Raw genomic sequence first — 71,898 nt, 5'->3', positions numbered from 1 at the left:
CTAGTGTTAGACATTAGATGTCGTTCTCCGCTATAAACATTAGTATAAGGGTATAATTCCCTTCAGTGGCGTCAGAGCCTCTTGCAATTAACTAGTTTTTGCTAAGAATCGAACTAATTGATATTTGATATGCTTCATAGTTTGATAGATCGAGTTTATAAAAGTAATTTAAAAGTGTTTTAAATGTACTTCAAACTCATAATTTGATTACAATGAATATGATTCAACTAGTTTTTCAAATTAAAAATCAAAATTGATGATTGAAAGTGTTTCAAAACATTGAATTTCATTGATTTTGAATTGGTTTTCAAAATTGTTCTTGAAAAAGTTTCAAGAACCTAGAATTTTGATCCAAAATTGGTTGATTAAAAGAATTGTTTTTGAGTTTTAGGAAACTCCCCAAAAAACAAAAATTTGGAATTTTAGAAGTATTCTAAAAAGAATTGTTTTTGAGTTTTAAGAAACTCACAAAAACAAAGTTTGGAAATTTTAAAAGTTTATAAAAGTTTTGAGAAATTTTAGAAGTGTTCGTAAAGGGATTTCAAAATTTAGAAAGAGTTTAAAATATGGAAAATAGCAAATAGAGATTTGAAAAAAAAAAAAAAAAAAAAAAAATTGGAAACTCTTGTGTCCGGCCAGGAAGCTGCTGGACGCGTCCAGAGCAGCTGCTGAGACGCGTCCAGCAGCTGCAACCAGATTGCTACTGGACGCGTCTAGGACGCGTCCAAAGCAGCTGAGACGCGTCTTGGAGACGCGACCACCAGCTGCGATGGAAGCATCTGGACACGTCTTAGAGACGCGTCCAGGTCGCGTCTAGGACGCGACTAGAAGCTGCACTGGTAGCTTCCTGGACGCGTCTAGGACGCGTCCAGAGCTCCAGACCAGACGCGTCTGGGAGGTTCAGGGTGTCTCGGACTAGGTCCGAGACACCTAGTGCTGGTCCGGTCCAGCACCAGACGCGTCTAAGAGCATCTGGTACATGGACTAGCGTCCTGGCTCCAGGCAGGACGAGACTAGGCCTCGGCCAGGACATGCCAGCCCTATGGGCCGTGCTATGTCCGGACCTTGTCCGGGCCCTTTTGTGGGCTTGGCCCGAGACTTGTCTAGGACTTGTCCCGAGCTTTTTCGAGGCTTTTCGGACCACGAAAGGGACCATCATTGGGAGTTTTTGCCAAATTTTCTTCTGATTCCAACCAAATAATTTCAAAATTAATCTGGGCCATCCAGAAGGCCAAAACGAATTTCTCTTTAAATTGATTTATGAAATCATTAGAACCAATATTTTTTCCGAAATTGACCCGGGCTTTCAAAACCCGAAACGGAGTTTTTCTTGAAGTTGATTTTAGAAATCATAAAAGATAAAACCGGAACGCACCATTAGTCGAATTCTTCGAATTTAGACTTAAGGTCCGTAATGTGACATGTGATGTCGACAAAAGTGTCTCCCAAGATAATCATTCATATATAATTCTTAGCATATATTATATTAATGCATGTGATGTGAATGCGGGAAACTAGTATGGCCATAGATTTGTTTCTATATTCTTGTTTTAAGCACGGATGGGTGCATATTGGTAATTAATTTTAATTTCAAGTTTATATGATCTGCGAATCATTAAAGTCTTGTAATTAGAGTTTAGGGTCTATGAGTCCATTGAAGAAACTCAAGGAAGGAATCCAAAGGCGAGTGGGAGAAATCAATGGAGGTTCAACGATGGAGATCTAGACGAACCAAAAGGCGAAACAACAAGCAAACAAAAGGAGATTAGATTTTCTAGGTTAGGGGCCATACTAGGAACCATGTCTGCTTGATTTATTTTCTCGCACGCATTTACTTACTTATTTACGTTTTATGTCGTGTATGTTAGTTAGGTTAAATTGTTCACTATAACAAACGCCAGACTAGCGTAAAAGTCCTCAAAACGTAATCTTGAGAAGTCGCCTATCCAGATTAAGACACTCGTTGCGCCCTTGTTCGAGAAAGGTGGGTCGGCCTTCGCAGAGTACCTCCTCTACCTTGGGACAATGCGAGTAGGTTTATAGAAGAGGCCCACACGTCTAAATGGTTCTACTCAACGAGATCAGCAAGAGAGTCTTGGATACTCGAGGCAAAAGGATAGATTAGTCATTCATTAATGAAATCTATCAACCAAGAGTCATAAGGTATGATCAGTGAAGTAGTTCACTCACCCGGAACGACAGAGTCAAAGGGCAGGGCCTTCGTCAGCTTTACTCCGAAGAACTGGGATCTTGGAATCACTTATTCAATCGGGGACGATTTTTATTGAATAATGTGGGAAAACTAAGTTTTTCAAAACGATAACGAGTTTTAAAATTTTGCCATTTCTTTTATGTAGTTTAAAGATGACAAAAGATAATTTCAACTTCCGCTCACTTCCCGACAAGGAGAAGCTGAATGAGCACAACTTCCTCGACTGGGAGAGGAACCTGGGAATAGTTCTCAGGATGGAAGGCAAGCAACATGTACTAGAAACTCCAATTCCTGTATTGGATGATACTGAAGGGATTTACACCCTTCTACTAGTGTTTATAGCGGAAATATGACATCTAATGTCTACACTAGTATTCCCAGGATCACATGCAAAACTAGTAATTAATCTAATGGAGATAGTAGATTACCTTAATCGCTTTTCCCTCGAACTAGTTGAATTGATTGAAGAAGACCAAGAGCTTCAAGTGTAGCTCCTCTACTTGGGACACGAGCAATCAATTTGATCTCCCACCTTGTTGTATAGCTAGCACACCAATGGTGGTTGGAAAAGAAGAACACCTTCTTCTTTGACTAGATTGATAGTTAATGGGAATTAGCTCACTTTCTCCTCTCTACTCGATGTGGTAGAGTAAGAAAGCTTAGAGAGAAATTCCACACCTTATTCTCTGCCCTAAGAGTGTTTATATAGAACCCTAATAAGAATCCACCTCCTTTTAGGTTTCCTAAAACACCCTTTAGAATAAGATTTAGGGAAATAGTCGAAAATAGCAACTATTGGTATTTTCTCCATTCCCTAAGGAGGAGGTGTCCAAACACCACGAAAATTGGCAGATATAATGTTTATTATATCAGAAACTAACCCTCCAAAATTCAGCCCAATCCGAGTCCTAGAAGTACCCGAACCGGTCTAGGCCCAAAAACCCTGTTTTTGGCCCTTTTGTACTATCTTTGCCTAATTCCTTTTTAGGCCTATGAGATATGTTTATGGGACACTCCCATGATTATATCTCACTCCCACTAGTCATATCCTAGATCAATTTGTCACTCTTATGTGTAACCCGTTGTAGGATCCGATCGAAGTTAGCCGCGAATTACTTCGTAATTCGACGATCGTAGTTGGTCTCTAGCTACAACTCTACGATCCCTAAAGCAATCGGACTTGATGATCTTCCACATCAATTGTCCTATCCGACAAATTGTTCGCATTGTCACCTTGGTCGAAGGACATCTCCTTCAGATACTTCGACTAAAGAAAAGATAGATGAAGAAAGGAGTGTGCGGAAAAAGGCAGAGCCTCTAACTTGCTTAATGTTAGCAACCATGGAACCGACTCTGCAAGAGCAGTTCATAGACATGGATGCTTACTCCATGATGCGACAACTTCAGAAAATGTTCCAGAAACAGTCGAGATTGGAGAGGTTTGAAACCTCTAAAGCAATTATGGACATGCGCCTTGAAACGGGAAAACCAGTTGGGCCTCATGTTCGTTAAATGATCAGGCTCATGGGCAAGCTGGCTAAACTAGGTTTCCCTTATAGCCAACAGACGACTACCGAAACTATCTTTCACTCCCTCCATAGTGGTTTTAATCAGTTTAAGATGAACTACAACAAGAATGGATGGGATAAAACGTTGGAGGAACTTCATTCTATGCTTCTAACAGCCGAAAAGGACGTCGCTATAGTGGAGACTAAGAAGGACGTTCTTATGGTACAAAAGGACAAAGGGTTAAAAAATGGTGGAAAACAGAAGAAGAAAACCGCGTCAAAAGGAAAAGGCAAACGGGTTGCCAAACCTAAAGACAAAGGTCCTCCTCCTGACACCAAATGTTTCTACTGTGATGGTAAGGGCCAATGGAAAGGAAACTATCCTAAGTTCTTGGAGGTTAAGAAGAATGGAACAGTGGCTTCCAATTCAGGTATAAACAGTTAACTTATCAAATATTGTAAAATTCCCAAAATTTGGTATATGATACCTAAAATTGCCCTATCATTGTGAATGTACAGGTGCAGCTGGGAACTGAGTATTTGGCTAAGGAAGACAAGATCCAAGAGGGAGCAGAAGCCTCGACTACTAAGGATGCTGAAAGGGATCGAAGTCTACTTTAGGCACTAATCTAGATTAAGCGTTTTTCTAGTTTTTAACATCATCTCTGTACTAAGTATTATGGAGAATCAATAAAGAACTTTATTTCTAAATTGAGATGTTATTAAAAGTGCTAAATTAAACAATCTATACCTAAGGATTCTAAACTTGGTTAAACACCTACAAGATAGGTTCAAATAACCAAAACATGAATCAACTGACAAGAAAGAAAGTCTTGAGTCAGAAACAAAGATTGATCTTCAAACGTACTTCTAACCTATCCATATTTGGAGTGTCCAAAAGGATTAAGATGAAGAACACGAATCGAACTCTATCCTCCAAATCCATTAGTCTAGACATAGCTTCCCCAAAACTACCATAATTCCGTCTAAAGCTAAAACTTGTAAAAAGCGTTACAAAACTAGCTAATATCTGACGCAATTTCATTTTGAAAGAAATTTGGGTTTCTTCCACAACAAATCAAGAGAACAAAGTGTTTGTTGCTCATGATAGTATTCTTCTAGTAATTAGCACACCTAGTAGTCTGGGAGAAAAGTACTAATTATTACAAGAATAAGTGGGAGAAAAGTACAAGTCGATTTAATTCGATCATGAGAAAAATCATGAAGAGTCATGAAGAACAATCATGAAACTTGTACAAGACGATTAAATTCGACCAAGAGCCACAAACTGCGGCTCCTCGGAAAAGTAAAGGTTAAAGATATGATCTTATAAACCCACCGCACAAAAGCGAATGTCATTCGCAGGAGAACTCTCAAAGCAAGTGAAAGTGTCTCTAAAGGAATATCTCAAAGTAGTTGAGAAAATTCCAAACTGTTGTTCAAAAGCCCTAAAAGGTCAAAAGTAAAATCTTAAAGACTCAGAAAATAAAGGTTATTTCTGAAGAGATAAAAGACCTGCGCAGAAACGGAAACTGACTCTAGATTTTGGCTTCTAGCCAAAATCATCATGGAATCCATATCTCGTCAAGACATGAAGCTTGATAATTTAAGTCAACGGAAGACCTAAATTGGTTTTCCAAAGTAGAAAACTGAGAAGGATGGAAACATTCATGTTTCCCGAAACTAGTCAAGAAGAATAAGATTCTTCCAATCAAGTTATGTCCATAGGCATGCTTCAGAAATCCATCGACGGATTAAAAGCACGCAAGAGTTAGAATCTTCGATTGAAAGAGGCAATCAAAGAAGTTTGATTCCTGAGGAATGAAGAAAAATCTTGAATCACGAGTTTCAAGAAGGTAAGTGGGAGAAACAAACTTCCGGGTCCGTATGCAGAGTACATACAAAAGATTGAGTACGACAAAAGATGTTGTGTAACAGTGAACACACTGACTCAATAAAAGGACCACACACAAGGATGAAATGCCATTCTGGGCATCTGAAGATCTATAAGCATAGATCAAAAAGATGATAGGATTAGAGAGACTCAGTACGCTGAGATGCTTGAGATCCGAAACAGAAAATCTAAGACTCGGAAAAGTCAAAAAGTATTTCGACCCAAAACTCATGACAAAGAGCATTGCCAAATCAGAGGTTGAAAAAACACCGATGAGCAAGCACGCATGAGAGAGACGTTTATGTTTGAAAACATAAAGTCAAGTCATGTTGAACGTGATTAGCATTTAGACATCCAATTCGGGTTGGAAACCCGAAACACTACTTAAACATCCTAGAAGGCTAAAGGATGAAAGTAGTACAAATAGTCATCGTAGCAAACTTCAAGACATGGAAGGAAAATAGGCTTAAAAGTGTTTAAGCCGTAACCGTTGCAAATTCTACATAAGAAATTAAAAGCCTTAACTCTAGTAAAGATTACTAGATATTATCAAGGTTGAAGATAGCAATCTTCAAATTAATTGATAATAAGCAAAGTTTAAAACCGACTACCACGGTAGCCAAACTAAACTGTCACCTAAGACATAGTATGAGATTCATACACAGTCTAAGGCATGAGGTAAATTTGGAATAAACCTCGACAAGTAAAACTGAGTGGGTAAAAAGAGTTTTATGGAAGAGGCTCAGATTTACAACTCTCGTTATAAAAAATAATGGAGTTATTTCACAAGTCGTCTAAATTTGGTTTAGTGTTTAAACGACAGTCCATTGATGATAAAACATTCTGAATAGGTTTGTCAGATACGTGATCTGATGAATGAAACCCTATTAAGTGAACTTGGAATATTTATTGTCAAATCCCTAGTCCAGGTCATTGCATGGACAACAATGACTCATGAAGACTAGTACGGGAGTCGATGGGATAGCGCAGTTTCATGGGCTATAGGAATAGTGTATTCGATTCGACTACGTGGGTGTGCAAAAGGTTTATACATCGGATAACCCTCTAATGAGAAGTACATCACTCTTGATGAACGTCAAATACTTCTCAAAAGACAAGATTGGAGAGATTCCTCAAAATATGAGTTCTAATGTCCGACTTTGGTTCCGTCAAACACCGCACCGTAAAAGGAGGCTATAAAGACAGATACTGGGAAGGACAGGATAGACATGAAGTTAAGTGGGAGCACTAGAATGAATTGTGACATCCTAATCACAGTAGGTTAAAAGTGTCTCAAGGCCACTTGATGAGTGACAACTGAAAATGCGTGCCCGCGCTCAAACGGATTAAGAATTAATCGTTTGTCTTTTACAGTTGTACTCGGAGATCAAGAAAGTCTGAATGACGTGACGTATCAGATGGGATACTAAATTGACACGGGAATCGAGGCATTGCACTTGTTCTAAGTCCAAGTGGGAGTCTGAAGGAGTTGAAAGAGATGTCCTTCGACGAAGATGGCAATGCGAGCAATATGTCGGCTAGGATAATTGATGAAGAAGATCATCAAGTCCTATTGATTTAGGGGTCGTAGTGTTTAGCTAGAAACCAACTACGATCGTCTTACGAAGTAATTCGCGACTAACTTCGATCGGACCCTACATCGAGTTACACATAAGAATGGGTATTTAATCGGATGATATGACTAGTGGGAGTGTGATATAACATTGGGAATGTCCCATAAATATATCTGACAGGCCTAAATAGAATTTGGGCAAAAGATAGCAAAAAGGCCGAAAAAAAGGTTTTGGGCCTAGGCCGGTTCGGGTACTTCTGAGACTCGGATTGGGCTGAATTTTGGAGGGTGAGTTGCTGAAATACCCAGTAGTACGCACGCAAAGTTTCGTGGTGTTTGGACACCTCCTCCTTACGGAATTGAGAAAATATCATTAATTGCTATTTTCGACTATTTCCCTAAATCTTATTCTAAAGGGTGTTTTAGGAAACCTTTGAGGAGGTGTATTCTCATTAGGGTTCTATATAAACACTCTTAGGGCAGAGAATAAGGTGTGAAATTTCTCTCTAAGCTTTCTTACTCTACCACATCAAGTAGAGAGGAGAAAGTGAGCTAATTCCCAAGCTATCTTCTAGTCAAGCAAGAAGAAGGTCTTCTTATTATCAAACCACCATTGGAGTGCTAGCGAGCTTTCAAGGAGGGAGATTAAATACACTGTTCGGTGTCCCAAGTAGAGGAGCTACGTTTGAAGCTCTTGGTCTTCTTTAATCTATTCAACTAGCTCGAGGGAAATAGCGATTAAGGTAATCTACTATCTTCCTATTAGTTAATTACTAGTTTTGCATGATGATCTTGGGGATACTAGTGTTAGTCATTAGATGTCGTTATCCGCTATATACATTAGTATAAGGGTATAATTCCCATCATCTTTCTTAAAGACCACAACACAAAATTGAGGGGTGTCGACACCTCAAAAATCTCATAGAAGAGACGGTAAGAAGGGGATAACTCGACAAATACATCAAAAGGAGCATGGGGCCTCATCACCCAAGTGCAAAACCAAGAGGTCTTCTGAGAAAGGAGGAGTATGATTATTGCTTGACACCACAACTCACTTTACCTCGGCAAAGAGACCTGGAAGAGGAAAATAGTCTGAAGAAGCTTCAGATTCCAAAACTGTGGGGACAATCAATACCATAGCTGGGAGACCAGCATCAGGAGGAAGTACAAAGAACGCTCGCCGAAGATACGCGAATGAGGCCAAAGGGTCGTTTCCTATATACAGAAAGCCTCAACAAAAACACCCCCAATCATCTTTACATACAATGACCTACATGGAATAATCACTCTACATACCGATTCTCTGGTAATTATAGCCACAATTGCAATTGGAGTATAAGCCGAATCATGGTCGACACTGGTAGTTCTGGCGACGTAATGAAGAGGGCGTACTTCCAGCAGCTTGGCGTTAATCCAAGCTACCTCAAATCCTACCACCTTAGTTCAAGATTAAGGTGGATTATATTTTTATAAAGAGGGTAGCACGGACAATGATAATTTTGGTTCAAGGACTAAAAACAAATTTTCATCTCATCTTGTGTTGTTTAATTGGCTAATGTCCTTTTATAAGGCCACACACTCCATGACATGTAGGGACTTCATTACTTCATATGCATAGTTTGACCAGAAATTAGAGATTAGAGACAATTAGGCCATGTTTGGCGCGCCGGAATGGCGAGGGAATGGAATGTGATTCCCAAGAATCACATTCCAGATCATTGTTTGGCTCCCGAGAGTGGTGTGGGCCCGGAAATGTGATTCCCACAAAAAGGGGTAATAGCAAACCCAGGGGGAGGTGGGTTTGTATTACCCATTCTCCAGGAATCACATATATTAATATTTATTGACAAATATATCCTTAACAAAATATTGAACTACCAATTTTGTTTTTTTTGTAGGATCTGGTAATAACTATTTATGTTTATGAACAAAATTTAATTTTAGATAAATTTCTATTTAGGTTTACGAACAAAATTTTATTTTAGATAATTTTTTATTAAGACATTTATTTATTATCTTTAAACTCTATCCCTTTGATGTATCGTGTTATTATTTCATATCTACGAATTTGAAATAATAATGCTAATTTTAATATATTATGCAAAAAAAAAATTGATATGTATTAATGTAGTTTAAGTAAGGGTAAAAATGAACTTTTACAAATATTTACATTCATATTCCTATACTAACCAAACACCTAATTAGGAATGTGTCAGGAATCAAATTCCCATTCCTGGTCAAACCAAACATCAAACTACAGTAATCTGATTCCCAGGGATCACGTTACGGGAATATGATTCCTGAGAATCACATTCCATTCTCGCGCGCCAAACATGGCCTTATATTTTATTTAACAAACTTTTCCTGTTAGGTCTTAAAAGCACTTTAAGTAATATTAACACAAAACCCATAAAAAGTCCAAATTTTACAACATTTTGAAGTTCAACAAACAAATCATTTTTGTATGACACCATCATCTTTCTACATCAAACAAAACTTGACAATAAGTCTTTTATTATTTTGCTTCATGCAATTTAGTTTGCGTTTGGTAAAACGACAAATTTGTTCTTGCACATATCCACATTTTCATCAAACAAACTCATTGGTGATGTACTTGTATATTTGAATGAAGAAATTAATAATTCAAAAAAATACTACTTATTTTGTCTTAAGTTAGGAACTAAAACTTATTGTATTTTTTACTAGTTATGACCCCTGTCCCATGGGCACGGACACTTCCGAAAATACATTGAATTAAAACAAATCAAAATTTATTAACATAACACTTTCTAAGCAAGACAAAATAATTTCAATGTACTAAACGAGTAAGTTCAACTTCTATAACATACTATCTCATAAAAAAAAACTTTTATAACATACGTCATGGTGCGATTTCAATTATGGACTTTAAATCCAATTTTGAAAGAGAAGTGTTGAATATGGAAGGAGGCAAGAAAAGTAACGAATGAATTCGATTGTCGACTTCAATTGAAACAACAAAGATATGTCCAAGATACAAAAGAAATAAGGAATATAGGAAACAACTAAGAGGAATGTGATTTTTAAGTTTTGGTAGCCATTGTTGGAACTTGCACAATTTATCCTTTAACGACATTTCAGGCCTCTATTTGATGAGATTAGTCCGAACCAAGGTAGCGAATCTTTCACTGCCAACTGTGAAGAATTTACACGGTGTAATACATAGGTAATGAAATCAACTTTTTCTTAAGGGACCTTCTTCGCTTATCCAACTTGATGAACATCGCCATTGTGGATATTCATGATTGGTAAAGAAGTTCTGGTCTACTACTGCGTTTAAAATTAGTAGTGTCCTAAAATAATCAGTCAAAGTATAACAGAGAACATAAACAAATGATTTAAAATTGGGAAAACTTATAGTTTTAACAAAAGAGGATATGAATAAAACTGAACACCATTTCGTCCAATAAGATGTTAATGAAGTATGATTTGTTTCAACCTGATCTGAGATGAACTTTTTTGATAAAAAAAAATCTCAAACATAAACACAATATTCCCTCGGTTGCATCTAGTTATTCTTCATTAACCAATTGTTTTATAATAAGATCTTTGGTACACCAAAGTGGTGCCGGCCAAAGGGACTCCAACAGTCAAGTTAGTAAATTTGCAAGAAAAGTAATAAATAGGTGAATGATGTCCCTGGAATGTTACTATTGAGGAGGTGGTCGAAGTGTGGCGCATCTCCTATAGTGGTCAAAACACGATATCTTTACGGGTTAGACTTACTTACGTAAGAGAAAATATAACCGCTTACCAGGTTTGTCGCTAGGTAAGGCCGCCCTAGAGAGGTTTTCCTTGAAGATAAAATGTTCAGGGTATGTACGATAAATAAAGTGGAAGGTCTGCCATAGTGAAGTGTTGACCTTATATTTTGTAAAAGGAAATCATGTGGGTGAAGAAGCGATCTGACCTTCTAGCTAAAGTAGGCAGTCTCTTAGGAGAGAGAAAATATACAACCTCCTCTGTAGGAGAGATAAAATATACAACCTTCTCTGTAGGAGAGATAAAGTAGACAACCCCTTTCTGGGTGTAAGACCGTAGTGCTGTTTGAATGAGAGAGAGAAAGAGAGACAGAGAGCGGGAGCAAAACAATGTGAGAGAGAAAGTAATGGAATCGTTAATTGCCAAGGAATTGGATATCAGATATCTGATCTCCTGTATTTATTGTAACCTCAACCACTTTATAGTTTTCCTTTGTCCAAGTGGTAACGCCCGCTTTAATGGGTATATTGACCGATGTAATGAGTATATTGACGTACTCGTTGACCGTTAGTAACGCCCCGACTAATATATGGACGGAGAGAATCTTATGGATTATTTGATGTGCTGTTACCTTGGATAAGGTACCAACACATCAATTGTCATTTTTTTTTTGTTGACAACATCAGTTGTCATTTAGTTTTGGGGATAAGATACTCATATGGGGTCATGGTGACTCATATGAGTATCTTCGAGTGCCCTAATATGAATGAGTCGGAACCATTGTCATTTAGTTTTGGAGTTTAAGTATCACTTGGCCCATTAATTATGGATTTCTAGGGACACTTATGATGACGAATTTTAGTCCATACAACCTTCATTTAACAATTTATATATTGGGAGGTTCTTAATTTATTTATAAATTAAAAAAAACTTATAAGGATAATTTATAATTATAAAAGAATAAATTCAACCAGCAAGAGTGAGATTGTGTTTTAGTTCTCATTACCATTTATAATTGATGACACGCAAAAGTGGTTTTAATTTATAACTTGTAAGGCATTAATTACGACAAGATTGTTCTTTTTTAACGGATGCAAGAGTGGTTTTAATTTACATAATTTGCAAGGCATTAATTACCTAAATTAATAAAATCTTGTTACCACTATTGTTCCACCACCGCCCACACTTGATTATCAATTTAAAATGTACTAATCCTATTCAAATAAGAAAAAAACTCACAACAGAAAAAGAATTAATTGGTAGGGAGAAATTTAAGTTAATCTGGACCGCACATTTATCTCTCTACAATTTTAAATCGAAGAAGAATTTCAAATAAGGACTATATTGAAATTTTGAGAAGGGCTTCTAGACAATATCCTTAGGATGTTTGTCACAGTCATCGTTTTTCCTTCTGTTTTATTACATAGATTTTTGGCCTATCCCCACCGACTTTATTATGTTAATACTAAACATAAGGGGGTTTATCATTGTTGGAGAATATGTAAGCTCATATTAAATAGTGATATCAATCATTTGAGCTAATTTGAATGGTCGGTTTACATCTTCCTCAAACACGTTAGTGGTTAAACATTTTTAATTTATCATGTGTTCTTCACTGGTATTATATATGAAGGTGGAGTGGTTGACTTATCATTAAGAGAAATAAATTATTAAATTATATATGAAAATAAGTTATTAAATTATTTCGTTTGGCAGTTCATTGACTCAATAGTCGATCTGCACCTTCTTCTCAAAATGAACCCCAAACATACCAAAGGGGGAAACTTAGACTCTTAGAGCATCTCTAATGCAAAATTGAAGAGAAAAAAATTTAATTGTCATTTATATCAAATTTCAATTGAGATTTTCTTTTCTACATGGTACCCATTGTGACCGTTGGGTTAAAAGACATCTCCAATGCAATTGTCTAAAAACTTAAAAATTATTTAGTGTCATTTCTTAGATGGATTGTTTTATTTTAAATATCTAGTGGACAACTGAGATCCATATATATATATATATATATATATATAACTCAAATGTTGAATTTTTTCCTCGACGCATCTTAAAATTAAAGGCTTTCACATACATCATCTTAAGATCCAAATTGGGTGTTACATTGGAAAAGAAATTTGCAAAAAAAAACTCAAAATATTCTGTGTGACATTTTGAACTTTTCAACTTCACACTTGTATTAGAGATGCTCTAGCCTCCTTAACTCACTCATTACTTTCCTATTCTAATTGTTGGATGGGGTGCAGTAATTTGACAACGTGAGCATACCAAAAACTATATTACCAGATATATCTTAACTACCAAGTCAGACAAATTGGAAACAGAAAATAACTTATCGAACTAACAATATAATTAATCAGTATATATGAAAGCAAAATAACCATTAAGATTTTTGGGTTGGATGTAATAGTTTTACAGTTGAAATAATTTAAAAAAAAAATCCATACATGCTAATCTCGAACAAAGTTTAAACAAGGTGAGAAAGATGATGATCCAAAACATGGTTATGGTTGACTACGGTTAATAAGTCTAGAAAGGACCAAAAGTCCAACGGGTCAACCCCTATCAAGTCAAGAGGGAGGTTGAACCCGAAGGAGGTCTGCCACTCAAGTCGTTACTTAAATCTGAAACATAGGGGGGGGGGGTAGAAGCGTGCTTAATGCTTTACCGACCTAATCCTGCAATCCTATTAAGGATCCTAGTCGGTGAGGATCTTAAGTGTTTATTAAACTTGGGTTTCATGAGTCCCGCAAGGACAAAACTTCTCTTAAGAATCTACAATATTGAAAACGCGATCTATCAAGTATCCTTGAGTAAGTTAATTTCTATTTATCACATATACGAGATATCCCAGTGAGGAATTCTAATATCTCACAACTATGAAATAGTAGTTGCAGTCCAACACGGTGGATCTCAGTCGCCTTGTCCACGCCACCTATCAACAGTCAGTTAAAGAAGTCTATAAAAAGGCAATTAAATTGTCTCGAAGAGGGCATGAACCTCACATCACGATCACAAGCTAAGTCTCAAGTGTGATGAGCAACCAAAGGTCCAAGTCCAAAACTCACGATCATTCAATATTCAATTACGAGAGCTTGTAAGGGATTTGCGAGTTTCTTGCAAGTTTCTCCCTAGATCTTGAGGAGCATCGCGGGATTCAATGTAGCAATTTCAACATCTTCACTGAGTTAAGGAAGAAAGTTTTGACATCAATAATAGATGAGTCCAGTACCGAGACAAGTAACCTCTTTTCCTATGATAATTTCAGCCATGTTACTGTATAGTACCAATAGTTCTGGCGTCGGGAAAACAATGGCTTATCTTACAGAGTTGATGGTACTTCGACTCAGAAACCTTGTGAACCTGGAGCGAGTAATATAAAGTTCTACACAACAAACTACACGAATGCCCTTTGATTGAAGAACGTATGAGACCTCTTGATTGACTATATGGATTTATTCATATCTTATCTTAACTGAATTTGAGTGATATTTATAGAATTTAGGACATCAAATGTCTACTACTAGGTCGTTATATTAGGATCACATCCATAAGTCTGATATGAATTAACGAGAGAGTTTTAGTTATACCGTAAAATGCTTCCATTAAGATATAGTTGCTTCTTATAATGTTAATCCAATAGCTTCGTTCAGTGAAGATTAATTGAGGGATCCTTCAGGAGTGCATATTTTTCCCTTAAGATCGATTCTAACTTATGGTTATGGAGAACGAATACAATAGATGAAGTTGTGCAATCGACCAGGTAGGGTTGTATCAGAAACCCCCTTAACTTTTGGAGACTTTAATTAGATAGGAGGATGGCCCGCCTCCTAGAATCAGAAAGGACATTATTAACGAGTGTAGAAATAAAATCAAGCACGGGTTGGGAAGATAACTCCAACTAAGTTAGGGAATTTTATGTCAGACAAGACAGAAGTCAGTGGACTGGCTATGATACCATAAGATAAGGTCTCAAGGTAATGTTGTAAGGTCATAATCCATCAAAAATATGAAAAGAAATAGGGTGACAAATATAAATTTTAGGAAAGTCAAAAGGCTTCGGTAAGAGATCGTCATGAGGAATTGAAGAAAGAAGCCAACCTATTTATAAGAAAATCAAAGACGATAAGAGGAACGATTCAAAGCAATATAAAACATGTATCGAGAAGGAACGATGATTAAATGTTAGCAATATGTGCGGGGTTAGTCTCGAAGAAAGCCTTTGACTGGCATCACAAGAATTTAATTCGACAATGTACAACAAACGAGGAAGATCGAGGGTCTTTTCTGGGAAAGAGACACGACTTGGGCAGAATGGTGCATCAAGTGTGGAGGCTAACCAGGAAGAAAACACACCGAGAAATGCGAGCGTCGATGCTCTACTCCACAAACAACATTCAAAGAATCAGAGATGATTAAAATAACAACCAATTCTGTTATGCCAATCATCTTTTAATAGAATTAATACTTTTTATCGATTTTATGATGTAATGACAACCCTGGCAGATTAAGAAGTTTAACATCCGTCATTGTGCTAAGGAGAAGAAGAGACTGTGTTGAGCCAAATATTGTTCATCGTTGACCAGTTAAGAAGTCTAGAAATTGACCAAGGCGACACGTGCCAGATCCCCACGTAATGCATGCGAGAACTTTTAAGAGGTCAAACAAAGAGGTGGACCCAAAAGAACTTTGCCACCTGAGCCCAACTCTAACCAGAGAGATTGTTGGGAGGTCGACATGAGTCTCTTACTGTCATGACACGAAGACAAACAGAGAGGTGGACCCAAGTAAACTCTACTGCCTGAGCCAAGAATTAGGGAAGTCTGCAGATGAAAGTTCGACTCTGCCCAAAAGAAATAGAGGTTATACAGAAGGCAAGGTATCACCATATATCTATTCTCCATAAAAAAAGATATGGTCATACGAGCATGATCTGAAAGTTTTATTAACGTCTGAACCACATACTCACCAAGTCGGTGTCTGCACCGCAAAATCACAACCTGTGATTGGCCACTGCCATGCAACCTTATATAAGCGTCACATGTTTGCTCTGAAAAGGGATCTGATCTTTACTCCTTGTTCATTAAACTCTTAACCTACACAGAAAATTAAATTGAGTGTCAAAATATCTTTGCAGGCGCCCCTTCATTCAGTCATCAATAGCAAGAATGGAGCACTGAATCAAAGGATATATACGAGGATGATTATTTTACATATATCCATGTAGCCACTTTTCGACATCATCAGGAATGGAGATTTGAGATGGGGTGTACCTGCAAGGGCACTCTAACACTCAAGTCAGTTCAGTGTGCAGGTATAGAAATCAATAAAACTGTAAGGAATGGATCTCGGTCATCTTTCATAGTAAACCTGTGTGATAATTCCGAACATGTGGAGGCCTCAAGCGGAGTTAAAATATGGGGCCCTATATAGTGTTTGTTAGAAAAAATAAATAAATTCTAAGGATGCTTGGAGGTGAAATTCGATCTGTGGACCTATCGTACAAGATTTAAGCTCTTGTACCACTAAGCTATAACTTGTTTCATGTCATAAATCCGTTTGAAAAATGATTATTATTATTATGAAATAACATACATGATTCGATATATGAGGCCGTTGACTACTTTGGGCCCCAAAACGACCGCTTTGGTTGCTTTAGGCCCAGACCGCCCCTGGGTTTCGTGAGTCCGTGGTTGTCCACCGTCAAGGTATAGCCACGTGGCACGATCATACAAGGTAAAAATCTTTGAATGTGATCATATATTATCTTTAATGGGTCCTATTTGGGAAGCGCATCTTTGGCGATATCTAACCTTTTGCATAACCACCATTTTATCAGGCAGAGCGGAGCATAGCGCAAGGGTGCCAAACTTACTTTTGCAGACCTTCTTGCTCTTTCTTATTGACCAAAGCAAGGGTCAGGGACACAGTTTACTTAGATCCACCTCTCTACTAGTCTCAATGTTATGACAAAGTTCAACGTGCTTAGGAGATTCGTGTCACCTACCATTCACTCTCTCTAATTAGAGTATAGATGATCAGGTGGCTGGTGGCATAACTCTTTCTGGTCCACCATTGTGTTAAACTCGATCAAACAATCGTACTTTATACGTAGGAATAAAGCTGGCACATGCCGCTTAGATAAAAAAAAAATTCTTTTTTTTGTTGAAAAAATAAAATAAAATTATAATTAAGATAAAAAAAAAATATTAGTTGATATCTTTGACTTTTTTTTTTTTTTTTTTTGATGATTGATATCTTTGACTTGGTCGGCCAAATATTGAGTCATCAATACCAAATGGGTCCGTTAATTACAACTATCAATATCCTTCATCTTACTATAACTTTCCATGTGCTAACTTTTGACTGGCCTCTGTTGATGATAATAAGGGATACAGAGTTTTATCTCTCTCTCTCTCTAGATGTCGTTTTCCTGTAAAAATTTGTCCTAAACCTTCACGTTAAATGTCCATGCCTGATTTCTTCCCATGTTCACCTAATAATATTACAAATTATTGGTATCCTCTTCACTTTCTCTCTCTACCTTTTTTTCTCTCTGCTAATTAAGAAGAAGTTAGAGAACTTGGGAAAGGTCCAGAGCGAATTCTGAATTGGAAGATTAACAAGGTTAGTTTTCTCTGTTTTTTTTTTTTGTTAGATTTATTTTCCCTTTCTAGAAGAAAATTTATCTTCATCTTTTATAAGTTCATTTAAAGAAAAAACTAAGATGATTTTGAACTTTCTAAGAAGAGGCAAAATTTTGTCTTATTTTGGTAAGAGCTGATTAATCTAATAAATCCCTAACTTGTTATACCAAAAAAGATAAAAAATCCCAACTTTTCTTTGCTATTTGTTTATATATATTGGATTGGATTGGTTCATTATTTTTAATATTTTTCTTCCTTCTCTAAAGGAATTTATAATCATGTATTGTTAATGATTGTTGTAATTAAGAATGGGTCTACTTAATTCATTATCAAGAACTCAATTTTGTAGAAGAAAGGAGGATTAATCACACTATTAATGAAACAAGAAAAGGGGAGGACATAAAACAGGTACTATATTTTTATTCAATCTTCTCAACCTTGAGCTTTTTAGATTAGGTTTTTGGTGATGATTGTTTCTTGAATAATCTATTTCTTGAATCTCATTGACAAATTAGTAATCTAAACAAAAAGAGAAAATGATAAAAGTATGGGAGGAATGTTCATAATTGAAGATCACGTGGATCTTGTTTTGATGATAGTAAATAATTCAGATTTTCGTGCAATATCTAGAAAGGTGGGTTTCATTGTTAATGTAGTTGAAGAGTCTTTCCAAGATTCATGTGATATCAATTAAGAAATTTAAAGAAAATTGTTTACTAAACACAATTATTGACTGCATAGAGGGGTTCTTTTTCCAAGATTGAAGCTTCTTTCATAATATTTTAACCCATCAATTATTTAGTACCCCATGTTTACAACCAAGGTATGCTACAGACAAAGTTTTAAGTATATTCTTAAATAATGATATCCTTGTCTGTCAAATCGTAAATCGTAGGCCGAATCGTTTTCCGATTTTATGAATTGTATCGTAATTCAAAGCGAAAATTGCAAGATTACTTTACATATATAATATATATATATATATATGTTATTTATCATATGTGCTAATGTGCATCAGTATATTTATACATCTATGATATAAACTTTCATTTATAATAGTTTAAACTCAAAATATACTAATAGTAAACAAAAAACTGCTTCCTTGAAAGTTCGATAGTATAAAATCTAGTCTAAAAATCTAAGCTATAAATAAAATTCATTAAAAGAACCAAAATGTTAAGCATTGCTTGTCACTTTACATTGTCATTATCAAGACCAAAAACGTCCAAGTCGAGGTATGTTCATCATTGTGCGACTGAAGATTCATCCTCATCTATGAGCTCTCTCTCTCTCTTTGCTTTTTTCCTGTGATAGACTTTGTTAAATTTCGTGGTCCTACAACAAAAATACTATGTATACCATAAGCTTTTCTGTCGATTGAAGCAAAGTTTCGTATCAATTTTTTTTTTAACTTAAGTTAACGTCCTCGAATATTTTCCCCTTCTTGCTCAACAAAAAAATCTCCAATATTTATCCGATCTATTTCTTCAAGAAGCACAAGACTCGCTTCCTTAGTTATCCACTCATTATTCGATTCCCTGTCTGATAATGAGATAAAATCTGTCCCTTGTGCTCTTTTTCCATGTCGTCCTTTGACTTGGAGGATGTGTTTTACAAAGTGAAAAGCATTCAAACCTTCTATTCCAACCTATTTCCTTTCTTTGTGTGTATCTACAGTGGCATGTGAATAAGAAAAGATTCAGTCACAATGTAGATTTATAAATGCGTAATTAGTCATTGTAAGTATTTATTACCTGTTCAAAGTGCTTAGTCACAATGTAGACAAATAAGTTCTTAGGATATGGCAATAGAAACTATCGACTCAAGCAACATAGATGGACCATCATGTATAAAAACCTTTTCAGTCTTATCACTAAACGTCTCATTTGACGAATAAGTAGGGCTTGAATCTCAGGCACTCCCTTCATATTGTCTACAACACTACCACTCCTAAGGTTGATTACTGCATTGGCTTGATCAGGTGGTTGTCTACCTTGTGTACCTTTTTTATTCTGCTTATGTGAATTAACATACCCAGTTGCCCCCTTGCTCAAATCAAGGCTTTTTTAATCTGACCTAATTGAGTTTGTAAACTAGAAAATGATTATTTAGTAGTTTGCATGAACTGCTTATTGGTTTCCTTGGACTCTACATAACTTAGGTAACATATTCATAATATCCTCTGATGACAACTTATTTTCAGAAGAATTTTGAGTGTTGATTTGGGCAGTAGGAATCCTAGAATGGTTAACACCCGGAGGATTGATAGAATTACTAAATTGTACCTGTGGGGACCTTGATACAGACCTTTAGACCACAAGAAGTTAGGATGGTTTCTTTTAACCCGGATTATACGGGTCAGTATATGGATCATACGTTTAACGGTTACCATTCCTAGAGTTTTGATAAAGAACATGACCTTGCTCTCTTCCGTCCTCTCCAAAGAATAAGGTCACCTATTACCTGTATGTTTGGGGTCTGAACAGATGGAGAATGAATAAGATATAGTTTCATTTTCAACACTCATTATCTATGTAGGATCTTCCACTAAGGATTTAGGTTGATTCATTTCTAAAGCTTATTTATGTCTAGCCATAGCGACAAGTATCTGAAGTGCCAACTCTATGAATTACACCTCTATTAGGAGTTGTCCTAGTATGACTTCTAGCGGTTTCCCATTATTGAGATTTCTCAGTTAATTCCTCTAGAAAGTTCATAAACTCATTGACGGTTTTATTTGAAAAACCACCACTACAGGAGAACTCTATTATGGTGGGAGCATTGTAGTAAAAGTTCCTTGACTTTCTCAAGATACTTATAGAGAGATCTTCCTTCTAGTTGCACAAAATTGTTAAGACTTTGCCATAGTGAGGTAGTTTTGTGTATTTGAAAGAATTTTAGAAGGAATGAACTAGTCAATTCTTCCCAAGTAGTTACAGAACTGAGGTTGTAAGGCATACAACCATATTTTGCTTTTTCTTTAAAAGATAAAGAGAATAACGTAAGACTCAAAAGCTCACAAGACACATTGTGAAATTCATTGCCCAATATGGTAATAGAGTTCTCATCCTCAACACCACAGAAAACATGGAACATTTGAACAATACTCAACTTTATCTTGAAGTGCGTCGTGGTGGGAGGTAACTACATCCATGATGGTTGACAAGTTCTCCTAGAATTCATTTAACCCTTGAGAGTCATAGGTTCAATTAGGTTGATTCTCATCCCCAACTAGGTTCACTTTTTCAACCATACTATCGGTCAAAGAAAGATTCGCTAGAAGTTTATTTAAATGAGTTTCTCTACTAATGAAACGACCTTCCTTATCACGAAACCTAGTGGGCATAAACTATAAACCAAGTACTAGTAATTTAATCAAACTTTTTCTTTTGTCGAAAATAATGACAGAAAATTGCAAAGACCCTATCTGGAAGGTAAAAATCATAATCAAACTGACTCAACCAAATCAACCCTAACACTCACTATAAGGTGGTCAAGTTTCCCTAATTTGATCTAGACACTTCTACTTCTTATCAAAGCTTGACCTATGGTTGTTATTAAGGTTATTCCCTCATAGTACTAGTCAATCCCATGAAAAAGGTTGGAGTTTTAGAATCCACCAGTCACCACACATAAAATCACTTTCCGAACAAGTCATTGACTAGGGACTCGGCTAAATGATATAAGGACATAGTCAAAATTGAATTTCCTTTACCAATTAAAAAAATACACATTATTTTTAGAGATTTAAATTGAATAAATTAATTTTTATTGGAATAAAAACTAAGATTAAAATAATACAAGTATCGACGTTTTTCTTTTATTTTCATGTCTTTCCTTACAGTTCCTGGCACAAAATCCTATTTTTAACATATTTTACAAAACAAACATCGCCTATAAACATTACGTTCCTTTGCAACAAAAAAAAAACATTACGTTCCCATTTACTTTTGAGTTGTTCTCATCTCTTTCTTTCCAATGTAACACATTTATTATTTAATCCTACTAGTGAAAACTGTTGGTGAAGATTTCTCTAAGAAAGTAATATTTCGACAACCATGGTTACTTTTTTTTTGCACCAGAATTTCGGCTACAGTGGTCGAACTATTGAACATATTTCGATCATAGTGGTTGAAATATAACCAAAATTTCGACCAATTTCATATGTTGGCATAGTGGTTGTAATTTTGCGCATATTGGTCGAAATTTTTGACATTTTTCAATCACTTTGTCCGAAATTTTTCTGTTAAATTTTATTTCATCATTTGTTCCGTGATATTAGGTAGAGAAAGAGATCTTGACTCTTAAAATGGTTTATCTTTTTGTGGTTAATTTTAAATATTAAAGTATTTTTCAATATTGTCATTTTAAACTGAATATATGATGGTTTATTTAGTTTTTTCTTTAAGCAAATGTCTACTTACAAAAAAGATTAATGTCCCTTTACTAGTGGTGTCCCAATACACTAGAGACGGGTCCTTTACCAAACACCAATTCAAACTCTTTTTTTGTATAACTTTGAATTTAGGATATTTATCCTATCTTAATCCCGGAATATTATTTGATTAAGCACTATTTCATAATATAAAATCATAATCGCCTCTCTTTAGAAAATAAGATTTCTTAACTATTGGTTATCATTCAACAAGAATATATCATAAAAAGATTCAACTCAAGCATGATATGTCAACTAAAAGCATAAGCAATAAAAGAAATCCAAGTAAAACTATATAAGAAGAATAACTAAATACCCATTGCTTTGGAAATAAAAGAATTTAATTAATTAAGAAATATGTATCCGAAAGATCGAATGTGGAATTCATCGTCTACCAAAGATGAGATTTAGAAACCCATAACTACAAGCTCCAGGATAAGCAATTAAAATAAACGAAAAGAGAAGAATAAGATTCACCGGGATGAGGATGTAAGCTTTCCGAAAAGGTATTTTATATGTGATTTGGATTTCGAATGAGGAAGTTATGAGCATTAGAGCATGCAGCGCACGGTTAGAAAAACTGATGCACTGCTGCACATATTTCAGGTTTTCCAAAGATGTTGTACTCGAAAATAGGGGAAACCAATAATGAAGAAAACACTAAAAATAAAATTACATTTCCAACAGTGTAAGAAGGGATTGAAATGGATCAAAGATGAGATAGTTTTGCTAAGTTTTCCGAGAGTCATTGGAAGAGTAAGTGAGCAATATGGAGAAGTTTAGGCTTAGGTTGTTGTCGTTTTATTTAATCGATTAGAACTATATTTTTTATTTTGTTAATATGAGGCTCTAAATGTCCATAATCTAACTTTATTGTATATGCTGTCTTTGTTATTCTTCCTTACTCCAGAGCGGGCAGAGAGGTCTTGGGTTATGCGAGTACTAAGGTAGAATTACAAGTGTTGGGTGCATAGCTGTAAAAAGAAGATAAACATATATACATTTATTATAGGTAAAATCGTAAAGTATTAGTAGTTTGACATGGATCAAGTTGGTGACGGGCACGACATAGAGAGCGAAGGATTTGAAGAGAAGGATATGGTCAGAAACCATTCAGATTTCGACAAGGCCATGATTAGTGAACCACTTCTCAGGAAAAGGACTAACACCACCTCCCAGATTGCTTTGATTGGCTCGAACGTCTGTCCAATTGAGAGCCTTGATTACGAGTAAGTTTTCATATTGCTCTTTCCGTTGTGACTGCAACTGGTTTATGACGTACTATGTTCCTGTTGTGCAAGAATTATACGCCAGTGTAGCAAACATGGTGTTGGACCAATGAATAGGTTTTGCCAGAAACAGCTTCCTATAGCAAGAAGAGAACATTTAAAATTTTAAAGTTTAGACACACACACACACCACTTTTACTAGCCAACTAGTTCTGGTATTTGATACTGGGGAACTTTTATTGGTTCTTGTAAACTGTAAATGCACCAGCTGACCTCTAATGACTTGTGTAGGACTGCGAAAGTGAGCTAAAATTTGACATTTTCTATCCCATGTCTAGTTAATTTGAATTCGGGAATGAAGTTCACTATACTTGTGATATTGTGTTTATTCTAAAACTAGGCTATGAGATTTTGTTTTTCCTCCTCTTTGTTCAGTTATGTGCATTTTTTCCCAGGATTGTTGAAAATGATCTATTCAAGCAGGACTGGAGGACGAGGAAGAAAGTTCAGATATTTCAGTATGTTGTTCTTAAGTGGACCTTCGCACTTCTTATAGGGTTGGGTACCGGCGTTGTCGGCTTTTTTAATAATCTGGGAGTTGAGAACATAGCTGGTTTCAAATTGGTACTCACTAGTGATCTCATGCTGAAGCAGAAGTAAGCCTAAATGAATTAATTGTTAGATTGGCTGAAACAATTAGTCTTTAGCTTTTTGTTATCTGAAACTAGTAACTAGTCTAACTAGTTCGAGTTACTGCAATGTGATTATGGCCCAGTGCAGGTACTACCTCGCATTTGTGGCGTATGCTGGTTGTAATGTGGTTTTGGCGGCTGCTGCTGCAGTCTTATGTGCTTATATTGCTCCTGCAGCAGCAGGATCTGGTATACCAGAAGTGAAAGCTTATTTGAATGGTGTAGATGCTCATTCTATGTTGGCTCCAAGTACTCTCTTTGTAAAGGTACACACTTTATGTCTTTAATTAGTTATTTTTTTGCCCGAAGGACTTCTGGCTCATTTCCTCTTCTTTCTTTGACCGATATGGGTTGAACGCTGGAGAGCTGAATCAAATCAGTGTTCGAGATCTAGGATTATTTATGATCAATTTAGTCAATGCTCACTACCTTTTCTTATTGTGGCAGCATATCTAAACTTATCTTACACTTTCTTTTATTGAATATGTTTCTTGAGATTCAGCCAGTTACTATAAAGTCCACTGCAATCACTAATTTCGTGCCAAGTAAGGGCAAGGGCTTATTTTCAGTTTTACACGAAATTTGCAGATTTTTGGTTCTATTTTTGGAGTTGCTGCTGGATTTGTTGTGGGTAAGGAAGGGCCAATGGTACATACAGGAGCTTGTATAGCCTCCTTACTTGGCCAAGGTGGGTCCCGGAAGTATCATTTGACATGGACATGGCTCAGATACTTCAAAAACGACAGGGATCGACGGGACTTGATAACATGTGGTGCTGCTGCTGGTGTGGCAGCTGCCTTTCGTGCCCCAGTTGGTGGGGTTCTCTTCGCTTTAGAAGAAGCAGCTTCATGGTATACTTCAGGTTTTCATGCTTTACTTGCGACTAGATTTGCGAAATAAAAAAGGAATCATCAAACTCCTTGTTGAACTTTTTCAGGTGGAGGGGTGCTCTTCTTTGGAGAACATTTTTTACAACAGCAGTTGTTGCTGTGGTACTACGAGGTTTCATGGTATTCTGTAGGAGTGGTAATTGTGGGCTTTTTGGTGAAGGAGGACTGATCATGTTTGATGTCAGTTCTGCCGATACAACATATAACACGACGGATCTACTAGGGGTGCTAGTCATTGGAGTCATTGGCGGCCTTTTGGGGAGCTTGTACAACTATCTTATTGACAAGGTCCTACGCACTTACAGCTTCATCAATGAGTATGTTGTCTTAACCCTTTTTTTATGATGCTTATGTAGTACATCTTGTTCGTATTTACGCAGAATCATGTTAAGTCCATAAAACATCTCTCTTGGCTAATGCCATTTGTTGATAATTTAGCAGTCGGTCCAAAGTAAAGAACTTGGAAGTAGAGATAGAAGACATATGGAAGTTTATACTTTACAGTATGTTTGAAAGTTCAACTAGAACCAAGAAACAAATGAAAGAAACTTGAATGAATTCAGATAAACTTAACAAGATTTGAATCGCACTTTGATGTCCAGAAAACAGAAGGGAACAATTTTTCTATGATTGGAAATAAAAGCACCACACACCAGTCTTCATAAAAGCAATTAGAAGTAAAAAAAAATTGATCAAAAGATCCTTGGTACGAAGTTATGCTGAAGCAAGTAATGAATGGGCTTGGGATAGACTCTATTACTATGTTGAACATTTTGGTATTCTTTTTATAGTTTTTTCGTATCCTACACCTGTTACTGGTTTCGGATACTTACACCTGTAGCTTTGTCCATGTTAAGTAGGGATTTTGCATGTCTCATACTCTCATCTGCCATGTTGTTTCAAAACCATTGTTGTTGAAAGGACTTATATTACAGTATGCCTTAAGGGCTTAATCACATAAAGCTAGTTGTTGTTATACTATCATTATTGTCACTGATATGTATCGAGGACTTATACAAGTGAAAACATTCCAGGAAAGGTGCTTCATTTAAAGTCATCCTCGTTATCATCATTTCCCTTCTGACTTCATGCTGCGCTTATGGTCTGCCATGGTTAGCGAGATGCAAACCCTGCCCTGTGAACATTGCAGAGCAGTGTCCAACTATAGGTCGTTCCGGTAACTACAAGAATTTCCAATGCCCAGAGGGCCACTATAACGATCTTGCTTCCCTGTTACTTAACACTAACGATGATGCCATCCGCAATCTATTCAGTTCCGGCACTGAGAATGAGTTTGACATTTCTAGCTTGCTCATCTTCTTCGTCGCAATCTACTGCCTTGGTGTTATCACTTACGGAATCGCCATTCCGAGTGGGCTCTTTATCCCAGTTATACTCGCAGGATCATCTTACGGGCGCCTCACCGGGACTCTCTTGGGCCCAATTTGTAATCTCAGCCCAGGTCTTTTTGCTCTCCTTGGAGCTGCTTCCTTCCTCGGTGGAACCATGAGAATGACAGTCTCTATCTGTATCATCCTACTTGAGCTCACCAATGATCTCTTAATGCTTCCTTTAGTAATGCTGGTTCTTCTTATTTCAAAAACGGTAGCTGACACCTTCAACAAGGGTGTCTATGACCAAATACTAGTTTTGAAGGGTTTACCATACATGGAAGCCCACTCAGAACCTTACATGAAACACTTGGTTGCAAGAGACGTAGTGTCTGGACCACTTATATCCTTCTCCGGTGTTGAGAAAGTAGGAAGCATTCTAGATGCTTTGGCCTTCACGGGCCACAATGGATTCCCCGTCATCGATGAGCCTCCCTTTTCTGATGCACCGGAATTATGTGGGCTTGTGCTAAGATCTCATTTGCTTGTGTTGCTCAACGGGAAGAGATTCTCAAAAGAGAGGATTTTATCTGGCGAAGGGACAATACGAAACTTTGATGCGTTTGACTTCGCCAAGGCAGGATCAGGGAAAGGCCTGAAGGTTGAAGATCTTGACATTAAGGATGAAGAAATGGACATGTATATCGATCTTCACCCCATCACAAATACATCACCGTATACAGTTGTAGAGACAATGTCGTTAGCTAAAGCAGCTGTTCTCTTTCGGCAGCTCGGTCTCAGGCACTTGTGTGTCGTCCCAAAAACACCAGGGGTAAGTAAATCTCTATCTCTCTGATATAGTAAAAAACAATACTATAACATGAATAAATAATGCTAGATAGACAATATAAGGCTGACCACTTTGGTAAAACATGTCATGTGGAAGTTCATTCGGCCAAAACATGTTAGATTATTAGCAATCTTTATGTTTTAAATGGATGAAAATTGCACGAAGCTGAATTGTTTCTTTACTCTTATTTGCAGCGGCCTCCAATTGTTGGGGTTTTGACGCGACATGACTTTATGCCAGAACATATAATGAATCTTCACCCTCACTTCAAGCCTCGCAAACATAGGACTCGAAGTTAGACATGTATAAACATTTTATACATCAAAATTTCATTGTATCAGATTTTTATTTATTGAAGTTAGACATGATCTATATCTTCATTTTTTTTTCCTCTTTGAAACCAGAAGTGAACCAGTTTACACTTGTTATGTTGAGTGTCAATAAGTATGTATTCAAGGGAACTGTGTATATTGTAAAAAGACGAATGTGAGCTAAGTGTGTATGTCATTATATGAAATACAGTAATAAAAAACTTGAGTACAATTCCTTTATAAAGCTTAAACTTATTCAATTATAGAGAGACAGACGGCAGAAGGGAGAAAGTACTGTTAGTGTAAATAACGGACGTAAGATCGGACAGTCTGTTCGAGAACTAATAGATACAGTAACCAAAAGAAAATTACACCTTCTTTACACTCTTTTATTTCCTATACACCCACTCTTATCTTCTTCTTACACTTTCCCTCAATCTGAAGCCTCATAAGATTGATTTTTCGAATAGAGAAACAGGGTAGAAGAGAAAACCCTTAATAAAAATGTCTGTAAGCTGCAAGGGAGTTGGAATATAAAGGAGACGAAGAACACAAACAACTACTAAATCCCCCATAAAATGGTAGTCGGCCTCAATGTGTTTGGGAAGAACACAAACAACTCCTGGACTGCAATCTTTTCTACACTCCAGTGACACCTCTCTCTATCTCACTCTCTCTGATCATTGAGTTCGTCTTTAACACGAGCATAGAAAATGAAGTGTAAAACTTCATTTTTTTCGTAGTACTTGACAATACTTCAACCAATGCAGGAAACCATACGATAGGAAAAGCACGGTGTACCAGTTTCAGACAGGTTGTACAACCAGACTGCTTCAACAAGTTTACGCTAACCAATTACGGAGTCGAAGCCCAGGAACCGGTGGAGAACAAAACCTCTTTGTAATGGATTTTGTTAACGCTACAGAACATGACAATTACTACTACAAAAACACTACAGCTTCCAAAGGTCTGTTAAATTTCTGATCAAGTTCTCTTGACAATGGATGAAGAATAACTTCCAAAAAAAAAAAATGGATGAAGAATCAATGTAGTTAAGAAATATGAGGAAGATATTTTTTTACTTGAAACTTTGAATGAACATATGCAGAAGATAATGAACTATTTTTCGAGCAATTCTGTGAATCCATTTTTAAGACAGGAATATTTCACCATTAACTGGATCAACGGGGGAGATTAGGAAGAACTGCAGGATGATTAATACTATTAGTCGAGCGAACGATGATAAATAACATATAGCAATCATAATTGATTAATGTTCTTGGCATTTGGTAAGGTAAGTGTATTAATTTCATTCTTCATAAATGATATCAAATTTAGATAATATGATATTTACAGTACAAATGGAGAGGATATGTGCACAAAACCTACTACTTGATCTGTAGGTGTTTTCATTCTTCAAAGCTTTTTAGCACATCATCCTTGAATGGTCCTGAATCGCGCAACATTTTTATAACCATCTCTACCTGCAATTGAATATCAAATTATTTAATTTAAAACTGTAGTTATTTGCTGAACAAAAATGATTAGAGAGGAGCAACCGGATACAACTTCTTTAACCAACTGTCAACAACGTAACAACCAACCCATCGCGAACCAAATACAGAATGGGCCAGAGCAAACAAACCCATTCGCCGTCAAGTAGGCTGAGAGCATACCATAACCCAACACCAAAAAAACACCAAGGATACTTAGTTGGTCATAGGAAATAATTCCAAGCGCTACCAATTACAAGTTTTCGACCCTAGGACCTTCCAACCGCTAAAACTTGTAATGTTACTACCTCGTCAAGACCGAAGTAGTTGATTTCGGGTATCCGACCATGTCCACCAAGGTGGGGATAAGCAGCATGACCGACATATAGGTGGGATAACATCAGAAGATATTAGAGGAAGATTACGAAAGACGATAATATGACAGACATCTCAGCGATATGTACTACATTGTCAACCAGCTCAACATCGGTGGTTTTGTTCATATTATATATCGAGTATCCTATATATCCAATAAACGGGATATGAAATAACTACTTTGGATAATGAATATAAACTAATGTTCTGTTTAACATATGCATCAACTTATCAAAATAGTAACGAAATTGTTGGACAGGGAAAATTGGGAGGCATATCTCTAAGCATGACTCGTTTACCTGATTTGTTTCACGCACTAGAAAGTCCTCTATGGCTGTCTTAAAGCCTTCATCTAAAATGTAGTGGGTGCTATAAGTTGTTACTGGCAAATAACCCCGCTGAATTTTATGTTCTCCCTGAGCTCCTGCTTCTACTTTCGCCAGATTTAATTCAATAGCTGCTTCTATTGCCTGAACAGTAAGAAACATAAGATGAACTATTCAGCATGGTTAGAAACTAACACAAATTGCAGGTACCGTCATGAGAAATTAAATTCATATCTGTAAATGGTTTTATTTCTCATTTAGAAACTAATACAAATTGCAGGTACCACCGTCATGAGAAATTAGATTCATATCAGGCAATAGCTGCTTCTATTGCCTGATATGTATTTGATCTACTACAAATAGTTATTCTGGTATTCACTGAAAATCGAAACAAACTAAAGAGAACCTGGTAATAGCAAGCTTCGAAGTGCAAACTTGGATAATAAGCCTGTGGGAGACACCCCCATAAGCGCCCAAAGATAGTATCCCCTCCAATGAGATTAAGAGCACCTGCAACAAGGTTATCTCCATCTTCAGCAACTACGAGCAACACCTGATCTCCCATCCTCTCTCCCATGATGTGAAAGAAGTCCCTCGTCAGGAATGCTCTGCCCCACCTAGAGATGTATCAAATGTCAGTAAACATGTTAAAATACGAAATTGAGAAATAAAATGAAAAAAACAGAGATATATCACTCGACAATGCAGCACTTGAACTTTATCCTACCCTTCTCGGACAGATGAATAGCAAATTTGTTATCTTAAAAAGAATTAGGATATGTATGTGAAGAACTGGGAACAAGTTATACGTGGACTGAGTTGAACATAAGTGTCAATAGCTAAACACCAATACCTAAGCCTACACATGGGGTCAGATCAGATTCGGTAGAAAGAATTTGAATAAGCAAAAGTGACACTAAGTCGCTAAAAATAATTGAACTCCGATAGGCAATGTCTTCAACTAACACATCCATAACCACTGACCACAGATGAATACATCTCGTAGTGTAATATGTTTCAGAGCTTAATATATTCATAAGCAATCATAGCTAACAGTGTAGCTCAGAGCAAAGGATCAGAACCATGCAACTACAAGATAATCTGCCGAAAATCGGAAACAGCTATGAAAAATATGTAACGAAAATGTAACGAACTTATTGTCAGTGGTGTTCCTGTAGAACTCATAGAAGGAATCCCAGTGCCTTGCCTGCCACCACATTAATAAAAGCCATAGTAAGAACTAAGAACTAAAAATTTATATAAGAACGGAAGAACCTACAAAAGTTATCACCAAGTAATAAATTAATTACTGTGATTTGATCTCCACGGAGGCGTTTCATTGTTAAGTTTTGGGTTGAGATCTGCAAAAGAAGCCTTTGTTCAAATAACTAATTGTTCGAGTCTAAATAGCTTTGGTATCAAAAATTCCAAACAGACAGAAATATGACATATTTACTTAAATTCTAAGTTGATTTCACAAATTTATCTTCTCCAAGCAACTTGGAGGCTCTTAACATAGATATAACCATGTTGCCTTAGCTTAGATTTGAAGTCTCATTTTACAACGACTATTTTTTAGTAGATTGGGCTAGTGTTTGAATGTCGTCTAACTCAAGCTTTTATTAGCACCGATAGATGCAGAAAGGGATGACGTTGAACTGACAATAGGTCAGCCATAGCTTTGCCGTAGTACTATCATTCACGATTAATTGCAAAATCTGTCAGTTGGATTTCCTAAATGGAGAACTTTTGGACTAAAAGAAGATCCAAGGGTGTTAGATCTAAGGCTAGCTCTTAGGAAATACAAAGACTTCGGTAGAATGAAAGACCCTTGGATTTTTTACGTTTGAATCAACCATTAAGTAACTGAATATGTTAAAAAAAGTATTGAATTACTGAAGGAAGAAGTTAGCCTAGAGTAGTTTTTTTGCGGTTCTACCAAAATTGTGGGCAAGATAAGAGCCAGGAGATCACTAGTTTCTGACATGGCATAAAATACTAATAAATATCCATGTAGAATAGAAACATTAACCAATATCCATGTAGAATAAAAAATACTAACATGGGCAAAATGTTACATTATACCAACCCATTTTTGGAGCACCAGCAATTTACTACCAAACATCCAAAGAAAGATCGCCAAGTTTTCAACATTTGATAAAAACGGTCAAAGGTCTCGCGATAAAGTATCTAAAATAAAAACGTAAGAAACTCAAAATCAAATAGTATTCTGATTGTACGAACCTTTTTGCGTTCTTGACGAATATTTTTCCGCTTGCTTTGCTTCATGTCCATCAAGAACTCATCAAAACTGTGAAATTTTGCGAGCAACGTTCAATTTTCTTTTCTTTTGGAAATTGGAAGTAACATGGAAAAATAAAAGGGGAAAGAACTAAGAAGAATACACAAGTTCCCTTAGTGAAATAAAAAGTTTCAACTCTTCGGGTGAGAAGGAACTCAAATTTTACAATGTCTGTATAATTGCATTACAAATCTGCACGAAATCCGTACATCTACATGTCTAGCCCACTTGAAGTTCCTACTCCAATGATAAAGAATTGCCTTAATGTTAACAATGCTGGTGTCTGATGTTTGGATCTTCTCCTTGGATATCTGCTTGTTCCTGGCTTTCAAGGTTACCCATATGGCCATATGGTCGCTTTTGAAATTAACTCAATTAGTCGCATCCACTATTTATTCTTTTTTATTATAACTATGTTAGAAGAACAGCCAAAACGGGAACAAATTAAGGGAACCTTTTAAGCGCTCTAGACAACGTCAAAAAAAAAAGATAACCTTGTTTATACACATCCACTGATTGGTCAGTTGGTCAGGTACCCTTTTATAAGACTAAGAGGTCATGGTTCGGTCCTTGGGGGTGGTAGTGTATCTTCTTGAGTTATCACATGTAATTTATGGAGTAAATAAAGTAAAGGTAACCTGGATGGCCTTTAAGGCGCCTTATGTAGTATTTTTTTTGTTGCAATGCGTCTTATGTAGTAAGATGGCCTTTAAGGTCTTAACTGTCAATGTTATGGCGTTTTATGTGCTCATTCAATTCATGTTTTCTCATTACGCATTATCAGATCTTCGATATGTACATGTAATAACCTAACTACCAACACAGTTAACCCCAAATAAAACCATATGCGAGTGATAAATTGAAGGACTGAAACTTTGACCAAGAGCCGCAACTTATTTACTAGAAAATAAATAGTATAAGAAGAATAAGGAGATGGCACAAGAACAAACACAGATGCCTCACTTTTTGTAATTTCGATTTTTCCAGTGATACTGCATTCCTGTTCTTTGTAAAAATCCATGCTCCTTCATTTTTAGCCACTCATTTTCAGATGGAAAGGTAACATGTAGTGACGAGACTTGGAACTGTGAAAAGCAAAACCACTGTAAGTTCAACAAAGTACAAAGCCATTAACTTTAAATCTACAAGTTAATCGTTTATAAGTCTAATGCAAATGCTGTGAATTAATAAGAAAAGAAAATCATCACCAAAAAGAAATTGCCAGTTTGCCACACATTAAGTGTTTTGAAATCTTTCAACTAACAGGTGAATGTGAAAAATATAAGTATTTGAGCACGACAATCTACAACATTTTCCAGCACATTAAGAAGTCAGTTATCCCCTAACATTCCTAGTATATGCAATTGCAATGGCTTCTAAGTCAACACCCTTTCCTAAATGTGTTACAGAATAATGATGAAGAATTCAAGAACAGAACGTGACAAAGTTGTCCACCACCTCTTTGTGTAGTGGTTGGACACCTACTCTGCAACATGGTGGTCCCAAGTTTGATTCCACAGAAGTGCAAATCCAGGATTTATTGAACTTGGTTATAAATAAAGTAGAGGTAGATTAGTTGGGCTTTTAGGACCCTTAGGTTGGCCTTTAAGGTCAGATGTAAATGGCCTTTAGGGCTCAAATCAGACAGTTATACGCTTATTCTATTCATGAATCTTGATGTATAATTGTATTATCTCTTCAGGATGTATCGATGCCTTGCAATGATGACTCTTGTAGTCCATTTCCAAAAAAGAAACATGTCGAAGTTCTACAAAATAGAGGAGATAATAGAACTTCCCCATGGAACAATTTGGGGGGCTTGAAAAGCAACAAATGAGCGAGTGAGGATTGATTTCAACAACTTGAAAATTGTCGTGCTAACTTTTTTATATTTTAGCTGAAAGAAACATTTGGAAATAAGCCTTATCCTTGAGAGGTTTATCTGAAAATTAGATGCTTTTTCGCAGCGATGAAATTTTGCTTTCTTTTTGTCACTAGTTTCCCTTTGTAGATAACTTTCAGCCATTAATACAATTATTCTTTCTCTAGTTAAATATGTACAATCTATATTACAAATCAGCTAGATTTTTGCCATGTCATACATGGAATTTGTAAATCTCGGTCGTCCAATCTCTTTTAGAAAATTTTGACCCTTCTTCAAAAGGTCTTTAATATCCAACGCCTATAAAATAAAGCGAAAATAACTACTCCACTTTCTACTTATAACTACCCTTTTAGTTCCCACGAATTTGTCTAACTCCTTCCACGCGTACAAATCCATTTCAAGATGCCCTCAGTTTTGATGCCACAGAATTCACTTCCTCTCTATCTCTCTCACTTGTGATTTGTGAAAAACTCATCTTCAAACCTCTAACAGTTTCTGTGTAGTTATCAATTTGCTCATGTTTGGTACATGCAGGTTTTAGTCGAATGAGTTTATAGTTATTGGTATTGGAGAATTATTGATTTAAGTGAAGTTAATTGAGTGTGTCCTCCTTTTGTTTTAAGTTAACTGATCAACCTAAAAGTAAAACTATTCATGTTCACATGTTTTATTTATTGGCAGGAGAATCCATGACAGTAAGACAACAATATGACTACATATGCAACCGGATAAAGTACTCAAAGAATTACGTTGTGCCGAAGGCCCGCGCTATACCGTGTTCTGCTCACTATTTCATCCAGCTCTTACTTTTCTATTTATCTCTTATGACCAATCTTACCAAATTTTCATAGTTGTTGTTAGTTTGTTCTTTATTTTTCTCTTTCTTTTTTGTTTATGTTATCAATGGTCTTTGTTGTTCCTAATATGAATTTGTTGGTTTGGTCTTGATCTTTACTTAACCTCATCTGAGTTTATTTATGTTTCTTAATTTTGCAGGTTTAATCTTATCTTGGTTTGTATTCTCCATGTTGTTTTTGAGTTTCCTTCACTCTTTAATAATGTTTGGTGACGTATATTCATCTTTCTTTTATCTATCTTCGTTTATTATTAGTTTTTTCTTATGAATTTGATATTATATACTATTTAGTTTTGCAGGGTTCCCTTTTGCCGTCCATCTGTTTTTATTGACTTCAGTCAAATCTTTGTCCGCAGTTTATCCTTTTTTTTTTTCTTTAGTTTTCTTTGTCAGCAGTTATATATAGAGTTAGTGAAAACTTGGCTAAGTTACTCGGTTTGGATCGAGGGGGCATCCTGTCCTGTCCCAATTTCAGAGCAGATTCCTGCCCCAACTGCTAAGCTTGTAAGTATAGATAAAAGACCCAACAACCCTTGTAAGTATAAATAAAGGACCCAATAACTAAGACGGGAAAAGATATACGCCTACAGTAATGTTTTGTAGTGGGTTTTTATGTTCTCGCGTCCCACTTCTCGTATGAATGCCGAATAACATGATCACCCATACAATATCTTGCCACGACTCGCAACTAATTAATAAGAAGCGAATAAAGCCCTCAAGATAAATCTCTTTGTTGTGCAATCCATTGATTTTCACCTAATTTAAACAGGCCATTTCGGATTTCATTCAAAGAAAATGGGGTAATATATGTGTGCCCAAGCAACAAACCAAATAATTGTTCACACGAAATGACCTTTTGACTCAGAGAAGTGACAGAGTTCATCCAATACCTTAGCAGTCAGATCCTTCAATGCTTCGACTAACTTCTCAAAGACTTGATCTTTACACCATGTATTACGGATTAATATCCTTGGACCAGTTACTGGAGTAAAAGGCACACAGCACTGCAATTTTGGATAATATCGAGAACCATAACTGTAGTAGGCATCTGCCCAGGAATGGTCAAAGACAAACTCTCCATATGAATGGCTGCAAGTTGAAATAAAATAGATCAACAACGATCGGATTTATCAAGAAATTACTAAGACACAATTTATTGGAGATGCTGAACCTTTTAAGATAAAGCGGAATAACACCTACAACATCTTCAAATTCATCTTTAGCTATGATGTGCTGAGGTAGCCATCCCGTTTCCTAAATTTAGGAATAACATATCAAGTTATGTCAGGTAAACTTCTTAACCACATTTACAAAGTATCTATGGTTCGAAAGATTAGGAGAGAAATAGATGAGAAAGAGAATAGGTTGCCAGACGTCTACTAATATTCTAGAGGAAAGGGAATAATTGCTTCTCGTCTGCCATCATCTAAACCAGTGGGAATATCAGATTGCTAGTCATTTATAGCGCTAGTAGATTTAACCAAGGAATGAAATTTCGGTTTCGGTGGAAATTTCGGTCAGTCCAAAAGTGGAAACGTTTCGTAGGAACATTTTGGTCAGTGTGGAAATCTTACAAAACTAAATAAATGATAAAAATAATGTTTCAAACGAATCAACATAATCTATTAGTTTGAGGGAATATTAACAATTACACAGTTAGGTCCAGGGGTAAATTGAATAACTTTTTGGCTAGAACACCCAAAAGATAACATTCTTACTGATAATAGTTAATAGTTAACAAACTATGTTAGTTTGAGCACGTATCGTCAATTACAGACTTATATCAGGGGTGCAACTAAGATAAACCAATTTAGGCAGTTTAGTCAGGGTGTAAATCATTCAAATAAATTTACAAAACATTCAAAACATAACATAAATATCAAGAGATATCTATGAGAAATGAAGATCAAAAAAGATGAAGGAAGTGATATGTTTCTAGTGTTAATTGCTCCGGATTTTTTGCTAGATTTCTATTATGTCGGTCGAAATTTCCATCTTGTTGGTGGAAATTTCGAAATTTCCAACATGTCGGTTGAAACTATGCAGGAAATACCGAAATAGTTGTAAGTGTCATTTCGTTAACCTAATCTAAATTTAGGAAAAGTGAAAAGTTGAAATATCGTGAAATTTCATTCCATGGTTTTAACCAAAAAATGGGAGATACTTCGGTGAGTACGATGAAGAAATTGAAGAATGAAATGATAAAGAATAAGTTGTTTTGTTACAATTTAAGGAATCAACTATATTTATCAGTAAGAGTATTCACAGTAAATAAGCCAAACAACTAATACAATGCAACAATAGTAAGACGTCAATAATAAACTCTGAAGTGGGACTTTAATGATTAACCTTTACAGATGAGCCTGACTCTTCTAAGCTTGAAAGGAAACCGTGGGTAAGAAAAGGATTGATTTTCTCAGAACCAGTCGCATCTATAGCACAAGCATCCCAATCCTCGCCTGAAATCTCTAAAATTGAAGAAATAACCGATATGGATATTTTCTGAGGTTTAATCTCATTCGATGAAACACCCTAGATATGTAAAGGAAAAAATAGTATTAAAACAAAGCAATAAAAGTACCTAATAAACACAATCCAGTAAAAACTATTAACAGGAAAACACCTCTGTGTCTGAACGTGTCAGCACAAAAGTCCCAAGCGATATGTCCTTTTCATGTGCTGCTACGGTTTTCTTCCGCTCCCAAAACATTGCACTGATTTTAGACCGATGAACTTGAACTGATCCTTGAAAACATTGTCTAGTTGTAGCTGATCCTCCCTATAATTAAAGAACACATAAGTGCTCCTTCATATCTAAGTAGATCCGTGAGGATAAGATATAAGTAAAAGAACTCGATGCAGTTTTCTATCAATATTATATTATTATTTGAGTAAGCTTAGCCAATTGAAACTCAGAAGATTCTTACTAGCAATATTGACATAAAGACATCACTGTAACATGATTTGTTTACTTTAATTCATATGATAAATTTACAAATTTTTGATATACAATATGGAAACAGTTTATCGCTATCATGCTTTTGAGAAAATTCCTACCTTTTTGGAGAGTAACAAACAATTTTTGGATAAAAGATACAGAATGCACTTTCTCATACAGAACTTCGTCCATAATGCAATTATACAATCGGAAAATGTTACATGTGCATCAAGTCTCCCACAATCTCCTTTTTTTACACTAAGCTAAGAGCCTAAGACACTAGGCATAGTTTAGCGCTAGAAGTCGGATACTCTCATTGGATACTATAGTCACTTCGATAGGTATAGTACTATAGTATGAGATTAGTGTATACATTTCTGCAACTTGCACAAATCATGTTAGGAGAATTTTCAAAAAGAGAAACAACCGCGCTAAGACCATAAAATTAAAAAAAAAATTATTTCTTTCTTTGTATTTATTCCTATTTCCTTTGTTCCATTTTTAATTTTATTTAATGTGTTATCATATGGTCAAAATTTGAACCTTCATATAACCCTGACTCGGCTTGACTAAGCCGAGTAACTCGGCTTGACTCGAGCTCAGCCCTTGGTAGATCCGAGCAGAGCTTAAGTTTAACAATAGGTTCATAAACACTAATTGCACTATCAAACCCGCCACCTTCTTCTCTGAAGGCTCACTCAAACTTGCACGGTTTTTTACAAGGGGCACAATATATGTTGTAAAGGGTGATGATATGGCACTAAAAGGATCCATTAATAATTCGACCTTGGCAGCATAATGCATTTTTTACTGACCCAAAGTAAAATTCGGTGTTTGGTCATTCAAACAACTATTATCTGGATAACTTATTTTCAGACATATTCTATGTATGACACTAATTTCAGATACTTCCCCTGCCCAATCTTAAGACTCTTGTTTCTTACAAGAATTCCTCCTGCTTTGGTCTTAGGTTACATTTTCCACTTAAGTATTTTTTTTCTCCCTGCCCACACACCTACCCAAGTACAGAGTACTTAAAGGTTTGTTTCTTCAATGATAACTCCAGAGGGGGAGAAAACCCCCAAAACCCAAATTGCCAAAAAGTTTTATCCTTATAGATTCCAAATTCTTGTACCCAATTCAATCAATATATCAAGGTTAATAAAAATTAACATGTTGTCAATTCAATGAATAAAAATATAAGTTCCAAAATAGATAAAACTTGGACTAATTTGTACTGGATAAGAAAGAGAAAGCTTACCAGATGAAGGGGGTGGAAGGATGATGAATAGCCTAGATATGGCGATGAAAAGGAGGTTAGTGTCGTTGGTGCCAGTGGGATTGTTGGGATACAGCAGTTGCATACTAGAGCTGCTGCTGCAACTCCACCTTCTGCCATTGCTGGCTGGGGCCGTCTGAGTTTCTGTTTTTTTTTTTTTTGTTGAAGGGTCTGAGTTTCTGTTTGTCACTCGAGAATGCCTTCCTGCTCTTACCTTTCTTTTCTCTCGAGTTAAAATGATAAACTAACATGTGTGACTCCCTCGTTCCCAGCTCGGACCTACCCTTTATTTGGCTCCTGCTTGAGCGGCATCCACAAAAATATTGGGCCATTAAGAATTGGGAGATTTTAAAAGGCCTCCCCGTTTTTGTTAAAAGGCCTCCCCATGGTTTCGTTGACCTAGTAAAAGACCTTTGACTTAGCTTGGTTAAAGGGCCCCCTCTTTGAATGGGTGAAAAAAACCCCCTTTAAAGGTGTATTTCACCCACATTAGAATTTTAGTTGTTACAATTATAAAACTTCCTAAAACCCAAATCCCTAGAAATTCCTCTCTTATATTCTTCTTCCCTCTTCTTCCACCGGAATTGTCAACATCACCGGCGACCATCATCAACGGGGAAAGTTCATCGGAGTTGTGCAACAATCTCACATTGTTGTTGCACTCCTAAACCACTTTCCTATCCCTTTCTAAACTCTTAAACCACCATGGATGAACCAAATTTCAAAAGTTTTGGAGAAATATCAAAGGATCCTAAATCATCAATTTCTGGACAAGATTCAGTCTCCCAAGAGGTAGATGAACATATCCTAACACTTTTATTCAAGTTATATGATATATTCGTTGGTTGTATGAAAATTTTTTAGTTGTTGAACACGGAGGGTATTTTCGGTCTGGTACAACCGAATTTCTGCCATTTCACGGCTCGAGGCCGCCAAAACTATGCACAGTAGCTACTGTGCAAAAAATCGGTGGGCTCGAGCCGAAAAATGGCAATAATTCGGTTCGATCCCACCGATTTTTTGCACAGTAGCTACTGTGCATAGGTTCGGTGGCCTCAGGCCGAAAATAGTACATAAAACGGTGGTCTCGGGCCGTTTTGACTAAAATTCTCTTTTTTTTCCTATAGGGCTTTGCTGCTGTGGCTTCTTCTCAACTTCCATCTCAAATTACTACATACACTTGGGATTTTGGAGGTCCTAATACACAAGAAAGGTGGCATGATGCAGCCGAAGAAAACGAAGCATCATCGGAATTTGGATGTCTTAAAATTGGAAATCGTGAATGTGGAGAAGAAGAACCCAACCTTGAAGTTCCAGATAAGAAAGAAGAAAATCAAGAAGAAAATAGACCATATGAAGGTTTTTTCAGCATTGATGTTAGTGAGTATTTTCGAACTGAACAAGTGTTTGAAACGAGAGACCAGTTAGTTAAATGGGCAAAAGAAATTGGTATAAAAAACAAGATTGTTGTTATGATTGGTAAGTCTGCTGCGCGAAAAGGTGGTAAAAAACCGAAGATGGATTTACGATGTGAAAGAAGTGGAGAGTATCGTTCTCATCTTAAGGCAGAAATAATTCCTAAAACAAAAGAACCGTCCACCAAAAAGAGAAAAACGAGTACTAAGAAATGCAATTGCCCCTTCAAGTTAAAAGGAATACCGATAGACGGAGACAAGTGGAAGGTGGAAGTTGTGTGTGGGATCCATAATCATCAACTTGCAGTGACCTTAATTCGGCATGCATATGCCAATAGATTGAATAATGAAGAAAAGGCTTTTGTTGAAGAACTATATCAGATTGGTACAAAACCACGACAAATTCTTTCTCAAATAAAGAAAAAATTCAACGATAATTCCTCGACAATGCGTACCATATACAACGAAAGGATACGAATCCGGCAAAGTCAACAAGAAGGTAGAACTCCTATGCAATAATTGATGAAGTTGTTAGTGCAACACAATTATGTTTATTGGCATTCAATGAAGAATGAAACATGGGAGATTACTAACTTATTTTGGGCACACCCGGAATCTATCCAATTGCTGAATTGCTTCCACACGGTGTTAATGCTTGATTGTACATACAAAATAAACCGATACGGGAAACCATTGCTAGAGATTGTTGGGATGACTTCTACTATGAAATCATTCACCGCGGCCATGGTTTTTATGGATGGAGAGGCACAACATCTATACACTTGGGCTTTGAATCGTTTGAGGACATTATTTCCTCCTAACTCTATGCCGAAGGTATTTTTGACTGATCGGGAACAAGCATTAATCAATGCAATAGGTGAAGTCTTCCCACATGCAGATCGTTTATTATGTACTTTCCATATAGATAAGTGTGTGGTTGGAAAGGTTAAACCACACTTTAAAAACAAACCATTCCGAAAGTTCATGTCAATGTTTCGACTAATCATGTTTGCGGAAATCGAGGCGGATTATAATCGCGTTGTTGAAGATTTCGTCACAACGTGGTCGAAGAGTAACGCCATTGATGTTATTTATGTTCAGAAGACTTGGTTGCCACTTAGGGAACATTTTGTAACGGCATGGACCGATAATGTGATGCATTTGGGTAATACTACAACGAATAGGGTTGAAAGTGCACATGCGAAGCTGAAAAGAAACTTGGATACATCCGAGGGTAACTTCGTCACATGTTGGGAATCTATACATTCAATGACTAAGACAGAGATTGTTGCGATTAAAGCTACATTCGAGAAAAGTCATACATCAGTGAAGATGTCTCATCAAATCAACGCCTTTAGGGAACTCAGGGGTTATGTCTCACACAATGCACTTGACATGTTGGTATATGAGGCGGAGCGGGCAAAAACTATAGGAATTGATTCAAATTTGTGTGGATGTGTGTATAGGTCTGTGTATGGTCTCCCTTGTGCTCACGAGACGGAAATCATTATGAGACGCGGTGAGGTGATATCTTTGTCACTCATTAACCCACAATGGACTAAACTCTCAATTATTCCTACTCCTGAGGTATATAACGAACTTCAGAGTTCTTACGAATTAGGATTGTTGTACTCCATGTGGGATATGTCGACCGGTCCTGAGAGAAAAGCCATATTAGAAAGGTTGAGGAGTATTGTTTGTCCTTCAATGACATCCATGACAGAACCTTTGGCAAAATTGAAAACCCGAGGAGCCCCAAAGAAACCAAGGAACAGAAAAGAGAAGGAAGCAGCTATATCTACAAAGAGAGACCCTTCTCGTTGGGAGTATGCACAATGTATTCCGGAAACATCGGTTCCATCGGTTAAAAGTGCACGGAAAGCCAATAGGAGATCTCGCGGTAGTGGTGATTCATTTTTACGTCTAATGCCTGAGGTGATTTATCCGTTTATCAGTACTATTACAAACGTTCCAGGAGACGGTCATTGTGCTTTTAGAGCCGTCGCTCTTGGTCTCGGGTATCCTTCGAAGGTAGGTTGGATTGAGATCCGAAAAGGTGTTCTTAATGAACTCGAAACACGTCCAGAGTTATACAAAGCCATGTTTGGGTCTTTTTATGACCGATTGTTGGTTTCAACCAACAATTTTGATATACCAGCTGAAGATGAGTTTTGGTATACTCACGGAGAGACGAGTTATTTAATTGCCACTCATTTTAATATAATGTTGATTCATTTGGCGAAATATGATTCAACGACATTTTTACCTTTAATCACCGGTCCACCACCACCATCTTCCGAAGGTTTGTCTCAACCACATACAATGGTATGCATTGGTTATGTAAACAACTGTCATTTTCTAGGCAATGGTCTCGATACGCTACTTCAGATGCAAGAAGGTGGTTAACTATTTGCGAACATAAAATTGACAGTGGCGATAATTTCAATCCGCAATTGGAAGAAACTCCATCAAGTATAAAGAAGGAAGGGGACACATCATCGAATGCAATAGCAATAGATATGGAATGAAAACTTAGTTGAAGTTGTTTCTTTTTAGTAGTAACTGTTAGTTGAAGTTGTTTTTTTTAAACGTAAAGCTTTTTTTTAAACGTAAAGTTTTTTTAAACGTAAAGTTTTATTTTTTTAAATAGGAAGTACTGTGCAAATATTCGGTGGGCCCGAGCCGTTTATGGTGCTAAAAACGGCTCGAGCCCACCGAATAATTGCACAGTACCTACTGTGCAAATATTCGGTGGTCACGAGCCGTTCGTGGTGCTAGAATCGGCTCGAGCCCACCGAATATTTGCACACTAAGTACTGTGCAATTTATCGGTGTTTTCGCACCGTTCTTGGTGCTATCGGAGTTTTGTAACTCTTTCTCTTTTCTAACACAACACATCAAAAATTACGTTTCCACCATATAAACCAACTTTTTGCATATATCAAAATATAACATTTCAACCATATAAAAAATCAACTGTTTTAACATATCAAAAGATAAAGTATCTAAAGCCGTTCAAAATATAAAAGTATCCGACATCATTCAAAAGTTTCCGACATAGTCTCAAAATATAAAAGTATCTAAAGCCGTTCTAGGTCTTCCTCCTGCCCAATGCCTTTGTTTTTATCCTCTTCCTTGTATTTTCTTCCTGAACCCTCTGGGGTGCCTCTAGAAGTTGTTCCTCCCTTAATACTTGCTGAAGAATTTCCTTTCCTGCATCCACCCCAGACAAATCTAGTGCAGCAAGCGCATGCCGAATACCCTCTCTCTGAAAAAAAAAATCAAGTCTGTTAACATGTATTTTCCATCAATACTAAATAAAGTAGATTACATGCTTTATGTGTACTTACGTAGTAACCAATCGAACCGAATGAGCTTTGTGCTTGGTTCGTCTTCCGATGGATTGGGTTTTGGACCTTCGGGTGTGAAATTCGACTAAACCACTCAGCATATTTATCATCGACCTCCCAAGCCGAACTAACCCGTTGCGACCTGTCTTTCTCGTTGGGGACATGATGTTTCCAGTTATCCCAATACCATGTATGCTCTCCATAATCCTTTGCTTCACTCATCTCTTCTTTGTTGCTCTCATGGGCGCAGACGGAATATGTTGAACCACACCAAATTGCCTCAACACCCTTTCGGGTTGATACGGCTCGGCAATATCATCAAATACGATACAACCGCTGTAGAAGACGTATAGTGGGGGAAATGACTCACCAATGCCCATGAGTCTATATGGGTCCCAAATAACCTAAATAACACAATTATTATACTAGATGCTCATTCAATGTCAAATTAACATGCAAAATACCATAGTATATAGAATTTTACCTCTCGCTCCTTTAAATCGTCGATCATCTCTCGGAGGTTAACCAGTCTGTCATCTAGATTTCCATGTGCATCATGCTCCGTCCATCTACCCATCAGAGGCAAATCCGAGCTAATGTTGAAATCCTTTTTCAAATCCGACAGACCAAGCTTAAAATGCTCGTCAATCCATGCCTAAACAAGAAAACCATTATTACTACCAAGAAGATAGACTCCTAAATTAATCAACTTATAATAATGTGAGAAATACCTGAAGGAGGGGCAGATAACCCGCCATTTATCCACCCTTAGTGGAAGCATGACCGAGCTGCCTATAAAGGTAAGAAAGCACAGCCGTGCCTCACGAATATTTAGGGACCTTCGTCAAGTCCATCAAATATGTAAGGTAGCAAACAGGCACCTTCGAACCACTCTTGTCACAGAAAAGAGTCGAGCCCATAAGATGGAGAAGGTACCCTCTGACGCAAAAGTCTTTCTTCAGTGCGTCATCTTTGTCTAAGCTACCCGAACAGATTTGCCTCAACCACAACATTCGGACACTCTTGCACTTAGTCACCTTCAATTCTGCTTCCGCAACCTCAGGTGTCAGCCCTAAACCTTTCACTAGAAGTGCACATTCATTTACATGATCATTATCAAGATGGACCGAGTGACCTGTAATCTGAAGTCCTGTAATACGATGCACATCCTCTAGTGTGATCGTCATTTCTCCAAATGGCATGTGAAAGGTGTTAGTATCTTCATGCCACCTCTCCGTGAAAGCCGTGATAAGAACCCGATCAAGTTTCTGGTAAGAGTACTTAGCGATTTTCAGAAGTCCTGATGCTTGCACCTTCTCACGAACTACTTTACACTCGAGTCCTAGGTCCCAAACATGTTCCTTCTTTGAATCTCGTATACTTTTACTTTCAAGGGCCCCCACTAGCACACCACTTGCGTGATTATATAGTTTCAAAACAGAAAGATCCTACGTAAACAAACATAAAAGTTACGTTTATTGAAAGTTAACAATATATCATTATATTAAAAATTGATAAGTGCGAAAAAGAGAAAAACATACACGTACCTTGCCATTCCAAATTTGGTACGCAATATGGTTCTCATAGTTCTTGAGAACGCTTCGGTCCGTCGGCCCTCCTGGAAAAGGATCCGCACCTGCTTCACTCGTCGAACCGTCGACAATCTGCTTCCTAGCATCCTCCTTCCTCTTTCTCGCACTTACAGTTTGTGCGACACGTTCAGACATGACTAAAGGTAAAATAGGATATATAAATAAAGTCAAACAACTTGGAAAAAATGGCGTTAGAAAGCATAAATAAATTCACACCAAGATTTGACCTACTGGCGAAATTCGGTGGGCAAGAGCCGTGAAATGGCAAATAATCGGTTCGGGCCCACCGTAAATATGCACAGTAGCTACTGTGCAATATTACGGTGGGCTCGAGCCGCAAAATGTCACAAATTCGATTCGAGCCCACCGTAAATATGCACAGTAGCTACTGTGCATATTTACGGTTGGCACGAACCGATTATTTGCCATCATACGGCTCGTGCCCACCGTATTTTCACACAGTAGCTACTGTGCATATTTACGGTGGCCACGAGCCGTATGATGTCAAAAAAACGGTCTGGTGCGACCGTAAATATGCACAGTAACAAATAATTGAAACCCTAAATTGAACAAAAATCATAACAACACACATCATTAATATCATAACAACACACATCATCAAATCAAAAACAACTAAATAAAATCATATAAAGGTTAGATTTAATGGTTTCCCTCTAAAATTTGGGGGTTTTCTATCTCTCTCTCTTTTCTCCCACAACCAGACGCAATGAACTACAAATTAGGTCTGAAACTTGTTAGCTTTTGTTGCAAATCAATCAATTGAAGTTAGTAAGCCATTAATTTCAAAAATCAAACAAACTAAAACCTAGGGTTTTTTTTTATTTCATTTTGAAAGAGATACATGGATAGAGAGAGAGATACAAGGAGAGAGAGATATACTAACCGTGAGAGAAGTTGTAGGAATGGGCTGAGAGAGAGGACGAGAGAGAGAGAGAGAGAGAGAGAGAGAGAGAGAGAGAGGGCGGGAGATAGAAAGAGAGAAAGCTGTTGTGGAATGAAATTGAAATGAAATAGAAAGAGAAGGTCAAAGGGTTTTAAGGTCTATTCTGGTCTTGGGTTAAGTTTGACCTAACGGCGTTAACTTTGCCGTTAGGTCAAATATTGATGAAAGAGGTGCTCTTTTGTAGAGGGGGCCCTATAACCAAATGGGTTATAATGAGGGGCGCTTTTAGCGGGGAGGCCTTTTAACAAAAACAGGGGGCCTTTTAAAATTTCCCTTAAGAATTTGGGTCCAAATGGACTCTAAGTCAATAACTAAAGAAGTCATCTCATAAAAAAAAAAACTAAAGAAGTCAAAATAATATTCATTTATTTTTCGAGTTAAACCGTAATTATCATTCATATGTTGGAAAACAATCAGAACATTACATGGTTATGAGATTTTTGACTCCTTTGAGTACAACATGAAGTTTACAGAAGTAAATTACAACACGGAACTTACAAACGTAAAGTACAACATGAAGGGAAATGAGTACATTACAAAAACTAAATGAAAAGACCCTAAATGTCACAAAATGAAAAGATCCTAAAGATCACGAATGAGATGACCCTAATGGTCATAAACTTTATTATAATGTATACATAAGCAGGAAGGATGAACCAAGTAAAAAAATGGAGAGCGTGCGAGACTGTCTGACTGAAGTTGTTGACCGTCAGATTTAAATAGAGGACAGTTGGAACTCTAAGGCATGTGCTGACCGTCAGATTTAAATAGAGGTATTTTCCTCTAAGATGAAGCACGTAAGTCGCACGCCCCTCATTTAACAAGCATTTGGCGAGAAATTGACTATTGGGGGTTAACGCCTGAATGATTATTGTCTTAGGGGTAGTAGTCCTAATATCGCTAAATAATGGGGGTCAATTACTAGATCTCTATTTTTAAAGCAACTACTTTGTAGAAAAATGTGTCTGTAAAGATATAATTTTTTTTTGTTTGATTTAAATTTAAAATTCAAATATAATAATCCAAAATCATAACAAATCGTAGGGGATAGAGTGGGATTGTAGTTCAATAAAAATTTGACTTAGGAATCTTTAAGATTTAAAAATCCTATGATGTTAATCTTGATTCCTACCTTATTTATACAAATCTTAGAATTACTGCAACCAAACACACCATAATTTTATTGCATGATTGGGACAAAACAATATTTAAGGTTGAAGAAATTTTCAACGATAGACTGTTGATATTTGTATAACAAGTGTTGGTATATCAGATTTTAAGATACTACAATTTCTTTATTAAAATTGCTCAATTTTTTTGCTCAATTTTTTTAAAACAAAATCTCTTTTAATATTATCGTGGTGGATTTGGAGCGCCACCACACGGCTTTGGATGGCATTATCCATGTCTGTCCCCATGTAGGTTCCAAAAATTGACATGGATAATGTCATCCAAAGCCCTGCGGTGGCGCTCCCAAATTGGAACCCAGCATGTGTTGGGTGTTTGGCACAAGTCGTGCGCTGCTTTTTTGGCACAAATTCCACCACCACTCGTCCCCATCGCGAGTCTAATTGTCTGTTGTTTCTCTGGTATTATGAAAAGCCAAGATTCTGTCTTCCTATTTTAATAAAACAAGGATACACCTTACTGTGTCTTTCTGAAATAAATTCAGCGATAACTTTTATATTTAAAAATAATACTGTATTTGAAACAGATTAAAAAGTAAAAAAAGAGTATAATTAAAACAAAGATTAATTAAAAAGGTTAGAGAGAGAAAAGCCGAGTCGAGTTGTCTCTTTCCTTAAGACAGTGAACACCCTGGTATTAGTACTAAAACCAGTAAGATGTTTGTCTCTCAGGATACAACGACTGTACCTTTCAGTATGACAACTAGAGTACTTCGGTTTTTCTGAAAGCGTACGAACTTAGAACAAGCAGTAAGAACGACAGATGAATTGACTTCTTAAACTCTAAATGCTCTTAACTTCAAATGCTAAAATTTTCGTGTTTTGTTTGTTGGATTCTGTTTGGTATTTATAGAAGTATTGGTGACACTTCAGACAGGTGCCTATAGACGAATGGATGCTTCCCAACAGTCATATGTGACTGTTGGTTTTCGGGTGCCATTCTGACTGTCAGATCTCAACGGATTTATTAAGATCTCGCGCCTTGAACGCCCACCGTTAGATCATCAATGGATCTATCTTAAGAGCGTCAATCATCTTGACCATCGGATCAAATCTATGACTGTAAAATCAAAGGCTCAAATTTTGAATTGTGAAGTGCGTGTGGGCGCCTCTAAAGCGCCCTAAACGCCCATTCGCCCACGCTGCGCGTCTGCATGCATGGTTTGCGTGGTGCAAACCACGCGAAACACCTTTCTATTTCAACCAACATACCATAAATATATGGAAGATTCTATTGAAGGAAATAAAACATTTCGTCCATCATAAATGTGGTACTAACTCAAAATCCTGGTTTAGAGTTAATGGTACCCATACCAAACTAATTTTGTAATAACTCATTCATACAGAATCGGATTAGGACAAATTTTGAGTCTAAATTCAAGAGCTCGACGAGGCGAAACCAACGAGATGTCTTGCTCGAGATTCAGGTGAATATAGGTACACCAAATTAAAGAAAAACCGGTCCAGCTGCTTTTGAGCTAGGTACCGATTCCAACACTGTCTGGCACAAGAATCAGTCTCATTTTTAATTTTGCCATGGACAAAGACGGAATCAGAATTTTGTTTGGGAAGGCCGAACCATTCTAGTCATAAACAGATTTGACAAATTAATATAACAATTCCATTCAAAATTACCACCTAACAATATCTATTAAGTCATAAAGATAAAAAAAAACTAATAAAAAAATGATATGGAAGTACTAAATCAAAATGGAACATGCCGGTCCTTCAAATCTCTAAAATCATCTATGATGGATTATGTGTTAAACTTTTGAGCAATTTCCTTTTTCAATGTACAAAATCAAAGAATTTGAGAAAAAAATTATCATCCTTTTTGTTGCGTAACCTTGTTTTAATTATGTGCACAGATGATAAAGATTGTTCTACTGTTGCACTAGAGACAGGAAGAGTTAGCACAAGCTCAATTAGAAGATGGAAGTCTTTCTGCTTTGTCAACATTTTTTCACTAAAAAAGTTGATGGATTGTAAGAGATTTCTTAAACTGTAAATTAACAAATATTATACGAATGGTACATATAATAATAAAAGGTAAGAACAATAAGTAGACTAATAATATAAACCAACTTTTTTCGATGCCACTTTTGAATCGTCGTTTATCATTCGATTACTCTCGTTAGCCATTTGAATCCTTATACCTAATTAGAACAATTTTTTTTTTGACATAGTTAATAAAGAGACACATATAAAGGGAGAGGGAGCTGAATACAGAGAGAGAGAGAGAAAAGAACGTAAAACATATTTACTTGTTAGAATAAAAGTAACAAAACTAAAATTTAGTAATATCATAGTTATATTTTTTTTTGTTGAAATGTAATATCATAGTTATAGGTGGTAAAACTTGGAACTTAAAGTAATTAGATTAGGTCGTTCATTAGGTGGGTAGCTGGATAGGAATTGGCTGTGGAAATTAAAGCATAATATTAAGTCGTTCATTGGGTGGGTAGTGGGTAGCAGGGTTGGAATAGGTCAATTGGCTGGTAATACTTGGGGTGTGTTTGATATTACCTATTTTCCGTGAAAATAAAAGAATTTCCGCCGTTTGATACGAAGTATAATTCCATGGCTTTAATTTTTTAGAGAATTTATTTTCATGAAATAGTACACTTTTAATTCCTTACCCCCCCCCCCCCCCCCCCCCCCCCCCATCGGAATTAGTTTCCGTGGAAAGTCAAAAATGAATACAAATATTTTTAACATATTCGGATACTTAAAACCTAATATTTATCTCCATATATGTTCAAAATGACATTTTAGCTTTATGTAATTAAATTACATTTTTACCCTTCCATAATATCAACTTGACATTTTACCCTTATGCTGACTAAATGACATTCTTACTCTCGTATAATACCAAAATGACATTTTTTACCCTTATGTTGTCTGAATGACATTCTTACCTTTATCTTGTAAAAATAATTTGTCTACACTTTTATATTAAAATGACATTTTTACTCTTTTATATTAGTAAAATCTCTTTTTTGATCCATATGTTGTCAAAGTTACATTTTTATCTTGTTTTATTAACAGTTTGACATTCTTACTCTTAAGTTACCAAAGTGACACGAGTGCAAATAATTTTGACAACATAAAGGTAAAAAATAATTTTGACAACATAAGAGATAAAATGTAATTCGGACAACATAAGGGTGAAAATGTAATTTTAGCAACATAAAGGTAAAAATATTATTTTGACTAGATAAAAAGTAAATAAAAACTCTTATTGAATATTATATTAGTAGAAGTTAGTTGTCAACCAAATAACAAAGTTTATAATTCCGCGGAATAATAAACGATAACCAAACGAAAGAACTCTTATTTTCACGGAATCTGAATCAATCCTGGCTGCCTTCTTAATCGACCGCTCCACCCCATTACCTTGGGCTTGTAGACTTGTGACGCGATTCGAACAAGCCGGAACATTATAAATTCCATGGAAAACTTTCCGTGGAAACATTTTATTTCCATAGAATTATTTTCCTGATATCAAACACAACCTTAAAGTTGGACTTGATTTTTGGGTTGGATTTGAGTTGAACTAAATGGGGGAAATATACTTTAAGGGTTAAAATTTGAAGCCCTTACCAATTAATAAGGGGAGAAAGACAAAGGGGCAGGGGGCCATGGCCCCTTCTGGTCCTTTAGTAGATATGTAACCAGTCGTGGATTCCAACCTTAGAGCAACTCCAGCCCCAACTTAACTTAGAACATCTCTAGTGGGACACTCTATCAAACACTCTAAAAGTCCTAGTTGTCAAGTGTCAATGAAGATTCTCTTTCCTAAGTGGCAATATAGAGATACTCTAAATTTTGTCTCCAATATAGATCTCTAAAACACCTGCACTTAATACACATGTCACTCTTAAATTCAATAGAGAAAAAGTAATTAAAAAACAGGAGTTGCTATTGGTTTAAAATTTTGAGTCTCTTGAGACTCTCAATAATAAATGCATTCACCTCATAATAGAGTGTCTAACAAAGTGTCTCATTGGAAAAGTCCTTTTGACAAAAACTCTAAAAGATCATGTGGCACTTTAAATGTTCGAGTTTGAGTGTCCCATTGGATATCCAAAAAACCACTTCTTCAATCCAAAATTTTCAATCTCAATCGATCTTGGAAAGGACACTCTAAGTAGACTTTTTAATAAGCCTCGGGTCTAAGTCAAAATTGCCTATGAGAGCCTCCCCCGTAAGAGCCTCAAACTGATGAAATAAGAGCCGACTTGATTTATCTTAAGTAAAAAAAAATGCCACCCTGGGAATCTTCCTGTCAAACAAAGAAGTCTTAAATCAGTTCCAACATCAGCCTCTCTTGAGGCTTAAAATTGATGCATGTGTGAGACGCGTTTCGAGATTTTTTTAGGGAGATTTTATAGGCAATGCCCGAAGTTATTAAAGACAAGCTCGCTAAAGGCAATCTTTAAAATGGTCAAAGACAATGTGTGGATAGGAGGCAATGCCTCACCCAATGTTTGACCTAACGGCATAATTGACGCCATCAGATTGTCGACAGCCCGCAATCTCCGGTCGGCTACCTTAATAAGCTAAAAAAACTCTTTCTTCTCTCCTCTCTTCTTCCAGCAAGGTCGTCGGCAGAATTGTTCTTCTTCTACCTTCCTCTTCTCCTCCTCTCATCTTTACTCACTCTCTCTTCACTTTCTATTCATAAACATATTGTTCAGTTCTAAAGAGAAAGAGAAATAGGTAGAAAGAGCTTGATCGAACTTGGGCGAGCTTTGTCTTCTCGAATGTCGTTGTAAGGGAAGAAAGAGAAAGTAAAGTGAGGGGTTTAGGGGAAAGAGAAGAGAAGGATAAGGAAAGATGATGACGATTGATGACGTTGAAGAAGCATCATCTGCATCGTGGAGGTGGAAGGAGGGAGGAGAAAATGAAACTTAGTATCTTCCCTCTGTCACTGGTTAAGAATTACTTGAGTGGTGACTGGTGAGAAGATGTATCAACTTCAATGCTGCCTTCTTCATTTCCTAGCCACCATTTGAGATTTGATTTAAAGGTGGTCCGACTAATAGCCAAATTTAACCACTTTCGTTTCATATTCTAAATTTCTCATTCGACTAGAGATACTTCTCCCTAGAAAAATTCTTACTGGTATACGAGTCCTTTAGGTGTAAACCTTCACCCGTGTGATGGTATCGCCGAACCCACCGATTTATCTTAATTCACCCATTTTTCCTTCCTTTAGGTGTAAACCTTCACCTGTGTGATGGTATCGTCGAACCGATTTATCTTAATTCATCCATTTTTCGTTAAATGTCCCGTTTCTTAAACCTTCACCGAAGAAGAGCTTCTTCGTAGAGAAAAAGAATAGAAGGAGAAGAAGAAGATGCAGAAGAAATTTTAGGTCTCCGGCCAACTCCGGCCGTTGATTTTTTGTCGGAAGAAGTGAAAATAAAGAAGTGGATGATAAACAAGCTCAAATTTTGGCATTGCCTCTAACCATACTTGATCAACTTGCTTTGACGAAGTTTCGAGTAAAAAAACACATTGCCTTTAACATGTTTGGACATTGCCTATAAAATTACCCATTTTTTTATGGGTGTGCAAAAGACATGTATGATCTTGCGTAACACGTACTTGAACTATTTTCAAAATAATACTTTTTTTCTAAGGTATGAGAATTATTCTAGCACCGTCACGTTAGCGAGATGTATTTTAATTATTAATGTGACAGTTAGAGTTAAAAGAAAATTAAAACTAATTAAAGTTAACAAAAGTTAAAAATAATTATATTTAAACAAAAACTGACCGTGCATCCAACGGCCAGATTTGGCCCCCAACACGACCGTTGGAAGGGTCCCAACCGTCATGTTGGGACCTTCAGCCGACCCAAACTGTTGGGTCGGCTGAAGGGCCGATAGGGGTTGAGCTGGCATCTCAGGCCCAAAATTCAAATTTTGGGCCTGAGTCGCCCGGGTCGGAGTTGCTTTTATTGACCATTAGTTTCTGGTCCTGCTCAACCACCCTTCCCATAGACAAGGGTGCATATTATATGGTTCACCACTCTCTTGTAAATGCCTCCTGAAAAAGCTTTTTTGAATAATTTGAATAACAAAAGAACAATAAGTAAAAACATAGCCACAAGATAACATTTTAACAAATAAAATGTCAGGATTAAGGCACATGATGGAATGAGAGAAAATGAAAATAACTCAGAAGATACTATCTAACAGATTAATTAGTATAGAGATTAGGCAAGAAGCAAAAAAAAAAACAGTTCCTATTCATTCCAATGTTTTAAGGAGCCTGAATAGTCCAGCTGCTTCCCTAATCCTCGAGAATTCGATACAGAAGGCCTGAACTTCGATAAACATATCTTGAACTGTGTATCATAAACAAACACAAACATTCATTTAACCATACGAACACTTTTTCAACCTTATTGGAACATTTAACGCAAATTACGAAGCATAAATCTTGTCAATTATCTTGTGAGTTTCTAGTGTTTTTCAATGAAGATGATTTCTGCATTCCCTGAACAACATTAACAAATGTGGGGGAGGGGGCAAATATCGTATAGATGATAGTTATGTTCTCTTGTTCTCTAAGGGTACATATATATTAAGTCAACAGATAATTGATATATAAGTTTCTATACGTACAATATACTTATCTAAGTTACCAAACACCGAGGTTTTGAAAGGCGAAGATCCAAAATAGACTCTTTGAAAGAGAACATAGACCAATTCCAAGTAGGCACTGAAACATGTCATGTTGAGTGTGGTAATTGAGATGGAACAGAGACCTTACTCATGCATGCTTATGGAAAAGATCGGGTTAGTTTGATGGCTAACATGCTAATTTCCAGAAAGCTATGTCTCCAAGGACAATATACTAAACTATCTAGAAATATCAAACCTCTTCCTACTTATATGATGAGCAGCTTACGCGGTTGTTCATGGAATATATAGATGTCTAATTTCGAGTGAAGCAAATAAGGACACAAAGTAGTCAAACTTTTTTCCTATCACGCCTTTTTGTATACCGAAGCCGCTTCTGCTGTTTATGGACAGCCTGGGGTTTCCTTAAACACCATAACAACTATTGCTGAACACATGGGCAGATTCCTCTTTTGATTAACCAAACTCCCTTGGTGTCTCATAAGGTTTATCAGTTTGTGTAAATATTTTAATAGGCACAGCATAGGCATGCAAAGATTTAAATGCATAATGGCATAACCAGATAAAAGTGTAAATCACAGCATACTGAATTGATTATAACCAAGCTTTAGATGTATAGACGAATTTACTCACCATTAATTATCTTATTTCGGATGAGGCTCTGTAAGAAGACACACAAAAGTCTCACGAGTCTGTTCTGCATGTATTTATCCTGTACAATGACAATACCAACAAAAAGAAGGTCAACTGATCAATTCCATTCTACTGCTTTAGTTATTACACTTCAGTAAACTGGAGTGCTACAATCACTCCAAGTCTTACTCAATGATAATACGGACAGTTATCTAGTATCCACAGACACAGACACACACACACACACACAACAGAATTATTAACACTCATGACCAAGCTATCTGGTATCCACCGACAAAGCGTTTTGAACTGTCACTGAATTACAAATACAAGGTGCATATAATCAAGATCTAATATACACCAGGAATATATTTCCGAAGCTGAAAGTTCCCATTCTCTGTTTTTCTCCTATGGGAGTTGTGATTTTCTTAAACAGCTTGGACAAAATTGTGACTTTAGGAGTGCAAATTGTATAGACTAAACAGGATTGCCTGGAATATGACTGCACCAAGAAGGTTAATAGGCATATAACCCCACTATCTTCCAAGGAGCTGAAGTCTAATTTTCATTCGGATTCTTTAAGAAAAGATTAACGAACTCTTAAAGGGTAACTCCAGTCATCAAGTTTGCTGAAAGATTCTTTAAGAAAAATTGATTCACGAAATCTTAAAGGGCTACGAAATGTGAATTGCCATTATAGGGTTCCCCTATGTTTCCCCTACTTTCTGCATATTCTTTCACTAACTATAACATAAAAAAGAACAAAAATAAAAATAAAGACCGCCATGATTCACAGTGAAGGTAAAGCAATATCATATCAAGAACTTGTGATATACCTTGATGTTCTCACAGGACGATATACAATTTGTGATGTACATGTGGACAAATTCTTGTGGAAGGTTGACCGCAGTAGTAAGCCTGTTGACCACTTCCATTGAATGTAGACTCATGTCCATATTTACAAGAACGGTATAGTATCTGCCGATAAAAGATATTTGAAAGAAAACGTGTGATCGTACGACGCTTAGCTAAGAACATAACATATATATACATATCAGACAAAAGAAAGTGAGAAACATACTCCTGAATCTCAGCAGAATGTACCAGCTTTATAAGAGCCTCAACAGCAATTAAGGGACTGTGTTCCACCAGTTCCTAAGAGCAAGATGAAACAGAACAATAACAAATGAAGATGGATATGTAGGTAGCAAATAAAATGAAATGGATTCCAAAATAATTATTTAACATACAGGTAGTTTTCGAGGAGTGAGTCCGCAGTGATACACAAGCTTAGGGTCCTTCGACAGTTCAAACAACACTTGCTGGGAATAACAATGAAAATACAGAGGAATAAATTGAAATGCATGAAGGATAAAGCAAAAGATGCTGCACAGTTAGTACGAAATGAGATCGACCAACTCAGAAGAGAACTCAGTCTCAAAATAACCAATCACACACATTGACACACACACACATATATATTTGAACTTTGAATGAATTTATAAAGCAAAATGTTTACAAGAATGTTGGACAACTATGTTTTATCATCATAGCTTCCCAGTTGATTAAGCCAAATATGCACTATGAAGATATGCACATAACTAGATTCCGCTTTTTTTAATCATCGTAGCAAAACATTTACAAGAGATCTTAGACAACTATGTTACATAAATAAGAAGGTATGCAATACCGAGTTCTCTTACTGATTAAGCCCAATGTGCACAAGTGTCTAAGCGCGCACTAGTTTAATGATTCTACTTTATAAGTAACAGAAACTCATCTGTTTTTTTTTTGAAAAGGTTGAATTAATTAGGAAAGGGGAGAATGTACAAAAGAATTGGTGGAATCACAGATGAAGATATTACTTCATGATATCCTCCCAACTAGAAATGAAATCAAAATAGGACAAATTATGAGCCCAACCAATATTTCAACTCCAATGGAATAAGAGACCTAGGACATCTTCCACTTCTATTATAAGACTATGAGCTGAATCCTATGCAGTCCGACTCGGCCGAGTCAGCCGAGTGACTCGGGACTCGGCTCGGACTCGGCAGTACCCCGAGCCGAATTCCACCGAGTTCCCGAGTCTAGGGTTAGCCCGAGTGACTCGGGCTGACTCGGTCAGACTCGGCTGACTCGTTAGAGATTATCTTTCTTTTATTATTGAAGTCTGATTTGTACGACTATGGATGTTTTTTTATATGATATTCCTAGTTATTATCTAATTAGAAAGAATATTTAAGAAGATAAAAGTGTATTAATTATTTATGGAAACTTGTTTAACATCTTTTGGAATACCAAAAGATTGTATAGAAAGTTAGAAGCTAGAAATAGAAGTCTATTAATAGAGTTAGGAACCTATAGTCTATTTTTAAGTTTGAACTTGATTAGATTAAGTATTATCATGTTACTGTTTTATATACATATACTACTAACAATTTCATAACGACTTAGAGTGACTCGGCCGAGTGACTCGGCTGGCTCGGACCTTGACTCGGACTCGGCCCTTGTCTGAGCCGAGTCCGAGTCTGAGTCGAACTGCTTAGGCTGAATCATTAAAAATGCCATCGAGAGAAACTCGTCTGATTAGCATTCAAATTACACCGACGTCATGAATTCCAATAAATAATCTTGAGTTAAAATCAACCTATAGACTCCGTCGCAAGAGATCTCTTTTAACATTGACTTTTATCAGATAGTTGCAGGATAAAAATTGAAAAGAATATGCAGACTTTTTGAATTTTGGACAACAGAAATAAGCATCCATAGATATATTCATCAAAGTTTCAAAACAAAGGTATCCTTAGATAATAGTTATCCAACGAGTCATTCTCTTTCTCCTTGTCAGTAGTATTGAGTACTAACATATTATGTTACCTGTTAACAAATGCAGCAGCGCATTGTAATGTTTGTTACAATCAGGATGTTTATGACTAAGTCATAGAGTTTAACAACTATGCAATACAACAACTAATGTAGGCAAAGATAAAAGCAAGCGAAGTGACTTTTGTGAATGGAGAAAAAGAAACGGCAATAGAAACAATGATATTTACGATGTTCTCGAAAACGATTTTAGGCCTTGAGGCAGTTTGCTTTGATGTAAGGCAAATCATAGCATCAAGGAGGCAGCAAGGTCAATCTAGAGCATAAGCCTCGTTTGTGGATCAATATTATCAGAAGAAAATAATTGCTTAAAGAATCCTTCCCAATTTTACTACTTTCAATGATGCATAGCAAGGGTTGACTTATGATGTATCCTTTTGAAGCTGACTTTAGTGTACCTCCTTCTATGTAAATGTACTCAAAATGATAATAAGAAAGATATCTTTACATTCATTGTCAGCCATCGGCCCACATGTTCTCAGTTCACATTGATAACTAACAAATTAGTATTTCTGACTTAGAGATAGAAGAGTATAGGAAGCAGGCACCTCCTGTTGTGCAGGCGTAAGTGGTCCTTTCAAGGCTTTCACTATTAAATCCCGAACTGCAGCACCCCTGCTAGTGTCAGCACACATACCATAATCCCATAACAACTCATGGTTATTATCCGGGTTGAGCCATACAAGCTGCAGGATAATGCAGATTGTAAGTAACAAAAATATCACTTCCAACACATTAGGCAGATAGGAGTTTATGTATCTTGCCTCTCCATCCAGTATCGGAAGTCTTGGTGGAACCGGCCTCATCCACTGAGGATCTAACCCTTCCAGGGAAGAATTTTTTAATAATCCAGTTACTGCCTCATGTCTATCTCCATACCCTATTCTTGCTTTACCTCCAGCTGGTGATGACTCAAGCCTGAAATAATACATATATAGACAACAACATGAAAAATAAAGTAAAAAAGAACATCATACATATAATAAGAATGTATCGGACTACGCATACAGGTGCGAAATGATTTATTCACAACATTCTGCAAGTAAAGCCCTGAAAGCAAGGACAGAATCCTGTAGACATTATAGAAACCTCATGTTGTCATCAATTTGTCCGATTGTGTATGAATTGAATTTTTCAGAACATTCGATACACATAAAACAAGTGTGCGACATTCCGAATCAAAATTGTCAAGAAAACTGAAGAAACTTCTAAACAGAACTTGGGTTTCTTTCATAGACAAGGATCATACTCTGGTGAATTTGCATCAAAACCACGGGGTAAATCAGGGTCTGGAACTATATTGTTGACAGAAGCATTCCTGAATAAACAAGTATACTTTTCAGGGACTATTCTCTCGCAATATTGCTTCTGCAGCTGTTCACGTTGTACTAGAACCTACAAGTAGATAAAAGCAACTGAAATAGCTAAAACTATAAATTAGCGAAAAGCAGGAAAATATGCTCCCATTCTCGATAAAATCTTCTAGTCTTCTAGAGATCTTACACATCTCAATCTATTTATCAGAGGAACAGTTAACTCACGTGCAATGATGGATCAAACCGAGTTAGATAATCGGCAGCAGACTGTTTAAGTATCTGCATTAGACAAACGAAAGGTTAAGATGCTCCCCCACGTATTAGTTAGACAGAAATCAGACAGTCACATTTTGGGCCAATCCCCATGATTATAATATTAAAAACTCTTACAGGGTGTTTGATTTTTTTTAGCACGAAATTTTTTTGTGAAAATTTGAATAAATATATTTCAAGAAGTGTCCGAGGACACATATTACAACAGGGTAAAGATGCATATGTTATGATATGATATTCTACCAAGTAAAAATCACTTAAGAAACGCAAAATTCCTACACCCACTTAGTCCTTTCACTTTTAGTTGATTAGCCTTTCTTGGGATCCTAGACACTAGATAGGTCAATCGTGTTACTGTATTATTTTTGGATATTGGGTCCATTGAGGTTGATCATCAGTTCATCACCATCTACAGTTCACATCATTAACATTTATGTCCAGTTAGAAACTAAAAGTGATTCCCCATAACACATTTCTCGAGGGGCAATACCAACAAGATTACTGGCTTTGATGAGTTTCAACCCTTTCAGTTTTCTTATATGTTTCTTTTAAGAATAATGACACCTATTCTTAAGTTTACATTCAAACAAAAGAATTAAAGAAAAATTATTCATATCGAAAGGTCGATAAATAATCAGAAGCAAGAGAAAACCTCTTTGTTACCACCATCAACAGATTCCAGCAGCTGGGTGATAAATGTTCTTTCTATCTTATCAGCTGCATCATCAGATGCTACCTGTAAATAGAAGAAAGTAATAAAATGTACCGTTTAAAAATCCAATATGGTGTAAATATCAGTGTAAGCATATGTATACACAGAGAGAGAGAGAGAGTATATTGTTTTGGCTGATATTACCAATAATAATTTTAAAATAAAGGACCTTTTCCATTTCGCCCTCATATTATGAGCAACTCACCTTTTTTACCCTCATATTTTGAACAAACAAAGGCAGAAGTGCAAAACTACAAAGAAAAAGAGATTTTTCAAAGTTATTGGACAAAGATGTTAGTTTCGCGATCAAAATATGGGGCTACGAAGATTTATTTATTTTATTTTTGAAACTTTTAATAAGAATATGGGGCGAAGAAGATAAGTTGGTCATTCTTCGGGAGCCCTATAAGAACTGACCCTAATATTAATAATGAAATACTATGATGTTCCCCTTCAAAGAAGCAACTTGTCTGCTACATCAGAATCTAACTCATAAGAGTATTAAATGGTGTATATACCAGATATTAACACATTCCTGATAAAAGAATTGGTGTCTAACACAAAGAAACCCGTAATTGGCTAACTAACTGGTAATGTCTTTTCTACTTTGACAGAACCGTATCAAATGGGAATAGATCATTTTATAGCAAATGTTGGAAAACTCAAATTTTAAACAAAATTACAGTAAAGCCCATAAAGTTCACTTACATTTATGAGAAAGAGAAGGAAAGGGTTTGCAGATAATGACTGAGAAGAATATGTTTGACAAAGAATAGCTAATGCCGCTAATCGCTGACTGGGTTTGAGCATCTTTTTGTTCTGAAAATAAGAATAATCTAATCAGACATTAATCCAATAAGAAAGCATTTTGATATAAACCCTAGTAACAAATAACAATTACAAGGAAGTGTTGAACCAAAAATGGAATCTACAATGTTTAAAAAAAAATAAGAAATCTGGTAATAAAATAAGGTAAAGAAAAGGAAAATAATACTCACAGTTTTGTGTACCATGAATCTCAGAGAATCGTGATAAACTTTAAAATACTAAGAAAGAAATTTAAACAAACAGTTCTAAATGAGGGTCACCACAACATATAACTACATACTTGTTAAAGTCACAGAGAAAATCATTTTCAAGAACATTCAAATGTTAATTCATCGCCACTAGACTCATTACCAACAAATTTCATGAGTTCACTTCTAAAACTGAAGTATATTTGTCGAGCTATCAGTAGTCTAGACTTTTACCTACATGTGCACTTCCAACGAAACATATATCACTCAAAGACCTACTCATGATCTTGGAGACCTCTTCCGTGTCCTACCCTAAGAGGTGTCTCTCTCATTGAATCATTGTTTTTTGAGTACTCCTGATACAATAAGGCGAAAATCCTTGCTATATATACTGATTTTTCAAGTTTGCTATATATTCGTTCTGATATAGTGATATCAATGGTTCTATATCAAAGCATTGAAGAGGGGACTCTAGAAATGTACGTACACCCTTCATTGTTTAATTTATTGCTTCTTGCTACAAGCACAATAAAACAATTGTAGGAAGCAATAATTCCTTGCAACAAGAAAGCAAATACCTAATTCAAGTTAGTCGACGCAATATAATTGTGAAAAAACTATAAACCAGTGCTACTATTCATCAGTGTCTTAAAGGCTTAAGCCTTCTCTAGGTGGCAAACATGATTAGGGCTTCTTACAAGCAATATTGAAGTACACAATTGCCTCATCTACCTAAAAACAAACTTCTAAGTCCTAAGTCGTAACTCAATTATTTGGAATTAACTAAAAGTTTAAATCCGAAACCCTAACGAAAATTATTTAAGATGCTTTACAAAATTAGTGCTTGAGCTTTATAGAATTAAAAGATTCAGCAAGAACTTTACAAGAGAGAGAAAGAGAGAGAGTATGTGTTTGTGTGTGTGATTTACCTCTAAAAGAATGACGAGAGAATAGCAGACATTGAAATGATTCGGAGGAGGGAATTTGGAGGTGAAATCGGAGATGATTTCCTCAAACGATCGCTGATCAGAGTTGAGAATCGATAATAGAGCCTTTGAATCTTTGAAGTCGATCATGGTGGTGAATCGGAGGAGCGAAAGGGAGAAGAAGATGGGAGGGAGAGAAAGAGAGATGAGTGAGAGTTTAATGTGTTCGCACACGGTGGGAACAATCGTGCTGGTTTGACAAAAATATCCGAGGTCTAGAATGAGAATTACTTGGGGCACGTTTGGTACGTGCGAATCAAGTGAGGACGTCGATTTTGGAGAATTTAGAGCATCTCCAATGCAAAACTCAAAAAAATCTCTATTCGTCCTATTTGTCAAGTTCCAATTGAGATTCTCACTCCTAGGTGTCGAAAATAGAGATCCTCAATTCTTGTATGTCTCCAATGCAACACTCTAAACTCTTTTATTTTACTTACGTGTCATGGTTATTTTTGTAAAAAAATAATTAGTTATTTTGGAAAAATACGAAGACTTGATTTCTATTGGTTGAAATTTAAATATTGATGAGTTGGACAATTAGAGATATCTTAAGAGGACACTCTGAAAATAGAGTGTCCTCTTGAGATATCTCTATTCCACTCTCGACACATCATCTTTGAGATCTTAGTTGAGTTTTGCATTGGAAATGATTTTTTAAGAAAAACTCAAAAAATCCTATGTGGCACTCCGAGTTTCTAAGATTGAGTTTTGCATTGGAGATGCTCTTAGCAGCGGGAAGTTTTATAGCCCCCCCATTCTTGTTAAAACTTAAAAGGGCTCCTCTCGTGAATTCTGTAGAGTCTACCGGGTTCACAATTTGGTACGAGTCCACCGAATTCACAAAAATAGACTATTAGAGTGAATTTCGTTGGACTTATACTGAATGTTTTTTTGTTAATTTGGTGGGCTCTTACCGAATTCACAAGGAGGACCCTTTTAAGAAGAATGGGGTGCTCTTATAAAACTTTCCTTTAGCAGTATCTCGTCACTAGTCACTACTCATGTCAAATTAGAGATACCACTCTTTTAATTATAAATTAGTGAAACTCCCTCTTCTGCATTTAAAAAGTACGAAAATAGCCCCACGCTTCTTATGTTTTCTTCTTTTTTCTCTCATTTTCCTACCGTCGACATAACACTGTAACCATGATATCTCCATAAATTCCTAACTAATTTGTAAGTTCAATTCAGAATTCATCCTCTAACATTTTATTTTATTTTCGTTCAAGTCATCCTTTCAAATCGCATTGTCATTCTTTAAATGACACAAATTATAATTGATACAAAAACACAACAAAGATTAAGAGGGTTTCTTCAAAATTTTGTTAAAACATCAATTTTAACCTAAAACAAAGAATAATTGAGAAGTTACAGTTTTTGCTTAGAATTTTATGATTTTTATTTGTCAAATTGTTGTAGTTTATTAATTTTAAATGTTAGATAAATATTGTTGGTAAAGTACAAAAAAAATGGATATGAGAGAAAAACAGTATGTACGAGAAATGAAGATTCCTCGGTAGCAAATAGACGATGGTAACATAACAATAAAAGGATATGAGACATCAGAGAAAAATTATAGACAAACAATAGGGATATGGCTATTTTCCTACTTTTAAGTGCAAAAAAGGGGTTTTGAGTAATTTCTAATTAAAATAGAGGGAATCCCCAATTGCACATTAGTTGTAAGGCTAAATTTAGTTTCTTTTTCTGAAGGTTGACTTCGTAGTCATTACAAAGGCATTGATACATCATGAAGATGTGAGACTAAGGCCCATCTAAACTAGAGGTCAAAAGCCCATCAAACTACTTTATTTATACCATTAATAATCGAAGTTCAATAACCATGGGGTTTTTGGACCGTGTGATTTAAAATCAAAGATACATGCTATCATGTTTAATGGAAAAAAATAACAAAGTCGTCCTTTAAAGGAAGAGGGAACAAGATAGTGAACCACTAGGACTCGTACATAAAGATCTGTGTGGACCTATGAGTACACTTACCAGAGGTAACTATTGATACTTCATCACGTTCGCTGACGACATCACTAGGTATGGTTACATATACCTGGTGAAGCACATGTAATAACCGTTTGAAATATTCAAACAATTTCAAAACGAAGTAGAGAATCAACATTGCAAGAAAATAAATTCTAATAAATTAGATTCAAGTAAAAAGCCTTGTCCATATAAAATAAAGACAAATCTTGTTGTACGAATAGTAATTAAGTTAATTCATCTTGAAACCACATGAGCTAATTGTAATTTTTCATGTTATATTTAAGAAATTTTAGATTTTTATTGTCAATATCAAACACATGTTTAATGTTATCGGGAGCTATCCAAGTGAAAACTTGTTGATCAAGTCTTATTCATGAACATTTTCCAAGTTTTTAGTTAAACCTGATTTGACTAAACCCTCTTCCAACCAATGACGGGTGAAGTTAACTCACTTACATAACATCAACGGCTAAGATTGAGTGTTTATATTCACCTCCCTTACATGTCCATGTAAAATTAAGAGTAAATCAATATCAGGCAGTTAAAGATAAAGGGAGTTTTCTTCAAATAAGTAATCCAATAAGAAAAGAATTTCTAAATTTTATAATAGTTTCATTTTTAGCCTCCAACACTTTCAACTCTTTTATCTACCTTTCTCTAGATATACAGGTATGTTCGCTGGATACCATGCAGTCAATCTATTTAGTTTTAGAAAGAGATGGTGTAGTTTAGTAACAATAAGTACTTTACAAATAACAAATTTGCAGTAGTACTTAAAGAAGAAGAAGAAGATTGTGATGAAGAGTTGTCAATGAATCAATTTCATTCTTGATATGATTTAATGATCATTGCAATCTTAACAAGAGTTCTCTTTCATTCTCTTCAATCTGTATATTTTAGGGTTTGCAGAAATTGACAAACATTAGTTTATAATACTGATTTCAAGCTGAAACATTCTTAGAATATTAAAACTTTATACAGTTGTTATATTCGGCTATGCGACAGTTTAACGTAGGGGTGGGAATCGGGCGGGTTCGAATGGGTTCAAGCATAATATAGCCGGACTCGGGCGGACCGGCTCCAAAATCTCTTGTCCGCTACTAGTAGCCGGGCTGATCAGGCCGGACATATTCCACATATTCACTGCCCGTAGCCCGTCCGAGCCCCCCTTCCCGAGCGGGCTTCGACGGTCACGGGCCGGACGGGCTCGAATTATTTTGAGGAAAAAAAAACAATAATAACTAACCTACGTGTCGATGATTTGGAAACATTATTTGAGTTTTAAAAGTTTAATAAATTGCTTTTAGATGATTTATTGATTCATATGAGCTTCACGTTTGATATTATTTGTCTCTTTTGATGAATATATCGATTATGTTTACTGTTCTGCGGAGGAATGCTTCCAGTTTAGGTTTTCATAGCGGCCGACATGAAAATCTAGATTTGGGGCGTCACAACACGTGTCTTCTAGCTGATCTGGCTAACTATTTTCAACCCAAACTTTGACTTGCTCTATTTTGCTCATCCAGACTCTGATTTGACTTAGGTTTTCGCCTACGGGTAGGGTGGGAAAAAGATCAGGAAGACCGCTACCCGACCCGTTCGACCGAGATAAAAAGTGTCCATGGACACCCGATGGTCATAACGGTTAGTGTCCGACCGTCCCGAAAGAATTGGCGGACGGTCACGGTCAAAATTCTATGTCGAAGGACCGACCGGTACGAGTGACCGAATAGGTTGACCGACTAAACTGTCCTCATTTTTAAAAGTTGACCGTTGAATTTTATAGACATATGAATATATGATGATCGTTGGCTATAGTCATATAGTTGATGGGCCTAAAAAGTTTCCTAAATAGGTCTATACCTGCAAGTGCACGGGTGTCAAGTTGTAAATTCCGGTAAGACCGGATCGTTCCTCAGAGACTAAGTCAAACTCAAATTCTAACCTTAAAACTATTGAGATTTTAAAAAGTGAATTGATGGTAAGATGGTTCAAAATAAAAATAGCACATAAAACTCAAAAGAAAACAAATAAGTTGATATTCAGAAAAGGGGAACCTAGGGTTTTCGAATCCGTCCAAGTGACAATCCTAAAGATTATGTATTTGCCTTAGTCAACTAAGTACTTTGTTTTACTCAGATTCTATAACATGAACGCTCTAAAATCCGGAAAGTGTCATCGTTAAAAGCAATAAAAATTTTAAAATATACTAAGATTTTAATCTAAACATTAATTGACTTGCATATAAATCAAAACGATAACATTCTCATTATGGACTTCATTTAAAACCCTAGATAGACAAAATTTAGCTACTCATGATAAATGATGGAAGTTTATATAGAATGTGGGAGAAAAATAGAAAAATTGGATTTCTTACTGATTTTGCAGCCAAACAGAGCCTTAGGGAAGTGATTTCCTTCTGTTTTTCCCAGAATTCTGCCAAACGCACCCTCAGGGAAAACGATTTTCTCGTCTTCCCGGAAATGGATTCTCATTGGGAAAATAATTTTCACCCAAATTTTCTCGTCTTCTCCAACTCTGTTTCTCACTCTAACCTTCTGTTTCCTTCTTTATCTCTTATTTTAATCTCTCTTTCTGTAATCTCTCTCTCTCTCACCAAGAAAAAGAAAACAGAAAAGATAAACAGAAAAGAAAATACTAAACTCTGTTTTAAAATTAAGAAGAACAATTTGTTTCGTTTCTCTCTCTCTACAATCTCTTTCTCTTTCTCTGTAATCTACTTCTCTCTCACAAAGAAGAAGAAAAAAAAGAAAAATTAAAGGAATAAAACAAGTGATAATCAAAACCGAGTGGATGATAAACTCTCCCTGTTTTTTTTCTCTAAACTGTGATGCCTCTTTAGCCGAGAGCTCTTCTGTTATATAGACTTAGTCGCCCAGCAAATCTCGCCCAAACCAATCTCGGAAAATCTCTCTCTTTTAAAATCTTCTCCAGATCCAATATTTAACAGAAACCAAATCTTCATCCCTCTCGGTTTTGACTCTTCTCTCCAACATAGACCTTTCCTGCTTATCCGGTTATTTGAAAATATCCACAGCCGAGTGGATTTCTCAATTTCCCTTTCTGTTTCTGTTATAACCAACATCTCCTCCAAAATCTCTTTTTCCATTCCCTATATATAATAGTCTCTGTTTCCTTTATTCTCTGTGAACTCCCTTTATTTTATAGAAGCCGAGAGGGTCAATTCGAGTCTCCAAAAATCTCGTCAAGAAACCAACTCCCAAATCTCCCTCTATCCCTTCCTCCTTTCTGTTTTCTACTATTATCCCTTCTTTAATTTGAATTTGAGAAAATCAGGGAAGGAGGGAGAATCATGCAGTTACGTACAAGGAAAGGTTGGATAATCCGGTGCTTCGCGGCCAGAGTACAGAGAGTTACCGCGCCGGGTCTTGTAAAGCCACGTGTTGCCTAGATTAAAATAGATGATGATCCTTGCGGGACCACCAGAATAGGTTGCAACGAAATACACGGAATCAGCACTCAAGATGTCCCGTGACTTTGTCGACAGCTGTTAGGGGTGACATTTGTTGTTGCTAGGACCATCGAGATTACGTACGTCCCATTGAGCACGACCGTCTGATGGATCTGACCAAGCCACATGTACTTTCATCCATTGGATCACAGTGACCCACCATCTTATCTTGTGTCGCGCTACGTGTCAGCAAAAACCAAGACAATGTCGGAGTGACCCCACTTGTAACCAACTGTATACCTCAATCGTCCAGATTGCTCCACGTACTCCGGCTAGATCTGTGCCACGTGCTCTCTGTCTGATGTGGCCAATCAATTTTTATCCCAACTCTAACTTGCTCTACTTAGTTCATACGGACTCCGATTTGACTCTCGGTTTCGCCGTTGGGTCCGTTTTGGACTCTATATTTCATTCGAGCACCAAAGTTGACCAAATAGCCAGAATTCCATAATTTCCAAATGACCATAGTACCCTTGACAACTATTTCTCCCAATTTCATCTGTTTTAAACACTAAGCCCTGTAAAGACACCTGAAACAGAAAACAAGCAATTCATCAGAGTAACGGCTCGATATGGACTAACTAGCTCCAGTTAAGAGATTGAAATGAGGCATTTTCATGACTCATCAATAGTCCTCTGGAAGACCAAACATTAGTGCCTGGCTTAATTATATCTCATCAAATGATGATCAACTTTGTTTTTTCTTTTTTATATTTACTTTTGATTTCTTGGCTAAACATCTCTATTTGTAAGTAATTTTGTTTGTGGTAATAAAAATAATGTTTTGAATTAAGTAAATTTATTGGAAAGTCCGGAGCGAGACCGTCCGGTGTCCGACTGGCCAGTAAAATAAACGGTCTTAGACGGTCAATGGACAAAGAATTCTTGAGACTGACCGTCCGAGTCCGCCCGAGTAAATAGGCGGTCACCAACAGTTTATGTCCGAGCCGACCGGTTCGATGAAGTTAGAATCCAGTACGGACCGGTCCGTACCGATTCCCACCCCTACCTACGGGTCTGTCTTGGACTCCACTTTTCATCTAAATACTAATAGTGATTAAAATTGCCAAATGACCAAAATGCCCCTCGTGTGTCTTTCTCTTGCTTTTATTCGTTTTTCGTGCTTAATTTTTTACAAGACACCTGGATAAGAGAAACACTCAATTTATTCAAATAACGTCACAAAATAGACTAACATGCTAAAGTTAAAAGAATCAGATGAGACATTTTCATGTCTCGTCACTTGCGCCTAATTTCATGTATCGTTGGGGGACGGAATCTCATTAATCATTGACTTTTTAGAGCTTCAACCAAATTTTCTCCGAAAATTTCTCAAACTCCCAAAATGGGAGCTCAACCTAGGGGTGAGATTTTGATCCGTGGCCCGGTACCCGCCCACGTCCGAAGGGTCCGTGGACGCCCAGTGACCGAGCCGGTCAAAACCCGCCCATCCGATAGATGTTTAGTGAACGAACGCGGACAAGGGGCCCTAACCGGTGTACCACGTCCGTTTAGGTTGTCCCTTTACCCGTTTGTAATACCCTCCCACAATAATATGAACCATTGAATGTTTAGAGTAAGATTGTTGTGTTAGATTACATGAGGCTATGACATATAACCTTAGAAATCAGAAGAAGTCCAACCCTTTTCTTTCCTCTTCTCTTCGACTCTCTTTCATTCATATGTCTCTTCTGGTTCTCAATGGCGAAATCCTAACCCTTAATCATAATCAGTGCTTCCCTCTCTTTCGATTTTTTTTTAGAAGTTTCTTTCTAATTGGCAATCCTTTATCTCTGTGTTTTTAATATTCACTAAGGGTCTGTTTGATAGGAGACTTTCCCAGAGAAAATAGAATTTTTTTCTCTAAAATAGAAATTTTCCTTGTGTTTGGTTGGCAAATTAGAGAAAAATAAAATGACATCACGTGACTTCTTTTTCCCTAACTTTCCTAAAAAAGGGGAATCTTTTGACCCCCGTTTTATAAGAGAAAAAATTTTCCGAAAAAAGTTAGGGTATTTTTTCCCTATATAAACCCCATTATAATATCCCATAAAAGAAAAAATTTGCACATCAAAAGAGAGAAGGACGGTAGGCAGCAAGAAGAAGAAAAAGTTAAGGTTAGCTCTTTCTTTCTCTCTCTCTGTATATGCATGACAACACTTTGCTAGCTAGTAGTATTTTTTTTCTTTTTGCATAAAAGCTAGTAGTACTCTTTCTTTTATGAATATGCTAGTAGTACTTGTATGTTGCATGTAACTTTATCTATGCCTATTTCCTGTAGCCTATATTACTTTATCAAATTCACTCACTTTCTCTCTCTAAATTGATGGTATTAATTAAAGCATAAAAGCTATATCTCTTTGTAGCCTATATCTCTCTGTGGCCTATATTTTCCTTTTTTCATAAAAACTACTAATACTAACATTAATAAATTAAAGCAAATTCACTCACTTTCTCTCTCTGGATTGATGGTATTAATTAAAGAAGACAATAGACACCACAAAAGGACACAACCAACACTTTTTTTTATCATATTTTATTTCTCTATCTCTCTATCTCTCTAGGTGGTAGTACTTTCATTAATTGGATACATTAATTAGTTAAAGAACAAAGAACTTTTCCATGTATTTCTCTTTTTCTTTATCTCTTTTTATCTCTAGATTGTTTATATATATGCAACAACTCTTATATATAATAAATATGTATATATATAAGTATTTCATGTTTATATATGAGTGCTTATATGTAAGTGTTATATATATATATATATATATATATGCAACAAAGAATACAAACATTTTATGTTTATGTAATATTTCTAAAAAAAATTTATTAGATGATCACCAATTAGACATTAGACATTTATAGATTTTATATTGTTGTTGTAGTTGTCTACGATATATAATGCTAACACCACAATTAAAGTTACGTATTGTATGTACAATGATGATTATTATTATACATACATATTTGAGTAATCGACGTAGAAGACATGCTATCATTAGTAGGAGAGCCTACATAAATCGAGATCAAGAGAGAAATAATATATTGCAAAGAATTTACTCTGAGAGTGATCGATATTGTCACGAACAACTTCGCATGAAACGAGAACCATTTCGACGCTTATGTGTACGCTTACGGGGTTATGGTTTGGTCGATAATCGGCATGTGAAAGTAGAAGAACAAGTTGCTATGTTCTCATACACAGTTAGGCACGATCAACGTAATCGCAGTTCAGTTCTTCAATTCATTCGATCGGGTGAAACAGTGAGTAGGTATTTCCACATAGTGTTGTCAACAGTTCTTAGGCTTTACAAAGATGTTGTTAAACCAGTGACAAGTGCTAACTCTCCGATGGATGGAAGCCGTCGACTAGCTTGGCATGAGTTCTTCAAGGTTAGTCTAGATTCAGGAGCGCTTCGTTCATTTACAACTAATTATATAAGTGTTTTATTCAATCATATCATATATATTTTAGAGGACGTCGTCGGTGCAATTGATGGTACACATATCAGAGCAATTGTTCCTATCAAAGACCAACCTAGATATCGTAATAGAAAAGTGTACATTTCCCAGAATGTTCTTGTAGCATGTGGGTTTGATATGAAATTTCATTACGTACTTGCTGGGTGGGAAGGTTCTGCTCATGACGGTCGTCTTTTGAGATGTGCAGTCTCTCGTTCTGGACGTAAATTAGCAGTCCCAATTGGTAGTGGTTTTAGATTATTATATCAAATAAAAGAAACTAGTTACGTACAAATTTATTATTTAAGTAGAATTATAATAAATTATGTTAATGTAGGTAAATATTATCTTGCTGATGCTGGATTTCCATTGGTGCCTGGGTTTCTCACACCATATCGTGGCACATGATATCATCTACAAGATCATGTTGGTCGTCGTCCTCAAAATCCTAAAGAACTATATAACTATCGTCATTCATCTTTACGTAATGTCGTCGAAAGGACTATAGGATTGTTAAAGAAAAGATTTGCATATTTGAGAAATGCACCATTCCACGATATTGATACACAAGCTAAGATTGTGATCGCATGTTGTGCTTTGCATAACTTCTTAAGAGATGGAGATCCAGATGATATAAGTAGTGACGAAGAGAATGAGAGTGATGGCGATGAAGTAGGTGAACTAGATGATGTCGATCAACTCGTGCAAGATGAAGAAATTAATATTGTCCCATCACAAGTTTGGACAGCAAATAGAGATATGATAGCAGAGGAAATGTGGACTAACTTTTCGAATTTATAGTTATTTTTTTCTATTCATATTTAAGTATATTGTTGAATATTTTTCTCATTTTTAAAACTATTTATCGTATTATTCTCTTAATTATGTTTTACCGAACAATTTATATAGTTTTAGATTATCAAAATATATGACACTGTGATTTTCCATGTGTTGATAAAGATGGATGCTGAATCTGGCCCTGTCAATTCAAACAAAAGGTGTAAGAAGCCTAGTGTGACGTGGAGCACTATAATGGATGATATTTTAGTCAATACGCTTTATGATTACATTTTGGCTGGAAAAAAATGGAAATCAACAAGTAATTAATGAAATATATAAGAAGACGAGAATCCGTATTACTGTTGAAAATATCAAAGCTCGTATGAAGACA

General features: G+C 36.4%; 5 protein-coding genes across 9 annotated transcripts; 3 read left to right on the top strand and 2 right to left on the bottom strand.

Annotated features, from left to right (window-relative positions):
• Positions 1 to 17,225: 17,225 nt before the first annotated feature.
• CLC-C (chloride channel C) lies at positions 17,226 to 27,572 on the top strand. Of its 3 annotated transcripts, none has more exons than XM_086649457.1 (9): positions 17,226 to 17,570; positions 17,940 to 17,998; positions 22,936 to 23,254; positions 23,710 to 23,910; positions 24,035 to 24,212; positions 24,535 to 24,797; positions 24,884 to 25,153; positions 25,871 to 26,999; positions 27,212 to 27,572. In XM_086649457.1, exons 3-9 carry the CDS (start codon positions 23,067 to 23,069, stop codon positions 27,314 to 27,316), a joined length of 2,334 nt encoding a protein of 777 aa, XP_086505583.1. In that variant the 5' UTR covers positions 17,226 to 17,570; positions 17,940 to 17,998; positions 22,936 to 23,066; the 3' UTR covers positions 27,317 to 27,572. The 3 variants fall into 3 exon arrangements, with proteins under 3 accessions (XP_086505583.1, XP_086505584.1, XP_086505585.1); XM_086649458.1 differs by having other exon boundaries at positions 17,283 to 17,570; positions 17,943 to 17,998; XM_086649459.1 differs by lacking the exon at positions 17,226 to 17,570 and having other exon boundaries at positions 17,858 to 17,998.
• Positions 27,573 to 28,580: 1,008 nt separating this feature from the next.
• LOC147530937 (acyl-CoA) lies at positions 28,581 to 38,986 on the bottom strand. Of its 3 annotated transcripts, XM_086649460.1 has the most exons (13): positions 38,968 to 38,985; positions 38,765 to 38,932; positions 37,189 to 37,344; positions 36,915 to 37,097; positions 35,737 to 35,819; positions 35,456 to 35,654; positions 32,788 to 32,909; positions 31,767 to 31,833; positions 30,833 to 30,883; positions 30,677 to 30,729; positions 29,929 to 30,139; positions 29,496 to 29,666; positions 28,581 to 28,812 (listed from the first exon to the last, which is right to left on the bottom strand). In XM_086649460.1, exons 2-13 carry the CDS (start codon positions 38,900 to 38,902, stop codon positions 28,738 to 28,740), a joined length of 1,509 nt encoding a protein of 502 aa, XP_086505586.1. In that variant the 5' UTR covers positions 38,903 to 38,932; positions 38,968 to 38,985; the 3' UTR covers positions 28,581 to 28,737. The 3 variants fall into 3 exon arrangements, with proteins under 3 accessions (XP_086505586.1, XP_086505587.1, XP_086505588.1); XM_086649461.1 differs by having other exon boundaries at positions 38,765 to 38,980; XM_086649462.1 differs by lacking the exons at positions 28,581 to 28,812; positions 29,496 to 29,666 and adding an exon at positions 29,818 to 29,856 and having other exon boundaries at positions 38,968 to 38,986.
• A 1,955-nt stretch (positions 38,987 to 40,941) lies between these two features.
• LOC147530936 (uncharacterized) lies at positions 40,942 to 42,603 on the top strand. Its single transcript, XM_086649695.1, has one exon. It carries the CDS (start codon positions 40,942 to 40,944, stop codon positions 42,601 to 42,603), a length of 1,662 nt encoding a protein of 553 aa, XP_086505821.1.
• A 10,798-nt stretch (positions 42,604 to 53,401) lies between these two features.
• Positions 53,402 to 62,033, bottom strand: LOC147530935 (CCR4-NOT transcription complex subunit). The gene is made up of 12 exons (XM_086646470.1): positions 61,712 to 62,033; positions 60,475 to 60,585; positions 59,707 to 59,790; positions 59,007 to 59,060; positions 58,715 to 58,860; positions 58,230 to 58,383; positions 58,014 to 58,151; positions 55,830 to 55,901; positions 55,661 to 55,734; positions 55,416 to 55,557; positions 54,580 to 54,658; positions 53,402 to 53,648 (listed from the first exon to the last, which is right to left on the bottom strand). Exons 1-12 carry the CDS (start codon positions 61,856 to 61,858, stop codon positions 53,551 to 53,553), a joined length of 1,299 nt encoding a protein of 432 aa, XP_086502596.1. The 5' UTR covers positions 61,859 to 62,033; the 3' UTR covers positions 53,402 to 53,550.
• Positions 62,034 to 70,208: 8,175 nt separating this feature from the next.
• On the top strand, positions 70,209 to 71,528 carry LOC147530934 (uncharacterized). Its single transcript, XM_086649694.1, has 3 exons — positions 70,209 to 70,971; positions 71,065 to 71,127; positions 71,236 to 71,528. The coding sequence occupies exons 1-3, from the start codon at positions 70,209 to 70,211 to the stop codon at positions 71,526 to 71,528; spliced, it is 1,119 nt and encodes a 372-aa protein (XP_086505820.1).
• Positions 71,529 to 71,898: the final 370 nt, after the last annotated feature.

Source organism: Eschscholzia californica, unplaced genomic scaffold, assembly GCF_041429995.1.
Source record: "Eschscholzia californica isolate CP2 unplaced genomic scaffold, dmEscCali1.0.p SCAF_6, whole genome shotgun sequence".
Classification (NCBI taxonomy): Eukaryota; Viridiplantae; Streptophyta; class Magnoliopsida; order Ranunculales; family Papaveraceae; genus Eschscholzia; species Eschscholzia californica.
The sequence above is the reverse complement of the archived record's forward strand: the minus strand, read 5'-3'. Positions and strand labels throughout refer to the sequence as shown.

Bases quoted from the DNA above. Each gene is read 5' to 3' on its own strand.
- LOC147530934 (XM_086649694.1), top strand. From the start codon at position 70,209: ATGATTATTATTATACATACATATTTGAGTAATCGACGTAGAAGACAT. The intron at 70,972-71,064 runs GTAGTGGTTTTA...ATGTTAATGTAG, and splicing joins TAAATTAGCAGTCCCAATTG to GTAAATATTATCTTGCTGAT. The intron at 71,128-71,235 runs GCACATGATATC...AAAGGACTATAG, and splicing joins GTTTCTCACACCATATCGTG to GATTGTTAAAGAAAAGATTT.
- CLC-C (XM_086649457.1), top strand. From the start codon at position 23,067: ATGGATCAAGTTGGTGACGGGCACGACATAGAGAGCGAAGGATTTGAA. The intron at 25,154-25,870 runs GTATGTTGTCTT...AAAACATTCCAG, and splicing joins ACTTACAGCTTCATCAATGA to GAAAGGTGCTTCATTTAAAG. The intron at 27,000-27,211 runs GTAAGTAAATCT...TCTTATTTGCAG, and splicing joins TCGTCCCAAAAACACCAGGG to CGGCCTCCAATTGTTGGGGT.
- LOC147530936 (XM_086649695.1), top strand. From the start codon at position 40,942: ATGGTTTTTATGGATGGAGAGGCACAACATCTATACACTTGGGCTTTG.
- LOC147530935 (XM_086646470.1), bottom strand. From the start codon at position 61,858: ATGATCGACTTCAAAGATTCAAAGGCTCTATTATCGATTCTCAACTCT. The intron at 60,586-61,711 runs GTAAATCACACA...TCTTATTTTCAG, and splicing joins CTCTCGTCATTCTTTTAGAG to AACAAAAAGATGCTCAAACC. The intron at 59,061-59,706 runs GTTTTCTCTTGC...TGTCTAATGCAG, and splicing joins TTGATGGTGGTAACAAAGAG to ATACTTAAACAGTCTGCTGC.
- LOC147530937 (XM_086649460.1), bottom strand. From the start codon at position 38,902: ATGGCAGAAGGTGGAGTTGCAGCAGCAGCTCTAGTATGCAACTGCTGT. The intron at 37,345-38,764 runs GTAAGCTTTCTC...CTTTAATTATAG, and splicing joins CCTTCCACCCCCTTCATCTG to GGAGGATCAGCTACAACTAG. The intron at 28,813-29,495 runs GTAAACGAGTCA...ATTCAATTGCAG, and splicing joins TAGTGCGTGAAACAAATCAG to GTAGAGATGGTTATAAAAAT.